This window comes from Lynx canadensis, chromosome B4, assembly GCF_007474595.2.
Source record: "Lynx canadensis isolate LIC74 chromosome B4, mLynCan4.pri.v2, whole genome shotgun sequence".
Classification (NCBI taxonomy): Eukaryota; Metazoa; Chordata; class Mammalia; order Carnivora; family Felidae; genus Lynx; species Lynx canadensis.
In genome coordinates this window covers 90700465-90772553 of record NC_044309.1, presented here as the reverse complement: position 1 = coordinate 90772553, position 72089 = coordinate 90700465, and the positions used below count along the sequence as shown (strand labels likewise).

At 41.7% G+C, this 72089-nt stretch overlaps 1 long non-coding RNA gene across 1 annotated transcript; it reads right to left on the bottom strand.

The window, feature by feature from the left end:
* Nucleotides 1-21230: 21230 nt before the first annotated feature.
* On the bottom strand, nucleotides 21231-46902 carry LOC116738207. Its single transcript, XR_004343890.1, has 4 exons — nucleotides 46781-46902; nucleotides 35858-36001; nucleotides 23078-23298; nucleotides 21231-22072 (listed from the first exon to the last, which is right to left on the bottom strand). It is a non-coding gene; the product is annotated as an uncharacterized LOC116738207 (long non-coding RNA).
* Between the last annotated feature and the right edge of the window lie 25187 nt (nucleotides 46903-72089).

Below are 72089 nucleotides of genomic sequence, written 5' to 3'. Positions count from 1 at the left end.
TGGATGTTAAATGAACTTCCGACCTCATCATCTCCTTTCGGTACCTGCTTCCCCTGCCAACTTTGTTTTGCTTACAGTTTCAGTATATGTGTCTTTTAACCCTGTATGCTTGAAAAAGTTTTCCAGTTTGAGAATCACTGGCTCTACTCTTTTTTTTGATTTGTTTGTTTATGCCTTGAGGGCTGGGATCCTAGACTGGAACCAGATGGCCAGCTGGCTCTTCTACTTATCTACCTGTGAAAGACTTAATCCCTCTGTGCCTCTGTTTCTGCATCTATCACATGGGAATAATTGTAGTTCCTACCTCATAGGTAATTTTGTGGATTAAATAAAATACATATAAAACACTTCCAGTGCTTACCTAGTACACAGGAAGCTTTTTATACATACTGGTGGTTGTTTTGTTGTTATAGATCTTACCTCCCTCCACTCCTCAAGTTCTGCCTCCAGTTTCTGGTAAGACGTGCTTAGAAGTAGAAACCCTATAGCAAGTATTTGTTGTAGGTCCAACATCACATTAATGTCCAATATCCAGAGTGAAAAATTGGTACCCTTCCCCTAAAGATATTTGCATTGCGTTTGCTTTGTTTTTTAGTTGAATTATTGCCTTTAGGCGGGTCGGGCACTTCTAGGTTCTTATAGTAATCCTTACTCCATACTGTTTTATACACAGTTAATTGACTGACCCTGGGAGGAAATTTGCCTTCAGCAAACCTGCTTTGCCAACACTCACTCATCTTCACATATTCCAGGCCTATCACTGCCAGGGCACGTTGGTTTCCACTGTCTTCTCTCATGACTATGTATTTAAAAAATATTTTTCATTATGGCAAATATACATAACATAAAATTTACCATTTTAACCAGTGTTAAGTATAGAATTCAGAGGCATTAAGTACATTCACAATAATGTGCAACCATCACCACTGTCGGTTTCCAGAACTTTTTCACCATCTCAAACAGAAATTTTGTCCCTATAACTATAACTTCCCATTCCATCCTTCCTTCAGTGTCTGGTAACCATTGTTCTATTTTGGCTCCATGAATTTGCCTATTCTAAGTATACCTCATACAAGTGGAATTATACCATATTTCCCTTTCTGTGTCTGGATTCTTTCACTTAGCATAATGTTTTCAAGGTTCATACGTATTGTGACGTGTGTCAGAATTTCATTCATTTTAATGGCTGAATAATATTCTCTTGTATGGATATACCACATGTTGTTTTTCCATTAAAACGTCAGTGGACACTTGAGTTATTCTACTGAGAGTATCTCGAGGCTTAATATGGTGCCAGCTCATCCAAGTTCTCCATTCTCAAACAACCTCCCCTCCTTGACACTCCTTTGTCTGAACCCTTTGTATGCCTCATAGTCATATACTGAATGATGAAAATATTGGGGAAGGAGATCAGGAGGGAACAGAGGGAGAGTTCAAAGACTATCTAAATGTATTTTTTTAATGTTTATTTATTTTGAGAGAGAGAGAGAGTGAGCAGGGGAGGGTCACAGGTAGAGAAAGAATCCCAGGCAGGTTCTGAGCTGTCAGTGTGGAGCCCAACCATGAAATCATGCCCTGAGCCGAAATCAAGAGTCGGACACTTAACTGACTGAACCACGCAGGTGCCCCAAACTATATCAATGTGATAGTGATAGATTTTTATTTCTTTTTTCAAAAAGGGTGTAATTTTAAAAACTACTGAGGTTAACACTCACAATCATGTTGTAGGTTTCATATTTTTGGTAGATGATTTGATGTGTTTTTTTCCCCAATACTTTTTGACTGCTATGAATAGCTTTTTTTTTCTTGTTTGGAAAGTCGGTGGTGGGAGATACACAGAACCTCTCAATGTTATACTTATGCTAACTTGTGACATTTATTATTTTGTTTGGTGATTTAACTTCTGAATTTGGGAGGTTGGATACCTCATGTCTTTGGCACTATGTTTCAAGTTTCTCCAGGGAGGAGACCATTCTGTAATTTGGTATATCCAGATAAAGAACATACATCTCTTAAACGACTTGATGCATATTTGGCTCTCCTTAAAACGTTTCCTTTTACTTTCTGTTTCTTCCAGAAACATCCAAAACAATAGTATGCGTTTAGTAGGCATGCTATGGTATACTATTTAGCAAATTGGTTAGTCTATTGTTTCCAGCTTTTCAGAGTACCTGTTTTTTTTTTTTTTTAATTTGACACTAGAATATTTGAAATATCTATTTTCCCTTATAAGCACTGGCATTCTTATTAGGATACATTCCGTACTGATCTTGAGCTGTAATACAAAGTTATCGGATTATATCAGCCCTACCAATAGAAAAAAAAAATTTTAGGGGCAAAGGATGAAGTTTTTCCTTGCTAAATTTTATCTTTCTCTGTGGGCCTGTGTTAGTTAGCATCCCTGGTTTATGTAGTAAAATATTTTAGTGCTTATTATAGTATCTTAACTCCCTGAGATTTACCAAGGACAAACGTGATCTTAGTATTATATTGTATTTCATTTCACAGGTTTGTTTCATAACCTCAGTAGTTATTTCTATTTGCAATTCTGTTTCCTTTCTAAATGTGCTAATAAAATGCTTGCATTAAGATTGGCTTGACTCCAGAATTTGATATGGTCATTCTTCAAGTAAGTGGTAAAACTCGTGACAATATAGCACTTGGAGATCTTTGGATGCATCCTAACTATACTAGTGGGGAAACTCTTAGTTCCTTATAGAGTTAAATTAAGGTCAGACCTGGTTTCCGACACGAAGTTCAGATGTATTGGCAGATCCCCATGCTTGCATTTATTATACTGTAATTTGGGGCTTAAAGAGTTATATCCAGTCCATCCCCAACATCTGGATAGTGTTTATAACGATCACATTTGATCCTAATGTAATTTTGTTGGGGAATTCACTAGAATTCCTCTGTTGGCTACGTTACAACTGAACATGAGATCTGCTAAAATATTACCAAAAACTAGTGAATATCCATAGAGAATACAAGAATAGATAGATTTCATCCCCCATCGCACCCCCCTGCATCATGTTCATCTATCTGGGCTTCCTTGTCTCCATTGATAAAAATAGGGGTGACGTTTTAACAGCAGCCAACATTTGTCAAGGGTTTTGAACCCTGAGAAGCAGAGCAGGCACAAAAATCTTTCAAGGATGATTATTGTACACGTGCAACCACAATGGCAGCATCATAGACTCAACAGATATGGATGACATGAGCTTGATGGGGATTTTTCCTTTCATTTTCATTTTGATTTAGATGCTGTTCCTTAGGGTTAGGAAAACATCACTGGGAAAGTAGGGCCAAAAGATTGGTTTTAACCAACCCCCCCCATCAATGGGAGCCCCAAAATGAATCAAGTTGGACCTTTTAAGGGCTGTAAAGGGAGCCTTTAATTATGTGAGGGAGACATGGGGGAGGGCACGTGGGAAGTTTGGCCATGCAGTTTCAAGACCTCCCAGCCCTGCCAGCAGGAAGATTATTAGCATATTTCATGTGATTTGTGCATAGCTCCCTACCCTCCCCATGAAATAATTTTAACATTAAAAAAGAGACAGATGGGAAAAGAAAAAGACAGATAGGGAAGGACAGAAACTGTAACAGTCTTTAGAGAGGGAAAATTATTTCATTAAATCTAAGCAGCGTATGCTTTTCTGATGTATAGCATATGCAAGTCTATGCAAATTATTTAATAGCAGTGCGCTCAGAGTAATTTCCATTTCCTCCCTCGCTTGTGACGGGAATATTCCTTTTAATCAGATTAGATGACATCCTCTGCAAACTTTTGGGGGTTTCAACTTAATTTACCATGCTAAGTAGTTAGGGTAATTTGAAATAAAGCAATCAGCGGGCTGAAATGAAGCCAAACCTCATTTGTGTCTTTGAGATGAGGAGCTGACCGGCTGTGAGAGCCCCACAGGACTTCTTTCCCCTCCTCTCCTCTCCCACTCCCCAGCACGCGAGACCTCGGCAGAGTTTCCAATGGCCAGTTGCCTTGTTTTGATGGCACCTAGTCAGATCTGTTTCCCATCTGCCAAGCTTGCATGCCAGTGCTGCATTCCCTTCCATGTCCCTTGGCGGTCACAACTGGCGGTGCTGCCTCAGGCAATGATGGAAGGATGAATTCACACGCCTTAAAAACTCCTTCACCTGCGGAGGTCGTGGGCTCCTGAAGGGTCCTTGAAATGGTCTGGAGGGGACCTACAGATATCCCATCCTAGAGGTTCTGGGGAAAGGGGGAAACACTGAGTCCAGTACTGTGGGTGAGCAAGGAGAGTCCTTGCAGGCACGAATTCCTGTGGGACGCACCCCTGAAGGTGACGGCTACTTATCAATGGTGCCTGTGCTCCAGGAGTAGTGCCAGCCCTTGGCAAAACCGTGAAGCTTGTCTGGGGGCATTTGTTCAGATTGTGCGGGCTTTGTGTTGCGCAGTTCCAAGGAGTGCCAACCTCTGGCAGGCATGGGGGCATCTGTATAGCTGATCCCTTCAGCTCTCCAGCAGATGGTGGTAAAGGGTCTTGAGGAGAAGGTTCCTTCTAAAATCTACCAAGCTTGCAGTTTGGACTGGACTGGAGGCTGGTGGGCCCGGCCTTTCCTCGTCCTCTTTTACGGGTGGTGATGCATGGAGAAGGGCAAGGTTTTAACTGCTTAAATGAATTCCCTGCAAAGTGTTAGTAGATGAGGTTTAAATATCGTCTATACTGAGGCCACTAGAGATTTACTGGCTACCAAGATATAAAAGGGAGAAATTTAGTGATGAAGTTTCACGTACCAAGACAAGTAGTAAAGTTTCTTTCCCTGTTTTTTTCTTCAACGTCATCTTGCGCTCAAGGCAGTGGGATCTTGGTTTTGAGGCACCAAGAACTACTCCCTGTGGCAGAGCCAGGCGCTTCTTACTAAAGGTTTGTTCACGCCCTTTGGATGTGACAGATGGAAAAGAACAGGCTGCAATCTATTAACTCTTTAAAAATCTTGAAGGGCATCCTGTAGCCAAAGCAGGCCCCTTCCAACAGGCAGAGAGGAAATCAGGGCTACTGTGTTTTTCCATTCATTGCTTTTGTTGATCCCCAAGGCCATCATTTACAGTAGTTATCATCTCCCCCATTTCGTAGAGAAGAGGGCTTCAGGCAAGTTCAGAGACTGGCAGGAAGTCTCACAGTTAGCCTGTAGATTCAAATCTTTTTATTTTTTTTAATTTTAATGTTTATTTTTGAGAGAGAGCACGAGATGGGGGGGGGGTGGAGAGGGTGGTAGGAGGGGTGTGGGGGAGTGGGAGCAGAGAGAGAGGGAGGCACAGAATCCAAAGCAGGCTTCAGGCACTGAGCTGTCAGCACAGAGCCCAACATGGGGCTCGAACTCACGGACTGTGAGATTGTGACTTGAAGTCAGAGGCTTAACCGACTGAGCCACCCAGCTGCCCCACATGGATTCAAATCTTAACCTGGCTGACCCCAAAGCCCAACCTCATGTCAGTAGAACACTCTACCCTATGGCTCCTAAAAATGGGACCAAGGGGGACATTTTCTATGATTTTGCTTTTTGTTGTTGAAGAGGTAAAATACTTGCATGATAAATTCAAGTACACAGTCACAAATAGGTTTCCATCCTTCCTGCCTCCTCCCATAGCTGCACTCCCATTGGCTACCATAGTTAAAGTTTCCTGTGTATTCTTTCAGATATATTTTGAGCTTTTATAAACATATACATATATATTCTTTCCTCCCCTTATATAAATGCTAGCACATTCTAGACACCGCTGCATCTTTTTTTCCACTTAATAATGTGTCTTGGAGGTAAGCTAAATAATTATTTGTAACAACTACAGGGTGGGAAATACTTCCCATTGTATGTATGCACCGTAATTTTATGTAGTTGAATTGATTTATTTAACTGAATTTGATGAATCTAACAGAAATTTTACTGTCACGTGACAATATTCCCATCGATGCAGCCAGCCTTTAAAAACTTCTTGATGAACAAATCAAGACATGGCTTCCCAGAGTCATCAAATAGTAAGTATGTTTTTGAAGAAAAGTTTTTTTGTGTGTTTTTTAAAAATATAGTGTTGCCTCTAGTAGGTGTGCCTACACACACACACACACACACACACACCCCACTGGAAGTAGAATTAAAGATTCCCGAAGAAAGCCACTAAAGATGATCAAGAAAAGTGATCGGTGCTCTCAGGATCCTTATGCTTCTTTCAGAGTAGTTGAACAACAAAATGTAGTCTGTGGGCTGTCTAAATCTCAGCTCTTTCTCTGGGATGGGGTGAAATGGATCAGTAAGAAAACTGTAGGAATAGAGCATCCCTCCAGGAAAGAAAGAAGGAAATAACAAAAGAAGGAATTTTACAATCTCTAAAGATAAAGAGGGAAATTCCTTTCTAATCCAGTAAACCTTCAATCTCTTTGGATAGAAAAAATTCTTTTGGGGCTGATGTAAATACTGGTCTGCTTTCTATGTTGACACCTTATTAAGATGAATTACAACTTTAAAAGTCCTTGAGAGTTCCCCGAAAGGTGGAATTTATCTCTTATTAATTTTGTATGCTCTCTAGAAGTTACAGGGAACTTATTTAAAGAGAGAAAGAGAGCTTAAGAGAGAGAGAGAGAGAGAGAGAAAAACCATACCAATTATTTTCCTAATATCCACCTACATTTAAGGTCAGGCCCTGTCTAGGAATTTCCAGGATATAAGGGGAACATCTGTGATGATGGGACTTTCAAACATTCCATGTAGTTTCATTTTTCCTCTTAGGTTTTCTGTTCACATGGCAAATCTAGGACTCTATTAAGTGTTACTGTTGATCCAGTGTTTCTAGTATGGTCCTTTGATTTCCACATTTGTGCTCTTAAAGGAATTTTGCCCTGTTTCCAGGACCCCTTCCAGTCTATTGCAAGCAGCCATTTGATCTGAGAGTCCAGGGGTCAGGAAGCTGGTATCTGGGAGATCAACTGTCTCCACGACTCCTCTCCACACCACACAGGAGCTACACCACCTGCTGCCCCATCTCTATAGTCATCTCCTCCCCCATCTACAGGCTGTGATACAGGACTCTGGAAGGTGGAGGCCTCTCGTATTTGCTAGTTGCAAGAGACCTCAGAAGTAATGATACTAAAGCACAGGGACAGAGAGTGACCTCCATTTGACTTAAAGCAGGAACTGCCAGAAGGAAGGAGCTACATGTGACACAGGCAGAACATAGAGTGGGTTGGATTATGTAGAATCATGATGTTTTAGATTTGGAAGAACCCTTTGGAGGTCATCTAGTCTACTGGTTTCTGCACCCGGTCGTAAGCATCAGTGGAGAAATATTACACACACATACACACACACACACACACACACACACACACACACTGGCAGGAGTGAACTTACACCACATCCTGCAGGTGCAAGAAGTGTCACATCATTTATCTAAATCAAATGAAGGTGGTTGTGACCAAGAAGGGGGAAGTCCCTTTCTCTTTGGGTTGTATAAATGTTCCTGGGGACTTTTGTGTGGTTATAATAGTCAGCGGTCGCTGCAATCATGTTTGTATCACAAGCTCAGTGGCTTATAGGAATAAATTTATTTCTTATGCTCACAGGTATGCAGGTTAGATGGGGCAGATCTGCTTAGGCTCTAGGTTGGGTTCTGGTGTGTTCCATGAGTCTTTCCTTTTCCTTCAATCAGCAGCTACTTAGGACATATTCTTCTCATGGAAAATGCCAGGGATACAAGAGATAAGACAAACCATACAAGTGCACCTCAGGCCTCTGTTGTATTCACGCCCACCAAAGTTATTCATGTGTCCAAGCACACAGCAAGTGGGGGAACTATCCCCATCACCGTGGGAAGGCACTAGAAAGTTACATGGCAAATGGTTTGGATGTAGAGTCCCATTACAGGCAAGTGAAGAATTGGACCAGTGATTCCTGTCTTCATCTGGCATCCGAGACATTGTACTCATGTTTTTTTGTCTGTTTCACTGGTTATTCCTGCTAAATTGCTTTTGTGGATCCTTCTCTCCCCAAGCATTCAACACTGTAGATTCCCAGGGCTCATTTCTTTGCATTCTTTTCTATTTGCTTGTATTCCCTTGTTCATCACACTGTGAGTTCATGGCTATAAATACCGAGGACACATTTCCATCTCCACCAGTTCTGAGGTCCAGATGCATATATCCTTTTGGATGCCTTACAGACATCTCAAACTCAGTATGTATGTCCCACTGCTCTCCCTACAACCTCCTCTCTTTCAGTGATTGGACAATCCATCTTCCAATCATCCAACTCAGCAACCTTGGATTTATCATTGAGTCTTACCTTTCTCTCACACTGTTATCCAATGTCTAGGCATATCCAATTGGCTTTACCTTCAAAACAGAACCAGAACCTTATTTCTTAACCATCCTCTGAGCGTCCTCTTTGTCTAGGCCAGTCATTTCTCACGTGGACCGCCAAGATAGCCTCCTGACCCCTCTCCCCGCTTCCACTTTTGCCACCTACAGTCTATTCAGAGTAATCCTTTCAAAATGTACTTCAGGGTGAGTTACTCCTCTGCTCAAAACCCCATTTCTCCCAAACTAAAAGTCCAGATCCCTAAGACGAATGCTTCATAATACCATACATCATCTATTCCCCACCCTTACTGCTCTGACAGTCCTCTCCAACCATTCCCCTCCTCATTTACTCTGCTGCAGCCATTCTGGCCTTCCTATTGTTCCTTGAACACGCCATACTCCTGCCTTAGTGACTTGGCTCTTTCTCAAATACTCTTCCTCCAGGTATCTGCTTTTCTCAGACATCTGCCCCAGATTATTTCTTTACCTCCATGTAGTCTTTGCTTAAACGTTACCTTTCAGTGGCACCAACTCTGGTCAATGTATTTAATATTGAACCTGATGCCTCTCCCCAATCCTGACTTGGTACTCCTGATTACCCTTAACTTGCTCTACTTTCTCCTTTTCCATAACACTTATCACTTTCTCAGAGTATATTGTTTATTAATTTATCATGCTTATTATTTATAGTAGAATAATTTGTCTGACAGATGGAGGTAAGATGTCTTGAGGACAGAACATCTTTTTTGTATTAACATAAGGGTTCCATTTTTGCTGGCAATAACCTTCACTTGGCACAAATTCATAAATTACTTTTAGAATCCACTTCTTTTTCTCATTAGCTCATGATAATAAAAGTCGGACTATTTGGTTTCTAAGCACCATTGTAAATTTGGGCTCTGAAATTTTGAAAACAATTGCAACTATGGACACTATAGTCACTCAGTTAAATATGATCATGCTGGTAAGATTATATTAATTGTTATTTTAATTTAAATGAAAACACACAAAACTTGCTTCAGAAAACTCTCTGGACCTCCAAGAATAGATCTGTGGACCCCAATTTTGGAATCACTGCCCTGTGGAATGATAGTTTCTTAGCAGATTATAAAGTCACCCAAAGGAAAACATTGAGCTTGGAGCTTCAGGGATGTTTCTTACGATGTTACTTGTTCACCTTGTGAAGCAAAGCATAAATCATATTATTCCTTCCAACCCCTTCTCCCCACCAGTAGATCACGTTCAAAGTATTAGGTTGATTTTGGCTCAGGTTGAAAAGGAAAAGGAAACTAGCCTTTACTGAATCTCTAATAAACACCAGTGTATGCACCATCTCATTTATTTTCCCATCAAAACTACCGAATTATTTCCCTACTTTTACAGAACAAAAAACAAACTTGGAAGTTCAGTGACCTGCCCAAGATCACATAGAAAGTGGTTGAATTCCTTAAACAATACTGTTTATTTGACACATTAGAGACTTAAAGAAAATTTGCAAGAGTAGTACCAGGAAGTCTACATTCTTCATCCAGACACCCCATTTAAAACTTGTCAATTCTCCCAATTATGTCCTTTACAGCAAAGAATCCAAATCAAGGACACATGTTGCACTCAATTGTGTTTTCAGTCTTTTTATTCTGGAGCAGATCCTCAGTCTTTTCATGATCTTGGCACTTTTGAAGATTATGCACCCGTCATTTGTGGAATACCCCTTAGTTTGTGTTTTTGGTTTTTTTTTTTTTTTTTTTAGAGAGAGAATGAATGGGAGAGAGGCAGAGGGAGGAGGGAGAGAAAATCTCAAGCAGGCTTCACACCCAGCATGGAGCCTGAGGCAGGGCTCAGTCTCATGACTGTGAGATCATGACCTGAGCCAAAATCAAGAGTTGGACATTTAACCGACCGAGCCACCCAGGCACCCCTCATAATCTTTTTTGTGACATATTACCGAAAACCATGTGGTGTCTTTCCTGTTGCTGGCAGTATTAACTTTGACCTCTTGATTAAGACTGTGGTGTCTGCGGTGTCTCTCTACTGAAAAGTTATTTTCTCCCCTGTTATTAACAAATATTTTGTGGGTAGATCCTTTGAGACTATAAAATCTCACTCCCTACTCCATGTTCACCTAAGACTTTTGGCATCCATCGACGTTTCTTGCAAGAGTTAATTATTACTATAGTAATTGCCACCTGGGTGGTCTTCCAATTCCATCATTTTTCCTGTATTTCTTGTCTGGCTTTCTGCTTTAAGGAAGAGGTTTCTCTTCTTTTCACTCACTCATTCATTCATTCATACGTACATACATTCATTGATATCAGTGTGGGCCCATGAATTGCTACTTACAAGTGGATTAAAATCTGTTACTGTCATTATTTATTTTGATGCTCAAATTGTCCCAGATTTGGACAGGGGGAGCCCCTTCAAATTGGTTTCAAATCCGTGTTTTCTAGATCTGGAATTTCTTTCATTATAGCCTTTATGTTACATTAAACAGAGATGGAAAAAATACATGTAAAATTGGAAAAGGAATCAATAGGAATGATCCATGGCACGGGTTAAATAGGCCTGAAGTCATCAAAATCTTGGTTAAAATCCTGGTCTGGTCTTGTCTTGGTTGAATGATATTGGGCAAGTTCTTTGCCTTACCATGCCCTCATTTGCTCATTTGTAAAGTGGAGAGGATGAGAATTATGTTACTAGGTTAGTAGGTTGTAAGAATTACAAAAGATCATGTATTGTATTACGAGATGTGACACAGTGCTTATACACAACTGGTATACAATAAATTGTAGTGATTATAAATAATTACAAGCCACATTCTTCTCACCTTTAAAAACTGGATAGGGACCAAAAAAATCTATCTCACAGAATCATTCAAAAGATATGAAGCAGCATATGTAAAATCATTGAGCACATGTAAGATTTTAAAAATGTAACTATTATCACTGATATTATTATTTTCTGGGCTTCCACCTCCTCACCGTTAAGAGGTCAACACTATCCACGTCACAGATTTGTTGTGCGTATCAAATTAAGTTACATACGTAAAACTCTCAGCCCAGTGCTGGGTACTTAGAACACACACTGTAAATAAGAAGTGTGGTTATTGCAAAGCAGATTTAAGAACATCTGGAGAAGTTTTAGGGAAGGAAAATGCCACTTCACCGGAGGAAAATCATGCATGCTCTTGCGTGTGTGTGTGTGTGTGTGTGTGTGTGTGTGAGAGAGAGAGAGAGAGAGACAGAGAGAGAGACAGAGAGAGACAGAGAGAGACAGAGACAGAGAGACAGAAAGGCCGACGACTACTGCTTACACTCAGAGTTTGAGTCTCTCTTTTCCTGGATCACTGCTCACTCCTCTGGATTGAAGGAGAAAGCTGACTTAAACGTAATTGGTTTGGTCAAGTGCAGTGATTTAGAGATGCACTCACATTCCCTAATCTCATTTTTATCCACTTGCGTCGAGCACAGATTCTAATCAGCCTCCCCACTGGTTCACTTCACTTCCGGCAATGAAAGAGCTCTCAGAAGTGACATGAAAGACGCGGAGGCGGTCACTGAGGGATCAGCACCTTGGCTGAAATGGATATAAAGAAGGCTGTTTTAATAGGAAAAGCAACAGATCAGCATTAATGCTTGCAAGTTAATATAAGTCATGCCTTGGTTTAAATTTTCCGTTTTCATTCAAAACAAATAGCATTCAGTAGGTCTGCAGCCAAGCAAGTCAAATGCCAAATTAAGTTTATCTTTCATAACTAAGACTGGTGACATTGGAAATTTAGATCCCCTCAAATAGGTAAGGAGTGCTTGGAAAAATCTCGCCAGGTGGTTGCCTCGGAGAGACAGCCTCGTACTATCCCTCCTCATTCATTCATAGTAAATGCCAAGGCATTTCATAATCAAGTATTTTACACAAATGAAATGCAGTCAGTTCAAGGCTTTAAGCACAGCTGGGTGGCGCTGAAGCTCAAACAGTTTGGCAAGGAATCCCCAAATCTTTCGCGTATGGTGCGCTGGGCGCAGCAGTCAACGCATGCCACGGATTATTTTATTTAATTCTCACAACAGTGTTGGACGGTAAATACTGTACTTGTTCAACTTACGGACTAGGACATCGAGGTAAAGAGAAGGCTTTTCTAAGGTCACAGGGCAGTGGCTCGGTGAGGTCTCACACGGAGGCAGCCTGACCCTGGAGTTCAAGCTCGCGTCCTCCTCTCAACACCAGAAGGATTTGAGTTTTGTTAGTACTGCTCCTTTGTTTTTGATACTTCTCTTTGCGGAGCTGTCACTTGCCCTGGGAATTCACCTTGAGCTGAGTAATGACATCAGACGACACCAAATTCTCTCTGGATGAGCCTGGATGACCCGGGGCCCGGTCCCATTTCTCAGACGAGCCCTCCCGCCACCTGCCTAAGGTTTTGTTGCGGAGGGGCTAACTGCTCCTTCGTTTTGACTTTTATTCCGACGGTGATATCTAGCTACCGACTTCTGTTTGATTATTTCACCTTCCCGGCCTCTATTTCTGAATCTGTACTCTGAAGGGTTGGAGGAGATGTTCCATAATATTCCTTCCAGCTCAGACCTGCTGAGTTTCTAAATGGCTGGGTAACTATTTTATTACCTCCCTTCCTCAACCTCTTCAGGAATCCAACCCCACAGGGGAGCCCTTCCTTGGCTTTTAAATCCCTCCTTGTAATTTTGTCTCCCCTTCTCTCTTTTTCCATCCTTTCTCTTGCTTTTCCCCTCTCATCACCTTTCTTATGCCCTCCTGCCCTCCCTGCCATCTTATTTCCTTCCTCCCTTCTTTGATTTCCTTTCTCTGCCCCCTTCACTCTCTTGCCATCTCCCTGCCCATCACCTCTTGTCTCTCCTCCCTCTCTCTATTTTGTATCTCCCTTTTCTGGGAATATTCTCTTCTCTGCCTCTCTTCCTCACACTTTTCTTTTTCTTTCATTGAATTAAACCCACCTTGTTTTTCCTTTGCTGTGCTGTTTAGATACCAGTAGATCCTTGGAAATTACCAGAAGGATTGATCAAAGGAAATCCGGAATGGATGGTACATTTCTTTCAAAAAAGAGGAACGAACACTTCAGGAAGTTGGAAGTTTGGGCACTGAAAGTATGAGTTTCTCTGTGCTGAATGGATAATCTCATTGGTGTCATTGCAAATATGATTGAGGTTTCAATTCAATGGAATGTTTTTTTCTTGGAAGTTCTGTGTTGTTGGTGCCTTTCTAGAATAATCTGGGTTCTTTCCTACAATAAAAATAACACCTACAAATTGAAAGTTTTCTTTAGAAAACTTGAAACAAAGGAGTGATCCTCAAAAGACCCAGACTGAAACTTAACACTTCTGTTAGCATATCAAGTTGAAAATTCACATATTATATCAGCTGAATAGACTCAGTCCATGATGTCAATATTTTATCTTGTATCTTTCTCTGTGCTTCACTAATCTATTTTGTATCCCTTCATTTCTAGTTAAATTATTAAGGACTTACCCTTTTCTAAAAGGCTTCTTATGTAGAAAAACGTCTTCTATAGAACAAAACTTCTGTTTTGTTTCTTATAATGAATCTTCTGTTTACCTACGGACACACACACATCAGTTGGATTTTAGCAGTGTCCTTAGAGTTGCACGATCTTTCAGGAAACAAGTAATTTTTTTCTAGGCCTCTTTTCTGTGCCAACTGAAGTGAAACAGGCCTTTTTAAAAAATAAAACAATGTGGGGTGGTGGGGAGGCACCTGGGTGATTCAGTTGGTTAAGCGTCAGACTCTTGATTTAGGCTCAGGTTGTAATCTCCTGGTTCATGATACGGAGCCCCGTGTCAGGCTCTGTGCTGACAGCGTGGAACCTGCTTAGGATTTGCTCTCTCCCTCTCTCTCTCTCTGCCCCTCCCCAGGTTGTGCACACATGTGTTCTCTCTCTCTCTCTCAAAATAAATAAATAAACATTCAGAAAAAGTAAAATAAAACAATGGTTAAGTCAACTTTGACTTTAAAAATCACTCATGCTTATAGAACTTGTTTAAAATATTTGTTGTGATCTGGGACTTTATACCGTTTGCTCCTGTAAACACGTAGATCTTTTCCAATTCTTTCTTTCTTTTTTTTAACATGTATTTATTTTTGAGAGACAGAACGAGACAGAGCACGAGTGGGGGAGGGCAGAGGTGGGGGGGCTTGGGGGAACAGCCAAAGCAAGCTTCATGCTCTGAGCTGTCAGCACAGAGCCCGACGTGGGGCTCGAACTCATGGAGTGCGAGATCATGACCTGAGCTGAGGTCGGACGCTTAACCGACTGAGCCACCCAGGCGCCCCAACCATAGCATTTGAAGAGGTTAGGTTGATATTTGGTTCAAGAAGGACTCTACCCTCTTCAGAGTCTTGGATTCTCGCCTCGAAATATACGTCAGGTTTGGAACTTAATTTAATTCTTGGAAAATAGGTTTTTTTTATTATTATTATTTTTTTAACGTTTATTTATTTTTGAGACAGAGAGAGAGACAGAGCATGAACGGGGGAGGAGCAGAGAGAGAGGGAGACACAGAATCTGAAGCAGGCTCCAGGCTCTGAGCCGTCAGCACAGAGCCCGTCGCCAGGCTCGAACTCACGGACCGCGAGATCGTGACCTGGCTGAAGTCGGACGCTTAACCGACTGAGCCACCCAGGTGCCCCGAAAATAGTTTCTTCATAGATTTTTTTTAATAAAAAAGAGACTTCGGAAGGCTGATCAGGTGGTCTCCACACAGAGGCCTACAGACCACTTTCTGATTTGTGCGTGACCTCTTGCGTAAGAGGACCCTGGCTGCTCGGTCAACTGGCTTAACCAACAGCTCGGGTGGCTCTGAAGCCCTTCCGCTGCGGCTGATGTGGGCTTATGGTCTAAAGTGTCCAGGCCCGTGAGAGCTCCAAACTCAGGGTAGCTCCACGGGAGTTCGGGCAGGATAATAAATGGGCTCATTAGTGATGCGTAGAATATCCATAAAGGCCTTTTGTACCCGAGACACAGAAAATATTACAGAGGAGAACAAGCTTAGCTTCTGAGAGACAAATGGAAGGAGAAAGATGCCACAGAAAGAGCCTGCATTCAGTGGGGAGGTAACGAAGGAAGAAGACATTGGGCTGGCTCTCCAGGAATGGACCTCAAGAGAGAACCTGCTCAGAAAGTTGCTGGTGAAGGTGAGCCCTCTCCTGGAGGCTGCCATGATCTTATGACTTGTGAGGGGATGCTGAGGGGGGACAGGCCTGTCAACTCCTGCCTTTACAGAGGAATGATCCTTTTGGCACCAACACCCGATACCTCCCCCATTTTTCCACAGCTTCACCCTACTGGGCACATTCTGTGCTCCTAAGATGGTGTTTCCATGAAGACTCAGCTGGCCAAGAGTGCTCTCCCCGCCTCGTTCTGATACATAGGCACAGCAGGACATCTCACTGCAGTTGAGCTGTGGGTTCCTAGTGCACAGTGTAGCTTAGGCTTTTTATTGTCACAAACGTTGCCGCTCAGAAATGAGACGCCTTGTAATTCCGATAACGCTCAACAATTTGGATATCCTTTTATGAAAAAAGAAAATCAACATAGTTGACATTGTCTTAAAATTGGGCTACCTTTGGAGCCGTGGTTATAGGGCAACATGGAGTTTGCTTTGTGCCGAAAACACAATTTTCCAAATCCAGGTCTCCCAATCGAGTCATGTAACAAACGGCCGGTAGATGGCACCATGAGCACCTTATATCAGATCCAAGGCTGAGAACGTTTATCTTCTCAAAGCTCTTCTCAAAATATTAAGCAAAACTTTGACTGAAACGCAACCGTATTTGGACAAGCAGGTTTATTTTACTTTAGTGCTTTGTTATTAGAAACATACATATGTGTGTGTATATATTTTACTATCAAACCCTAAAGTTATGGAAAGTATCCTTGATGGTTAGGATGGACTGTAAACTTTTACAGTATTATTTGCAGGCAGATTTTTCAATTTCTTATTTAAGCTAACTTTTTCCTAATATGAGGTTTAGTGGTTATGTGTCATACCATTGCCCAATAAAACTCAGGAGAATATTTTTTATGATCTAAGTACCCCTGTAAAAGAAACTCATTCATATAGGAAGAAGCAGAAATGCAGTATAACATATTGTGTGCTTTTGAAAAGAACAACATGAATAAATGTCTTTATTCCAATGACTGCATCTGTACCGAGATATGTACACAAACACATACCATAAACAATAGCTCTTTGGCCAAGACGAACAAATATTAGATATAATTTAGTGTAGTACGCCATCCCTATTTTAGACTCCACTCCACTTCCAGACCTGAAGATTTATTTCCGAGTAGGAAATGACTCTTAGAATTCAGTTGTAGATACAGCCTTTGGAAGAGAAGCTATTCTTTAACTAAACAAACCATTGCCTTGGGTGGAAGTCTGAACAAAACCTTCAGCTGTCTCTTTGCAGATATTCCCCTTGCTGGCTAAGCAGTCAAATGAGACTTGGTGGAGAATAAGCAAAAAGCAGAAGACAGATCGGAGGGTGAAAGACTGAAGTCTAATGCCCACACTGCATTTGGAATAGAAGCAAAGTCAGAGACAGTTATCAGAAGAGTGTTAATGAGAGACACCAAAGTGCCAGAGGTGTATAGAAAAGGAGAAACTGTGGGAACATTCAAGACTCCAGATGAAACGTGCACGCACGTGATGACTAGCACTTGTGAGCAGGAGCACAAAGGTAGCTTCCTGGGATGAACATCGTCTGCTTATAATTTCATTCCATTTGAAGGAGCAAGATCTGCCTTCAAGGAAGCCTCTTTGCCCTTCTCGATGGCACTCACCACCTCCCTTTTTTTTTTTTTTGGTACACAGTATTTGGCAGACTTACTGACCTCTTTTTAATCCCAAATATTGACTCTATCATTAATCCTGAGTTTTTTTTTTTTTTTTAATTTCTAGCTTTCACTCAGAGTTGTATCTTGTAGCAAATAACATAATTATTCTTTGAGGTAACCTGGTATCGAAGGGGAGGAGTCTTGGGAATGTCCAGAGAGGGTGAGCTGGTGTTGGGTTCCTATGGGAATTTCAATCATCGGGGTTGCAAGTTGGTTTGAGGAAATCTTTCAGGAAGTTGAGTGGGAGAGGAGGGTGGCAGGAACTGCAGGAAGAGAGAATTCCTGGTCAGTGCCACCCATGCCCAAGGCCTGATGTTAGCGATCATGAAGTCGTAGGTGTCCCCAGGAGCACTGATCTACTGGGGGGAAATGCTTGTGCATGTGGCATTTGGAAGCAGATTCAAACATAGTCGGCTTTAGGGGTCTTTGTTTCACCCTTCCTCGAGACAGGTACGTTTATGAGCTCATTGACCTTGATGCACAAAGATGAAAACAGTAAAAGGGAGGCAAGAGCAAAGCCATGTTGACTTCAGTTGAATTTGAAACATGCGGAGAAAGAAATATTAGAGTTTCCCAAATGGAAACAGAGACTAGTCTGTGGGAAAAGCCGTTTTGTTTTCAGTCTTCCAAGTAGATATTTCAAATGGCAAACCATAAAAAGTAATATGAAGATTATTGCGGAATTGCCTGAAACACACAGAAAGGGACCGGGCCATTGTTCCAACAGACAGGTAATCATAGGAGCAATATTGCTTTAGTGTCCACAGGAATGTTTCAGACTTTTAAGGAGAGAGAGCACAGAGAGCAAATATACCTAATTGCTTCTAAATGGCTAAAATAAGCTAAGTCTGATGCTTTCTACTTCCCAGGGGAGCCAGCAATATTGGCAAGTGTGGGAATTTATTCGGTTCATTCAACAAAGCAGTATTATTGCACAGTTTGTATAGTTCTAGTCTTGGTATGAGGTCTGGTTTTGAGTTGATGCTCCAACACATGCTAATGTGTGATGGTCAGCAAGTTCCTTAACTTCTCGGAGTTAAGACAATCATACCCACTTTAAAGACTAAATAAAAGCATGTTCTAATGAATATAGAAATATTATTCATACTGATACTGAATGCCTACTATAGCCTCAACACAGATGATCAATTACACTTTTTTTTTCATAATTATTTATGCCATAGATGCTGGTTTAGGACTTTGTGTCATGGGGGAGAGTTTCCCCCAAAGACTGAAAAAGCTAATGTCCAGGAGCTAATTTTGCAAGGCCCTCTGAAGACAGAACATATTCTCCCTTAGTAAAAGCATGGAAAAGAAAGGATTATTACTATCATTTTATTTTATTTAGTATTTTAAAGTTTATGTGTTTATTTTGAAAGGTGGGGGGAGAGGGGCAATGAGAGAGGAAGAGAGAATCCCAAGGAGGCTTTGCACTGTCAGCACGGAGCCTGACGCAGGGTTTGAACCCATGAACCGTGAGATCGTGACCTGAGCTGAAATCAAGCATAGGATGTTTAACCGACTGAGCCACCTAGGAGCCCCAAGGATTATTACTATCATTTATTTTAAAGAGAAAGAAACAATGAGATGTATTATTGGATTTCCCCAGTGCATTTTCATTGTTATTATCTGAAACCAAGAGTCAGACGCCCAACCAACTGAGCCACCCAGGCTCCCCAATAATTCCGTCTTTAAATGAGTCAAAGAGAGAGAGAGAGAGAAATTCAAACTAAAGTAAGCTAACGTGCTCCTACTCACTCAACAAAGTACATTCTGTATTTGTACATAAGCAGTTCTCTCATGGACTTGGCTGTGTACCACCTGTTAGTGATAGCTAGAAGTATTCAATGAATTCTCTTAATTGCAAGAATTATTCCTGCAAGAAGTTTGTTAATCTGGAGGAAGAGTAGTACCAAAATCTGTCCTGCATCTGATACAGATAGTTCCTTCGGTTTGTCTAATATCTTGATTTTGTCTATTATTCCTACTGTATTCCTAATTTATAGAATTTTTATTTGGTTCATTTTCAAATCTGCTCTGTTACTTTTTATGGTGTCCAGTTCTCCGATGAAATTTTCTGGCTTCACTTTTCTTTGTAAAATGTAGCATAATTGTTTTGTAGTCTTCATCCGTTAATTTCAATCTCTCAAATGTTTATGTGTCTGCTATCAGTTATTTCTTACAGTTGTCATTTCAAGTGTCTTGCTTTTTGGTGTGCCTGATTATTTCCGTCTATGTGTTGGACACCGCACTTAGGGCTACTTTGAGGCCTAAAAACCTATCTTCTAAAGCATATTATCTTGCTTCAACAAGGAGCCTGGGAACACTACCAATCTGGGAATATCTTAATCTCCTTTAAGGCTTAAAGTTTCCTGAACAACCCAGATGAAGCTAGATGTAAATCCATGTGAAGACTGGGTTATTTTCAGTTCATCCTTCTACTTCTACTTCTCTCTTAAGGGAGAGTTTACCAGAGTCTTTGCCTTTGGCAAGCCCTAGGCTTTTACCTTCATCCTTTTGATCCTTTGAAGTCCCCTCAAAGTACAGCTAAGGTTCAACATTGTTTCTCACACATCAGCAAATGCTCACAAGAGCAAAGCAACTTTGAATCCTGGGTTTACCTCTCTGGGGTCTTGTTTTCATCTGGATTTTGGCCCCGTGATTCTTCACTATTTTGTTAGCTCTTGGATCCTTTTAAGAAGATACTTCTGCTCTTTTAGTTTTCTTCAGTGGAAAGCCATTTAGTCTCAGTTCTGCCATGTTTGGAGGATTGCTAATGCTGTGGTTTATAAATAATGGAATTCTGAAATGGGTATGAAAATGTGCTCAATTCAGAAAATGATATCTGTAAAATGAAAACTAAATACAAATGAAAAGCGATAGAAGCATCACTACAGAAGGGAGTGTGAAGCCTGATTCTTCTCCTACATATAGATTCTCAACAGCACAGAATTTTAGATTTTGGTTTCGTTTTGTTTGTTTGTTTGTTTGTTTGTTTTAAATAGAGTTTGAAAGCACCGTATTTAAAAAATCAACAAGTCTATTATTTTACTATGCAATAACCAGCCACAGTATATCGGTGGCTTACAGCGATAAGCATGCAACGCTTGCATGGGTCTATGTGTTGTCTAGCGTGTAGGTGGAATTCACGTCTTATTCTATCACCCAGACAGGAAGAATGGCAGCTCTCATGGCAGAAGTCAGCAGGTTCCTGAGAGATGAGGGGATATAAGGGATGACTTTTAAGGTCTCTGCTAGGAATTGTTGCTCTGTCAGTTCAGCCCATATTCCACTGACCAAAGCAAATCATATTTCCAAGCCCAACGTTGGTGAGATGAAGAGGGCATCTGAAAAACAATCTAATGTGCCATAAGTATGTGTCCCAGTGAACTTCCAGATGCTAGGAAGTATTGGTGTTTACAAATTAGCAAGTATTTGGTACAGATTTGGTGATGTGAAGTCATATTTTCAAGTACTAAAATTCGATGACCTTGTTTTTGCAAGTTTTCTTTTTTTTTAATGTTTATTAGTTTTTTAGAGAGAGTGCTAGAGTGTGATCAGGGGAGGGACAGAGAGAGAGGGAGACACAGAATTAGAAGCAGGATCCAGGCTCTGAGCTGTCAGCACAGAGCCTGACGCGGGGCTCGAACCCACGCACCGTGGGGTCATGACCTGAGCCGAAGTTGTACACTTAACCGACTGAGCCACCCAGGTGCCCCTGTTTCTGTACGTTTTCTTAAGGCCCAATGGTAATTGGGCACTCAGAGCTTTTCCACATTTGTTCCTACTTAATAACAAGCATCTAAAAATGACTGGATAGCAATTAATAAATGTTTTCAAAGTATTTCATATCTTTTTTTAAAAATTTTATTTATTTATTTTGAGAGAGGGAGAGAGAGAGGGAGAATCTCAAGTGGGCTCTTCGCTGTCAGTGCAGAGCCTGACATCAGGCTTGAACTCACGAAACTGTGAGATCATGACCTGTACCGAAATCAAGAGTTGAACACTTAGCCGGCTGAGAGCCACCCAGGCGCCCCAAAGTATTTTACATCCTAATAGACACAGCAAATAGTGAATATGATCTTAATAATGTTGAAACAATTTTTAAAATACAATTTGATTCTTTCAATTTTGTTTTTATTTCTGCTATTATATATTTTAATATACAAGATCTCCTTTTTAGTCTCTGAATATCCTATATTCCTTTTTAAAAGAGTAAATTCCTATTCTTATGTCATGAATGCTTGATTTTTCTTAGGATATCAGTGACTATCTGACATTGTTTTCTTATAGCACAGTCATTTACTCTACTTTTTTTTTCCTCTTCGTTGGATTGGACCCCTCTCTTTTACATAAGAAGATGTGCTCAAATGCCTGGTGATCCATATTGTCTGCTCATATTTAATATTTGAGCTATAAAAAGATGATTGGAACTTTGTGCATATGGGAGGGGCTTGGAGCATGTGGATTGTTAGCCGGCGGGGTGGTTTGTTTGAGGATTGTCCCCTTAGGCCAATCATATGACCTAGAAAAGACTCTTCCAAACTTCTGCCTAGATATCAGGATTCTGGAAGCACCATGGGAAAGAAGGCTTAGTGGTTTCAACGTAAAGAATGTCACTTTCCACTTAATCGTTATTTTCAGCATGATACCTTTGCCTTCGACTTAGCCTGATAGCCTCCAGTCTGAATGCCCTCCATGTCCCGCTCCAAAGAGAAGGAGTCTCCTGGCTTCTGCTGGGGTAGAAGAAGGGCAGTTGACCAACTGCATGGAGTGGGATAGAGGCGTCTGGGGAGGAGTTCGCTATTTCTCAAGCAGACTTCCAACAGATCCTTCTGTTTTCAGTCCATCTTCACCCCTGCAACCAGAGATATTGTACCATAAATATTCGAAACTTTGTGAGTCCCCAGTGTAATTCAAGCTGCTTGTCAGTATTCCTAGTTGTTGGCTTCAGATGTAGCTCTTGAGTCTGCTAAATGCATTTCCATTCGCCCATTAGCCTGTTAGCTTTCAAAGTGTTGTTGTTTTCTCTCTCTTTCTCTTTATACCTGTCGGTATACACTTAAAAATTTTTTTTAATGTTTATTTATTATTGAGAGACAGAGAGAGACAGAGCATGAGCATGGGAGGGGCGGAGAGGGAGGGAGACACAGAATCCGAAGCAGGCTCCAGGTTCTGAGCTGTCAGCACAGAGCCCGACGCGGGGCTGGAACTCACAAACCACAAGATCATGACCTGAGCTGAAGCTGGACACTTAACCAACTGAGCCACCCAGGCGCCCCCCCCCCCCCCCCCTTTAAAATTTTTTCTTGGCTGTTGCTTTTATTGAGTTTGGGGAGAGAGCAGAGGCTATTGCCATCTTTAACCAGAAGCCTACTTTACTTTTCCAGATAAAGTTTATTCTGCTTCAACCCAATGGCCTGTTTAAATGGCCATGGACTTGTTCTCGCTTAGGAGCGTTCTTCATGCTATATGATCAGGACTCCTAGTTTTAGGTAAAAACAAAAGACAGGAGTTGGCAGGAGCCGTGGAGACCTCCATCTTTACCATCACCCACTGTGCTGCCCAGTGCCATTGTTTTGTGCTAGTCTCTGCCCTCTGTCTCTTCAGCCCAGTGCTCTGGCCAAGCTTAGCGATGCCTCTCCTAGTAATCCTCCCCGGAGCTCAGAATCAACATCTCACAGCTCTCTCTTTATATAAAGGGTTGCTACTCCTGCTACTTTGTCCTCCATCTGTTACCCAGTCTCAGACTCCCCTAACAGTTCAACTCCGTCGCTTTCACCTCAAGGTCTACCCAGTTTTCACCTCAAGGACTATCCAGTTTAATCTTCAATGTATGTAATCTACACAAGTTATTACTTACTCCACATCCTGAGTGAGGGCTGGTGGTAGTAATGATGGGGGGTAGATGTCGGTGTAGATGGGCTTCTCTTCTCCCACTTCTTGCTTATTCCACTGGGCTTTTAATTTACTGAATCCTCTCCTCTGTCTTATCCGGGCTTGAAACACTGACTCTATGTGAAGAGAGGCGCTCTGAGACTGGGGCCGTCCGTGGTCCTCTGTGGTTGAAGTCCATTTCTATCACTGGGTCAGGGAAGAAATGGGAAAATCAATCAATCTGTCACCAAGTGTTAATGAGCTTTCAGTTTCCCACTGCACCACATCACCATCCTCTCCATCACTCTGGTACCTCATCACTTGCTGGTTTTCACTGCAGGTATGGGGTAGGGTGTAGGATTAAGCCTCTGTACCGATGAGAATTAGAGCAAGTATGTTTTGAGGTCCCATTTGAGGGGAATCTGCTCTGCTCATACCCATACCTTATAGCTTGTTTCTCAGCCCTCCAGCCTTATAGATGGTGCAATCTCATCTTCACAGGTAGAAAAACAAGGCTGATGACAATTGTGGGTATTGGTATATTGAAACTTTAATGCGGTTAAATATATATGTTTATTTACATTGGCGATTCTTTTTTCAACGTTTTTTTTTTGTTTGTTTGTTTATTTTTGGCACAGAGAGAGACAGAGCATGAACGGGGGGAGGGGCAGAGAGAGAGGGAGACACAGAATCGGAAACAGGCTCCAGGCTCCGAGCCATCAGCCCAGAGCCTGACGCGGGGCTCGAACTCACGGACCGCGAGATCGTGACCTGGCTGAAGTCGGACGCTTAATCGACTGCGCCACCCAGGCGCCCCTACATTGGCAATTCTTAATTGAATGAGATAAATCACCTGAGAGATTTATTTATTTATTTATTTATTTATTTATTCAGACCATCTCTTTTCCAATTCTAGTATAACTTCCAAGGGCTATGGTCTCCAGATGGAAAAATCTGCCATAAAAGGTCACTGTTATTGATGAAGTACATTATATCCCTCAGGTTTTTTAGGTTAGAAAAATCTTGAGAGCCACTAATTGTAAGTGACTCACTTACTGAGGTTTGAGATGATAGTGTCCTCTTAGTTGAGAACCACTGGGTTTTGAAAATACATGGAGAAAGTGTACTCATTTAAGTTTTCAGAACTTCCAATTAAAATAACCTTGTAGTACGAAATTGGTAAATTATAAAATTTACAAATATGTATTGCAAATACAATAAAGCTGAGTAAATTTCGGTGCAGATTAGTAGAATTTCTTAGGAAACTATGATACCGTATCATCAAGAAACTTAGGGCAATAATTCCGCCATTAACTATCATTTAAACAAAATTTTTTAAATGTTTATTCATGTTTTTGAGAGCCAGAGAGCCTGAGCATGAGTGGGGGAGGGGCAGAGAGAGAGGAAGACACAGAATCCCAAGCAGGCTCCAGGCTCTGAGCTGTCAGTACAGAGCCCCATGCGGGGCTCGAACTCACAAACCGTGAGATCATGACCTGAGCCAAAGGGAGATGCTTAGTGGGCTGAGCCTCTAGGCACCCCTTAACTATCACGTTAGTGGTGTTTGCTGTGTGCCATATATTGTTTTTTTTTTTTAATTTTTTTTAACATTTATTTATTTTTGAGACAGAGAGAGACAGAGCATGAACGGGGGAGGGGCCGAGAGAGAGGGAGACACAGAATCGGAAGCAGGCTCCAGACTGTGAGCTGTCAGCACAGAGCCCGATGCGGGGCTCGAACCCACGGACCATGAGATTGTGACCTGAGCCGAAGTTGTACACTTAACCGACTGAGCCACCCAGGCGCCCTATGTGCCATATATTGTGCTAAATACTTTATGTAAATGATTCCATATGATCCTCTCAACATCCCTAAAACACTAGGTATCTTCATGCCTATTTAACAGGTAAGAAAGGGAAATCCAGAAAGGCTGAGTCGCGTGTCTCAGATCACATACTAAGTGATCGAGCTGGGATTTGAACTCCGGGATCCCTGACTTCAAATCCCATGTTTTTAACCCTCTTTGCATATTTAATCTTTCTGTCACGGTAATGTTACTCTAGGAAGTATCACCTAAGGATGCAGTTCTTAAAAAAACAAAGAAAAAGTGGCCCCCCGGGTGGCTCAGTCGGTTAAGCGACTGACTTCGGCTCAGGTCATGATCTCATGGTTTGTGGGTTCGAACCTCACGTCGGACTCTGTGCTGACAGCTCCGAGCCTGGAGACTGCTTCGGGTTCTGTGTCTCCCTCTCTCTCTGCCCCTCCCCTGCTCGTGCTCTGTCTCTCTCTCTCAAAAATAAACATTAGAACAAGAAACAAAAACAAGAAATTAAAAACAAGAAACAAAAAAACAACAAAAAAGCCCCACTACCTAGACACAGATAGATGTGTATTGCAGTGGATTGTATTTAGCAAAAATTGGAAACTACCTACATCTGTCATAATAAGAGAGTGGCTGAGGAAACCATAAGAGATTTGCTCCATGCAATATCATGCAATCACTGAACCAGATTATTAGGTTATTTTGAAAACACATAGGAAATATTTATAATTATATAACTTTAAAAAGACTGAATGCAAAATGTTCACCATCAAGATTTCGACCATGATAATATATGCATACAAGCAAAGACCTAAGGTTACAAAACAAGAAGACAGTTTTCAGGCATGGGATTAGGTTTATCCCCCCCCCACCCCAAATAAGACAATTTCTTGTTATTGAATTAGCCACAAACCAGTTTTAGCTTTTCTGCCTCATCCAGCAGAAATGCATAAAAATGGCAGTGACATAAAATAAACTCTTGTTCATAATTATTGCACAGATGTATTTCTTTGGGAAATATAAGAACTCCAAGATTTCACAGGTTTGGTATTTGTGTTTTCATCTGTATAGCTCCCTCACAAGATTTTGGCTTTGGGAGCAAGGGGAGTCCGATCTCTGTAGCGGACTTCTGTTTCAGTTTCCCACACTCAACATGTATTCCCCCCCCTTATCTTGATAACAAGCACCTCCATTCTTACTCCAGGTAGGTGGTGGGGAACTGGTTTCAGGGACTGGCAAGTTGTCCAGACCCAACCAATCAGAACACGGCATCACCTCCGTCATTGTGAATACCGCAACTGGGGACGTGGGACCCAATGAGACCTATAAGCCTCAATTTCAGAATTTTAACCAAAGCAGCTTTAAGAGAAAAATCTCCCATTCCGCTGGGGTGGTAGAAAAGACGGAGATGTAAGCTTGGCGTGCCGGCAGCTGTCTTGCCACCAAGAGGGAAGAATTTGCACAAGAATAGAGATAACTCTGAGGAAAAGAGTCAAAAGATAGAACAAATCCTAATGATATCATCAGAGTTCCTGGACTCCTGTGTGTCTGATAATTGAAGACTCTTCACTTGTATACACCAGTTGAATGGCTTTTCTTTTTCTTGAACTGATTTGAGTTTCTGTCTTTTGCACCTCAGAGATTATACAATATCATTCATCACATTTCCTTTCAGGGAAAAAGGGGAAAGTGCAAGATGGGGAAAGGTGGAGCAGAGGCTTGAGGCTAGGGTGTAATCATGACGTTGGAAAGGTGTATTGGGGCCACATTCTGGAATGGTTTGAAGGTCAAGCTATGGCTAGGGTATCTAGCATCAAAGGGCCAATGCGATGTCTCAGAGGCTTAGCCTTTCAATCAGGTTCACCGCAAAGAACCCCTGGGAAGCCAGTGACCTGCGGCTATTAACCTAAGAGAGCTTTCTCAGAACCAAAGTTTACCAGGTTGCCAATAGTTTTGGTTCTTTTGGAACTTGCCCTACATTTGAATTAAATGGTAAATCAAGTAACCACTAATATGCTGAATTGAAGGTCATCCTTCTGAAGATCTTAGCTTAATAGGTCTTGGGCAGACAGTAAAAGAATGGCAGTCCATTACAACCCAACCTCAGCGGAAGCAAAGGAGGGGCTTCCATGTGGCAAAAGCAGGAGTGGAAGACAATCCCTCAAGGCAGGGAAATCGGAAGGGAAAACTTTCCCACCTGGGGTACGCTGTGTTACACCATTTACTCAACATTTAGAGAAATTCAGTTTCTTTTTCTCGAAGGCAGATTAGTTTTGTCCTTCTACACTATGGCTTTTGTCTTTTCTGTTTTCCTTTTCAAATTTTTGTTTAAATTGTAGTTAGTTGACATACGGTGCCATATTGGCTTCAGGTAATTTTGTCTTTTTTGGATGCAGTGACTGGATACTACTGGCAAGAGGGGTACTTAATTAAAAATAGCTCAAATATCTTAGAAAGAATGTCAACGCATTCACCATTAAAATAATTTTTTTTAATGTTTATTTCTTATTGAGAAAGAGAGACAGGGCATGAGCACGGGATGGGGAGAGAGAGAAGGAGAGAGAAGGGGAGACACAGAATCCGAAGCAGGCTCCAGGCTCTGAGCTGTCAGCACAGAGCCTGACGCAGAGCTCGAACCTACAAACCGCGAGATCATGACCTGAGCTGAAGTCGGACGCTCAACCAACTGAGCCACCCAGGCGCCCCACACCGTTTAAATTTAAACCCAAGAGGTATTCAATATTGGCTTCAACTCATCAATAAGGCGTTTTCTCCCTTTGCTCTAACCCCCCAAGTCGTGTTTCCTCTGATTCCTCTGTGAGCGTATCTACAGAGTAAAATCCTGGAAGTGAAATTGTTGTGTCCGAAAATAGGCATGGCAGTTCCAACAGTAATGTTTTATTTTTACTTTTGTCCTTTAGAAACCATCTGTGTGATTGGGTGAGTTAATTAAATGATCTGAATTTGACTTTCTCTGTCAGAAACCCTGACTTTTTCTAAGAAAGATCCAAGGCAGTAATAATAATAGTGAGAGTACAAACTTTGAAATCCATTTTTTTTTCTAGAGGACAAATTAGAAACATTATGAAAGTATTTCTGATATTTAAAAAATATATATCACTTAAGGACAGTTGATTGGGATTTTAGTAAAATAAATCAGAAAGAATTCTGTAACCATATGTTAGCTGGGGAAGAAAGAGGTCATGAGGTGAGACCTTCCTGGTTTATGCCTCCTCTCTCCAATGCCAGGACTATGTGGGAGGATCGTGTTGATATTAATGGCCAGATATATGTTTGTGTGGGAAGAAAGAAATGCTTGGAGCATTATTATCAGTTTCAGAAGTTTTGTGTTGTTCTCCTTTGCAACTAGCATTGATACATGTAGATCCCATAATAAAATTTTCCTTTTTTTTTTTTTTTTTTGATGAAAAGCCTAACTAATGATTTGCATTACTAGATGGAAACATAACCTCAATGCCAGGATCGTGTTTCTAGTTAGGGAGGCAGGGGCTCCTAAATCTTTATTTCAGATCTCAATTATGAGGTTAAATTGCAAGTTTGATAGTGTCTAATCCATAATTAGTACTCACGAAGTATTTGTTAAAAGAATGAATGGGTGTATTAATTACAGAGTGCATTGCAATGTATCTTTTCATTAAAAACAACTTGTATCACTTTGAAGAAAATATTCCTTGTCATTGCTTTTGTGTTCTCAATTAGAAAGAAAGATAACCTCCATGATCAAGTAGGAAAACTTACAGAATTTCTGGGTTCAACTTCTTTTTCAAAAATAGCAGAAGATACCTCAGCTGTTTTTTGAATGAAATATTATTATACTTCCATTTTCAAGGAGAACAAAGTATCTTTGGCATGGCCAAGTAAGGGAAGGAAGAGCCTTGATCTAGCAGGGGAAGGTGGAATTGGATGGAGTCCCCTCTGTCCACCTTTCCCTCATCCGTGGATCTGATTTGTGGGTCACTTTGGAGAATGGTTTCGTGGTACCAAGATGGGAAGAGATGAGAAGAATTAGAAGTAATAGCCACTTGATGATAAGCCATGTGAAGACCTTCACATGGTTCAAGGTGTGAGCCATCCATTTCTTTCTTTCTTTCTTTTTCTTTCTTTCTTTCTTTCTTTCTTTTCTTTGTTTCTTTCTTTTCTTTCTTTTTCTTTCTCTTTTTCTTTCTCTTTTTCTTTCTTTCTTTCTTCTTTCTTTCTTTCCTTTCTTTCTTTCTTCTTTCTTTCTTTCTTTCTTTCTTTCTTTCTTGTCATTTCTGAAGTAGAAGTACAAATGGAATTCTAACATGTAAATGCAGAAATCCGCGCAGGGGGGGAAATGTGTTGTGACTGAATGACAGGACAACAACAGCAACAACCGGGCTCAGAAGTCACATATGTGCGAGCTTCACATTTTACAAGTTGTGTGACTTTAGGCAAACAGGTTTCTCATCTTTGCAACAAGGCAATGCTAAGAGACTGAAGTAAGATAAGACAGTTTGCAAATCCTAACATCTTCTCTTTCCGCTACCATTGAATACTTTCCCGTGTTCAAGGATCCAGGAAAGGAATGGATTTTTATGTAGTGGTGCCTCTTATGTTAGAATTTGTAGTTTGTTGATCAACAAAATATAGATTCAGGGAACCAATCCTTAGGACTAGAGAGGTTGTCTATACATTTATTTATAGACTAACTTATTTCTTAAAATGGGACTTAAGAAAACTTCTCGTTTAGTTTTAATGTTTCTCACCTGTAAAGTGAAGGTGTTGGTATGATGGGAACTTCCAGCTTGCCTTTGACTCTCTAAGAGGAAGCTGACAGCTGGTCACGTTTGAATGCTGGTACAAGACAGATTACAACTTTGGTTTATTTTTTCTCCTGGTCTTGAGCCCTCTTTGAAGGACCCCTATTCTGTATCCCCACTCTCTTCTCTCGGTAAGACATTTACTCCTAGTGTATCTTTGGACTATCTGCAAACTCCTGAAAACACGGGAGCTGCAGAAACGTAGCTCTAGGATTTAGAGACAATAAGTTGCCACATCATTGGGGCAAGTCACAACTTAAGTCAAAAAAGTAGAAAAACTTGATTTCATTAAATGTAAACAAATATTTTATTTTTATTTATTTTTTTGCCTTGGTGTTGGAAATGAAATCTAAAGAAAGACTGCAAGGCTGGTAAAATGTTAGGATTTTTTTTTTAATGTTTATTTATTCTTGAGAGAGAGAGAGAGAGAGAGCGCGTGCACGCGAGCGCGCGTAAGTGGGGGAGGGGCAGAGAGAGAGAGGGAGAAGTGGGGGAGACACAGAATCCGAAGCAGGCTCCAGGCTCGGAGCTGTCAGCACAGAGCCCCACGCAGAGTCCAACGCAGGGCTCGAACGCAGGGCTCGAACTCACAAGCCGTGAGATCATGACCTGAGCGGAAGTCAGACACTTAACCAACTGAGCCACCTAGGCGTCCCTGTTGGGACTTATTTTTAAGGCAAAATATACTGTGGTCTCCTTAAAGTGCAGCAAAGAGCTAAATTCCTACCCACCGGATGTAGAGACAGCACTGTTGGCAAAGGGAAAGTAAAGTCTCTGGGCCCAAGAGAACCACAAAATGCAGGGACTGGGATTCCCCACCCTGCACTGATTTCCTCCTTCTTCTCTATTCTTAGGCTGTAACTGTCTCTAACCGGCTGGCTACTTATGTTCTTTCTTCACCAAATTCCCTGAGGAAATGGTCCTGCGGAATGACTTGTAGCGAAGGTGTTCCACGGAGAAAAGAGAAATCTTGGAGGCAGGCCCAGCAGCTCAAGAGTGAATCCACTTCCCTCAGCACACACACCTCATCCCTCTTTGGATACGGTCCCTCAACTATTAATCTGAGCTTCTGCCGTGGGTTCTAGGGACAGAAAGATAAAGTGCTGGAAAATTCACCACGACTTGGTAGGGTTGAGACTCATGATCCTTAACTGTCCCCCTGAGTGTAACCACACAGTTGTCCTGTGGAGGAGAAAGTAATCAGGGCAAGCCACTCACAGAAGATCAGGATGGTGACACCGTGAGAAAGGGATACACTAGAAAGCTGCAGATTGGCGTAGGTTAAAGCGAACATGGCAACGTGGGGAAATCCATGTATGGGGTGCTTACCTTGAGCCAAGGGCATGGATTATTTTATTTAATTCTCGTAACAACCCTGTGGGGTAGGTTGCCACTCCCATTTTACAGAATAGGAAACTGAGGCTTAGAGGTTGAGGATGACCTTGCTAGTAGGTGGTGGAGTCTGGGTCTGGTCATCAGACCCTTACCTCATCATCAACGTGAACGTTTCCCATCTGCCCACTTTGAACAGTCCCTCAGAGATACACTCCCTCCGTTTCCATCCCCTTCACACCTCCCCGTGGTGCTGGGCAGCTGTCCGTGTCCCTACCACTCCCTCCTTCTTATTTCTACTTAACCTGACCATGTGGCCAGGTTCACCACCAGCCTCATTAGATTCCGTCTGAGGGACTCAATTTCCCGTTGCCCTTGCCATTGACCTGTACTCCCTGGTTCCACAACCATCAAATCCCCACCCAGATCAACCTTCACGTACTGTCTTCTCAGTGCACCTGTTAAGAAAAACCACAAGCCAGTGTTTGTTGCTGGTGTTCTCTTTTGTTGTGTACAGTATTTTTTGGTCACTCATGATTATTCAGCATTACCAAACCCATCGATTGTCGATTCTGGTTTTTATCATATGCTTCACGGAAGCTTTTCTAAGTCGCCTGGAACTCAAATATTTATTGTATTCATTCCCATTCCTACTTTCCTCTGAGATGTACTGAATCCTTGAAGGTTACCAATGACCTTCTTCTAATAATCAAGTCATGTGCCATTTTCTCATGTCTGGCCTCTGCAGCCGACCGTCTGGCATACCACCTCTCCTTTTTGAGAATGTTAGTTTTGTAAACACTCTATACCTTGTCGATGGAGGCAATGCATCTATCGCTGTGTATTTTTTCCTGGGAAGCAGTATTACGTTTCCAACTGCATGCTAGAAGTCTTCACCTGGATTCAGCACAAGCCCCTGAACTTAACATATAAAAAGCAAAACTAATCATTTTCCCATGGAAACTAAGCCCTTCTCCTGAGTTCTTTTCTTTTCTTTTTTTCTTTTCTTTTCTTTTCTTTTTTTCTTTTCTTTTTTTTCTTTTCTTTTTTTTTTTTTTTTTCTTTTCTTTTCTTTTCTTTTCTTTTCTTTCTTTTCTCTCTTTTCTTTTTTACCCCTTCCCTTCCCTTCTCTTCCTTTCCTTTCCTTTTGCTTTTTTTTTTTTTTTTTTTTTTAAATCTGGTTTCCATCCTGGAGATCTCCTTTCACATCCCCAGGGCAAACTTGAAGTTCTGTGCAATCAGTCTTCTCCATTTCCTCTGACACCACCTCTGAGCACCTCTTCAACACCTTGGTTAGACCTGCAATTACCTTAATCTGGACTCCAGGCTTCAGCTCTATCATATCAGCATCCTAACGCACATGTCTCATCTTAATAGTCTCCCCGCTGAAAACAAAAATAAAATCTTTCAGGGGCACCTGGGTGGCTCAGGTCCTTATCTTACGGTTTGTGCGTTTGAGTCCCATATCAGGCTCTACGCTGCCAGTGTGGAGCCTACTTGGGATTCTGTCTGGCCCCCCCTCCACTCCTGCTCTCTTTCTCTCTCAAAAGAAGTAAATAAACTTTGGGGCGCCTGGGTGGCGCAGTCGGTTAAGCGTCCGACTTCAGCCAGGTCACGATCTCGCGGTCCGTGAGTTCGAGCCCCGCGTCGGGCTCTGGGCTGATGGCTCCGAGCCTGGAGCCTGTTTCCGATTCTGTGTCTCCCTCTCTCTCTCTGCCCCTCCCCCGTTCATGCTCTGTCTCTCTCTGTCCCAAAAATAAATAAACGTTGAAAAAAAAAATTAAAAAAAAAAAAGAAGTAAATAAACTTAAAACGTTTTAAGAAAAGGTTTAAAAAAATCTTTCACTGCCAGCTGTTAATTGCTGGAGTAAGGACTGTTATCTCAGGGTCCTCCAAAATAGATTTCCAAGTAGCCTTTTCTTGCGTTTCCTGCTCTTCCCTAACTTATTCCTCTACTTCAAGAAACGTCTTTACATAGCTCCAGGAAATTATGTTTTCCCACTTGTGAGGCTTTGCTTTTAAGGTTCCTTCCCTGTAAAATGTCTCCCATTGACACTCTGACCTATAGAAAGGCATTCTTTCTTCCAGGACGACCACAGGTAACATTTCTCCACGAAAATCTTTCCCGAACCTTCCAATTTGATGGGGTTCTTTTTCCCTCTTATGTATTTATTTTAAAAATAATTTATGGCATATAGTGGGAGTTCACCCTTGAGGGTAAGTTTGTCCTTTTTTATTTTTATTTTTTTGAGGGTAAGTTTGTCTTATTCATCTTTGTACACTTAGCACATGTGTGATGGTCTGCTAATGAATAGCTCTCATGAAGAACTGAGTTGAGTGTGCTTTGCTTACCGCTACCGCAGATATGGGGAGATATGATGCATGGCTCCTCCTCTGATGAAGCTTAGAGACATATCGATGAGAACAGATATGCAGAATTAATGAGTTATCCGTGGAGAGCCTTTGATTAGCGCTACCGACAGTAAATACCGAGTGAGTTGGACATAAGTTCTTGGTGGAATGCGCTTCGTCTGGCAATAGACTCGAATTTAGTCTTCAAGAAAGGGTAAGAGTCGAATTGATGCCCCGGGGGTGGTGGGTAAAGATATTCTAGTCTGGGCCTGGGAGGGAGAGCTTTATTCTGCCGCTCTGTCATCTCAACCCACTGGTCCTGGTTCTGTTCTGTGAGGCTCCTAAGTCTGTTTGCTCTTCAAATTTCAGTTCTTCCTTTCTCTCCTTCCTTCCCTCCCTCCCTCCCTTCCCGCAACCCTACACCTATCTCCTGTTCTTTTTCTCTTCCCTCCCTCCCTCCCTCCCTTCTTCTCTCCCTCCCTCCCGTCCCACAACCCCACACCTACCTCCTGTTCTTCTTCTCTTCCCTCCCTCTCTCCCTTCCTTTCTTTCTTTTTGGTTACACATCCCCAGTTTCTTTAGGCCTGTCCCTCATATGACAGCATTTCTAGACCCTTCATCCTTTCTGGTGGTCTCTTCAGACCTACTACACTTAGATGAGGCTCCTCGTTTAAATGCAGCTCCAGAACTGGATACACTACATCACAGACGGCATTTCCAGGTCAGAGAGCGGTGGGATTCTAACTCTACCTCTCTGTCCTGAGTTTGTACTTCCATTAGAGCAGTCTAATAGCACATCGACCGCTGGCTCTTAGGGACAAATGAACACGTGAACATTCCTGCCCCTTCGCGTACCTCGAACACTTTTAAACGGAGGTTCTCCACATGCTTTTACGAGCACTAATTAATTAAGCATCGCCACACCTCGGTGAGGACTAGGGACTCACTGCTTCCAGTGCGGAACTGTGGGCTCCGTCTACGTGGAATGCTAACCGCTATGCCCAGCAATGCCGTGAGATGGAGGGCCGAGACCATTGCAGTCAATGGAAACTGCAGGGGGAATTTTAGGGAGGCAGAATGTAATTACTTTAGTTGGACTCGGGCCAGGATTCTGGAGTTAACACAACTGCTCTTAGAAAGTCTGCATAAGATCTCTGGTGACCACAAATGGCTAGGTCTGTGGTTTTAGGTTTCATCCAAAAGGTAAACAGCTCAGTGCACAGTGCCCCCAACACCACGCAGGGCATCGATTCACACGGACCCGGAGAGGAGAGGCCACCTACTGAAAGAGAAACACCATTTCCTGAAGCACCTACTTGTTCCTGGGAGGTCTCTGATCCTCGCCCCAAAGCAGACCAGCCCTTACTCAGCTAGTAAGAACTGACAGGCTCACCAGCACAAAGTGGTAGGGCTGCCGGACTCAATGATGTGCTTGTCATTTTCCCCCGTGTTGTCCAAGATTCCAGCAACAAAACAGTAGGGAACTCCCCATACACATTTTTGCTCAAAACACATTCGTTTCTCCTCTCTGTAAAGTTCCTGGATCCCACAGTCCAAGTTAAACACAACTGGAATTTCCCTATAAGTCAAAAACAATATTAATTCTGAGCCCACATATTTTTCTTCTTGTAGGGTATGTACACATTTACACACAGCACATGTTGCAATCTGCAAATGGTAGAAAGCTCTGGAGGAAAAAACAAAAAAGGGAGAAATGCAAGGGAACATATTTTTAACAAGAGAGCGGAGGAGATTTGGTGGGGTGTCTGACCCGGCAATGAGAATTTTCCTCTGTGGTCTGTCGCAGGAAGAGCAGAGTCTGGCATCCCGCCGTGGGCAGACGGTTGGAGGTTTCTCTACCGCACAAATCTTCAATGAGGGTTGCTTCTCGGTGGGAAGCAAAGAGATTCTTGTAGAATATGAGCGCGGCACACAGCTGAACTCATGTGTCCCTGACTCAGGCTGTACGGGAGACACCGAAGTCTCAAGTCTCAAGATTACCATAGTCATCTTTTTCAAATTAAAATGGCAATGTAAAGTTTTGTAAATGTTAGTTCTTCTAATTGACAGTGGCTTGTGTCATGAAAATAAAGGCACTAATATTTTCTCTTGGTTTCTTTTCTATCACTGAAAGTTCACTTTTCACTAACTCAGACAAGGTCTTCATTTTTATGAAGACCCATGCTGACCCCTGAAAATCTGATTTTTTTTTTTCAGTTAATGTTTGTGCCCATCTGGTTTGAATTTAGCATTCTTATGAGTCATTTCACTGTGATAGGAACACTCTGCTATAGAAAACTTCTGTTAATATTTTAACATTTTAAATCAAACACCACAGAGAACATTACCTAAGCCTCCATGCAATTATGGAAAACCGTGCCCTCTATTTGTTCATGGTTCCTGCCTTCACGTTTATTTTCTTTAAATTGAACATCGTACATGGTAAATAAGTGCCTACCCCATATGTGCGTTCAAATACTTCACCAGCTTGGGCCAACATATCCCCTTGCAGCTCAAGAGCCTTTCGGAGGCAGCGTTTGCCCGAGGAAGGATGAATAATTCTCTAGGAAGTCCAATGGTCTTCTCACGGCTGACGCTTAACCTGTTTAAAAGAGCTTGGTTTATTTTCCGATCAACATTGACTTTATAACTTACATTTTTACTACCCAAATTTCCTGATTTTGAAGCTTGAACTCATTTTCCTTTTACCGCTGGGCAACATTTCTCAAGGTAGTCTTTAAGGCGAAGTGAAGGAGGAAAAAAAATGCCAGGAATCTCTTTAAGAAAATACAGCAGTGTCTCCTCTACCTTCTTCGGCAAATGGATGGTTCCCAGGGAAGCTAGATTTGGTTGTGTACTTAGTCAGAAAATTGAATCTGCACATGGGGTGGACATAATTTAACTTAAAAAAATAAAAAGAGGATTTTGAAGTATTATTTGTCTATATTAAAAGTGAAGTGAGCACGCCTTAACAAGCCAACCCATTTTGTCCTTTATTTGTTGTATTTAAAATATTTCATCTTGATTTGGGAAGAAAAAAAAACAGCAGTGGTTTAAATCAAGTGTTTCAGTAAGGAGCAGGCCGTTTTTAAGGTATGTATGAGTTCCACACTTCAACAAAGATACAAATGAACTCCAGCCCTGAATGAATAATAGGGTTTCACTCCCCTGTTCCCCCATTAACGTTTCTTGAGTTTATTTCCTAATCTGCAGGACTAAAGCTTAACAAAACAAAGCGCCTTACCTGGGCTCTGGGCACCAATTTCTTAAGATAACTTCATCCTAATTCTCATTACATTTTAGTTCACTGATGGCGCTTGGAGAGGCTTAAATCAAAATGGGAAAAATAATAACCGTTGACTCACAGAGGTGGGGCCCAGTTACTTAGTCTTTGTTCAGGCAAAACATGTGTTGGAGGCTATGAAAGCTTTGCAAAATCCAAAAATGGGGATTTTAGCTGCCACATGCCCTAACTGCAGATCCCAGGCTAGGCATGACGAATACGTTTGTACTTCCCATTAGCCATATTGTTGTGACTGAATAAAAAATGTAGTCTTTTTCACACAATTTAATTAGAAGTACCAGATGTGGTGTTGTATGACTGATGTCAAAATACGACACTTTTATGTAAACACTTTAACTTAATCAATCAAGTAAATAGCGCTCACTATTTTAAGGCATTTCAAATCTGCTTGGTACAAATACATTATTTTTGTGTTATGCTAAAGAGATCACGGCCAGCTGCAGCATCATTAAGAGATTAGGGGAATAAAGTTAGATTTTACTATATTATTTTTCAAGGGCCGGCCTTTACAATTTCCTCCTCTGGGAAAGACGGGAAGAAGACAGGGTTAGAAAATCCTTTAATTTCGTGGTGCCAAACAAAGTTCCCCCTGAAGAAAAGCGCGTGTTCCACCCCCAACAAATATTATTATTAAATGTATCTTCGCATTTCCAACGCTTCGGGGGGGGGCGGGGATGGGGGTAGGAGGTGGAGCGTTTCTCTGGGGTTCCGCATGGGAGCACAGCCATTAGTTCCCAAGCACCTTTCCCTGGCCTGCCTGGGTTGAATCCTTGGTGAAGTTCAGGTTGCCCTGGATCACAAAGGTCAATGGAACTTCATCAGTAAAAGTCGTGCGCTGCCCAGAGAGTCCCCCTTTGAAGAGCAAAAGCTTCGGGGGAAATCTCAAACTAAGTGATGCGAGAAGCTCAGGGTCTCAACTTCGAAGTGAGCTACGGTCGTCCGGTGGAAAAGACTGCATTTTTAAAAAATTTTTTTAACGTTTATTTATTTTTGAGACAGAGAGAGAGCATGAACAGCGGAGGGTCAGAGAGAGGGAGACAGAATCCGAAACAGGCTCCAGGCTCTGAGCTGTCAGCACAGAGCCCGACGCGGGGCTCGAACTCACCGACCGAGAGATCATGACCTGAGCTAAGTCGGCCGCTTAACCGGCTGAGCCACCCAGGCGCCCCAAAGACTGCATTTTTAAGAAGATGCAGAGAAGGAATGGATTTTAGGCTTCCTCGGGGCAAGAGCGGCTCAGCAGGGTGACTGAATGCGCTTTTCTCATAAACTGGGTTCTCCCTCGGCCCTGCTTCCCCAGTCCTCTTTTTCTTCCCTTCCAACAGGACGTTTGTGACAAGAAGAGGCATCATTCTGGAGAGAGAGTGGTTGGGAGAAGCAGTGTGGACATCTCGCTAATGTTCTAGAATATTCTGGGAACGGAATATTCTGCGGAACAGTTCTTCCACGTTGGGCCACTCACACTACGGTTTACGAAAATTCGGTGCTTCCTGAAGTGGGGCGACTTGGTAGCTCGGCTTCATGTCTCGTGGAAACTGAGGGAGGCCGAATGAAAGAAAATGAGACTGTCACCCAGCAGCCTCTAACTTTTCCCGCTTTGCGAACTATGGACGGAGAAGAATTCTGCCAAAGGGAGAACTTGATCTGTCTCTGTAATTTATATGTATTTATATATTTAAAATGTTTCATTTATACGTATGATATATATTTTTTTTCCTTTCCTTTCAGGTAACATTTATTTAGTTTGCTCGCATCAAAACGTGTTTTGTTTGGTTCGGGCAAGGAGATGGCTTTAAAACTCAAAACGGAACGAAAGATGAGCTTTACCAGCACCTAGGTTGTCAGAATTCACTTTTAAAAGCGAGTCAAGAACCGTGAATGGTTCTGCGCAGAGAGGTGGGCAAGATTAAATTCCTGTCTGGCCTCTTGAAAAAGGTTTGAGATTGTTGAAAAGCTTGTGTGTGCCGGGAGGCCCTTACACCGTTTCCGTGCCAAATCGGAACTGGTTTAGTCGGAGTGGTCTCCGGGGATTCAAAATTGGGAAAATGCTGAGGAACCGGTGACCGAGTTTTCTATGAACTTCTAAGAATGCCCTTAGCAACTCTTAGCTCTCTGCTGCACCACCCGTATCATGAGAGCACACGGACGCGTCTGCTCAGACTTTTCCTTGGGTCCCAGGATAGTGGAGGCTCTCCTGCCCCCCCTCGGCCCTCCTGCTACCCTCCCCCTCCCATCCAGGTTTCCTGTACTTTATCAAGGGCGACTTACTTTACTGATCTTACTTAGGTTGCAGGCATTACCTGGGAGAAAACAATAAGTGAGGAAACCGAATGAACTTGCAAAGAAGAGGTGTGGGCTTTGTCTTCCTACTGGATTGATTTTCTGGACCACACAGCATGAATGCAATCAGTTGGTGGGTCTGCATTTTATGCCACTTAAGCTGGGTGAGCGGGTTGTTGTGTACTTTGAAAAGCTACGGGAGTCCGGCCGGCACACGGATAGTTTCGCTGTACGAATCCCCAAGTGTCAGAAGCCCTGAAGGGATTTATTTTCTTCGTTCTCTCCATTTCCCTCTTCATATTCTTTTTTCTTTCTTTCTTTCTAAGGCATCTCTGTTTACTTTGGCAGATGTTTAAGTCTAAGTTAAAGGTGGGTGGAGGCATTCAGGGAAGGAAGTGTGTGGGGGGAAGAAAATGGCAATGCGGTGGGGCCGGCTGCCACCCTGGTTTGCTTTGCTGGAAGACCTGAATAAGCATCAGACCAGTGTTTTGGAAGAAGTTCTTCTGCAGGAATCTCGTTCTGTCTCTCTCGTGCTGATTGTGCGTGGTGGGAGAGGGGGCAGACAGGCCTGAGATCTTCTGGTTCACTCATGAGCACTTCAGAGGTTGCTCCCAGAGCAAACGGTTCCAAAGAATCTCCTACACCAAGGCCAGTGGCCCGGCTGTTTAGGGTTGGAATAAATTCCTTGGTCTGTCTTGTAGTGTCCTCTTTTCTAGTGCTCAGCTTACATGGCAGTTTCTAGAAACTACTGCTCTGTTGCCAACCAATGAAGTGTTAATTATTGAATAATTAAAATCAGTATCTATACTGCATCCAGCTCCTTCCTGCCTCAGGGTCTTTACACATGCTGTCCTAGGCTGTCCCAGGATGTTCTCCCTGCTTGGGACATTCTTACCTGTTACCCCCAGCAAACTTCCATTCATTTTACACGTTTTCTATTCGGGTCTCAGCTTAAAAACGTCGTTAGTGACATCTTCGTTGTCCCCTTGCGGGCTGGGCAAGTACCACGGCTCCATCCCTCACAGATGATGCATCTGTCCCTCGTAGCGTGTATCTTGATGGTAATTTGCTAGCTATTTGGGCAATTATTTGTTTCACATTAAGGCTTCGATGCTGGACTATGAGATCCTGGGAGCAAGACTGTGTCTGGCTCACCACCGTATCCCCAGAGCCCGTCCTGTGATAGATGCTCCATGCTTATTTACAGAATGAATGAACCAGCAGGTGAAGGTTGCTGCTCACTGGTGCTGCTGGAGGAGGGAGGCAGTTGCTACCATTTATCGGAGACCAATAAACTATTAGCTCCAGACAAAACAGCAGCAATAATGATCGTAGTTATTCAGAACAGTTAAAAGTCAGTTTCAGCATATTTCACGGGAAATCTGATTTCAAACAAAGATAACGAGGAGGAGGGTGTGTGGTGGTCGCTGTATTTCTCTGCAGTATGCAGTAATGCTTCTTCCCAATTGCGTTAGGCAATCTTCGTAATTTTCCAAGTTTCTCACCCATTGTCTTGGTGTCCTTTCCCTTCAGTCCTGGTAATATGTGCACGTTTAGTGAATTTGCATGCTGGGAAAGTAGACTCCTACTTTGAAATGCTTTCACTTCACTTTTTTCCTTCAAGCACATATTGGGTCTTGATTACGGAAGTCACAAGTTGCCAGCAGGTGACATCGGGTAAAATGCTTCACCTCTGTGCCTCAGGTCGCTTAAATGTAGCAGAGCGTTCTTGGGATTAAATGAGATGATACTTGTAGGAAAGCGTTGAGCACAGTGCCTGGCATACAGTGAGTTTTTGATTGATGTTAGTGATTATCACTAACAATGTTAGTGACTGTCATTATTTTTCTATGTCAGGAACCATGTGACACAGGTCGTCCGAACTTAAAAAGAGGTGATTTTCTCTCTCGTGAGTTCATGGCTTGTGAATAACTGGCACAGACATGCTTGAGAGTGTATTTCCCTTTCTACAACCGGCCAAGTTGACAAAATGGCCGTCAATGAGAGTTTCTCCCTGCACTCACTGGGCGTGATGGCCCACAGCTCTTCAAGTGTTCTGGCAAAGCTGAAGGATGTTAATGGTGCCCCACTTCCGGGGGCATTCCCACACCCTGCACCCTCCAGGCCACCCCCACCCCCACCCCCCGCCACGCAATGGGCTAGTGTCACGTGGAGTCCACAGAGTCCTCTACTCCATACCCCCGGGGCATTTGAAGGGCAGGGCATGGTGGTAGTGTGTTGGCCATCGGCTGTCGTGCTTGGATTATATTGAGCCTGGGTGCTGCTGGATACGTGGTTGAAGGTTCAGAGAAAATTGTTCACAATCTGTGAAGCATGTGAATTATATTCCTGTGACATTTAAAAAATTCTTGGCAGAGGGAGAAGTGTTGAGTGAAAGGTAATAATCCACTGTTACCTTCCCCTTTATTTGACTGCTGTAATAGCTGTTGGAAAGGCCTTTGAGAAATCTGTTGAATGAGACTCGTCATTGTGCTTCCCATTCGTTAGATAAGCCTCCTTATTCTTCGTACCGTTTCCCACTGGTGGTGTGCAATTAAAAATACCTTTTACATCGACATGCCATTGATGTTCAGTCCCCAAGAGATTCACTTCTTAACACAATGGGTTCTAAGTGGAATTGAGGACAAGCTTTGGCCATTACTTTTATAGGTGAAAATGTTTCACAAGTGACTGCTGTTTCTTTAAAAATGCTATCTCAGCCCTGTGGGAAACTGGTGTTTGTTTTTGGCAAAGTTTGGATGATAATATAGAAGTCTCCAGTCCTATTTCCTGGAGATTTTCGCCCGGATGTAAGAGAAAAGAAAATTCCAAAGCTGCGTAACTTAGCACCATGAGTGCATTTGCGTATAATTTCTAATTTTTCTGAAACAATGTTTACAATACAGTTTGGCAGTTGTTCTTTTGTTTTCTTTTAAGATTTTATTTTTAAGTTATCGCTATACCTAATGTGGGGCTAGAACTCACAATCCTGAGATCAAGAGCCACATACTCCACCTACTGACCAACCAGGCCCCCTAATTTTTCTTCCTTGTTGATTTCTCATTCGTAGCTTCACACTGACTGTATTTGTGAATATAGTTAATACGGACAATTTACTCTGTACTGAGTATTGCTCTAAGAGCTTTACATGGATTAGCTTTATGTATGCCTTACAACAATCTTGGGATAGAGTAGCAGTATTGTGCTTCTCTAGAGGGAAGGAAACAGAAGCAGAAAAGAACTAAAAGAAGTCAGCTAAGGTGAGCTAGTAAGTAGGGGAGCTGGGATTTGAACCCAAGCAGTCTGGCCAGGGTGATGCTCCATTGCCATTTAAGTCTTAGTCTGTGCAAAGCGAACCACGGGGAGGGCCTATATAGCTCAAACCCAATGACCGTGGAAGTTATGGAAGAAACTTGCAAGGCAACCCGTAGCCTCTGGGTCTCGATGCTGGAGAACAATGTGCACGTGGGCCCTTCACTGGAGGACATTCATTACTTTCCTTTTTAAAGTATGGAACCCCTAAGGATCAATTCAATCTTTATGACCAAAAGGTTGTTTACAGAATAAAATAATAAGAAAACTTTCTTTTCAGTGGTGATTCCATTGAAGAAAATTATCCCTTGGTTGTATTTAAAACATACAGTCTCTTTTTGGGCTTACAGATATGGACCCTATAAATAACACCAGACAGTTGCATGCTTCTTTCTCCTTTGTTCTGCTTGGCATTATTTTAAAATATGATGTGTCTGAAACTTTGTTTTCAATATGAAATACTGCCTCTAAGAGGACACATAAGAATAAAGGCGATTTCTGTGATGAGTCCACTCAGGCTGAGCCTGGAATTAGCCAGTTCTATCATTCGTCTTTCCCTGTTTGTTTGCCTTCTCATGTTTGTTTTAATGAATTCAATTTTGTATACTCCTCTTTGGTCCAGTGGGATCGAGTGTGAGACATAGACTGAGTTTATTGACTTCAACATCTGTTTTCAGAAATCTCAGCACTTCTCACCTTAAGTTGGAAGCTGCTGAGTTCTACCCCAAGAACGAGGTACACTTTGAGCAGTTAGGGTGAAGAGTTTACCAGGCCCTCTTAAACGTTCATACCTTTTATGCCTTCCTGAACAGAGCTCTGGGGATGGAGCAATGTGGTCTCGGCTATTAAAGATAGTGGCCAGGAACACCTGGTCACAATAAATATAGGCTCCTTCTTTCAGCCTTCGCTGTGGTCTTAAAATGAATCTACAAATTTTAAAATTTGTCATTTCCAGGATTATGATAATCCTAGGTAATGAGACATTTTCACAAGTCCCACATTGTAAATCTGATGCTTGCCTATTTAGAAGGCCATATCCAAAGGAGATGGAATTTTGTTAATTGTAGTTTCCTGGATTTGGCTCGTACCAACACCAGATAGACTTAAAAATCAAGAATATTCACAAGATATCTAATTATAAAATCATTAAAGCAAACGAATTCATTGAGTGCTATTTTAAGAAATTGTCCACCACACTGAAAGTAGTTGAGCAAATTCCTGTAGCGTAGAAATAAATTTGGGCAAAGCCTAAATATTTGCGGGCTTCAGTGAGTCTAAAATCTTTTTTCAAATAATAACATTTATTGGTATGTTTCTAATTATAAAAGTTATTCATGCTTATTTTAGAAAACTTGAAGGGAAAAAAGAAGAAAACAAAACCATCTTCAATCTCACTCATGCCTGAAATCTTGACATCCAAGAAAAAAACAATTGTATATTCCACTGAGGATCCTTTTTCAAAGCAACTATATTTTGATTTTAATATGCACTTGAATTTAAAATACAAACAAGAAGATATCTGGTAACAGCACCAATTACAATGGCTCTGTACCCTGTTTTCTAATGGTAGGGCACCCCAATTTAAGATACACTTTTCCTCACTCTTTTTCTTAGTTACTTCATTCAATGATGAAAGTAACATTTAATTATGGGAAATTTGGAGGACATAAAACAAAAATCACTCTCAATTAGCCCTACTTCTTCTCTAGATATGCACTGATATTGATATATTTTCACTCAGTCCTAAAGCTTTTCTTTCTCAGCTCAGCAGGTGCTTTCTTAGGGATGGATTGGCATAGGTATGCTTAGAAAGGCAGGCAAATTTGACAATGTCAGGCCATGAACCAGGGTCAAGAACTGTGTAAGGGAGGAGTTTCCGATAACTGTGCTCTCTGGGTAGAAATTTGTGGGTCGAGTGTCTAGGAAGGGAAATGAAAATGATCTGTTCCATAAAAGCAAATTCAAATGTATTGGGTGCCGAATGATCTGTCAATCCACAGCTCAGATTTGCTAACAGCGACTCTTGATAGGGAAAAGTGGCGCCAGGTCCTTATTCCAACGTGTGCTCCACCACGATGTGGTTATTTCCCTATCAACTTGGGAGAATAACCAACCCAGCAAATAGAATTGAGCACGTAGTAGGTCCTGGATAAATGCTTATTGAGCACAACTGAAGAGATAAAACTTACCGTCTGGAATGCAACCTCACTTAAGAATACCAAATTGTTTTTGTGAACGACCTATACCTGAACTTAGTAAGAGGATGTATCTTGTAAGTGAATGTGGACATAACTTAATATGCACTGAGTGGGGTGGCGATAACTGTTGAAAAAGAGGACATATGAAGACTGGGAAGAATTATTCATTCAACAAACCATTATTCTTATCTCAGTAAATATCTGTAAATATATATCTCTAAGTGCATAGGTACAAATAAAATTTTCTACAAAAATGTCATGGGCTGTGGTGCCGATGGTCCTATTTTTAGAAAAAAATAAGAGGAGCGGAAAATGTGAAAAATAGACAATGTCAGAGACCAAGAAATATGCACAAGAAATAGAAAAACAGCGGCGCCTGGGTGGTTCAGTGGGTTAAGCATCTGACTTCGGCTCAGGTCACGATCTCGTGGTTTGTGGATTCAAGCCCTGTGTCAGGCTCTGTGCTGACAGCTCAGAGCCTGGAGCCTGCTTAAGATTCTTTGTCTTCCTTCTCTCTCTGCCCCTCCCTTGCTTGTGCTCTGTCTCTCTCTGTCCCTCAAGAGTAAATAAATGTTAAAACCAAAAAAGAAATCGAAAACCATAATGAGAAAAATGTTACATTTGTACATTAGCAGGAATCTTATTTTTGCTTTCACGAATTTTACAGTTGCATTGATTTGACACAACCAATTTCATTAGCATCTCATTTTGGCTTAGGACTTGAAACGATATGCAAATAACCTATCTAAAATAAGGGCCAGTAACCCACATGTTTGGAGAATTTTTTTTTTTTATTCCTTGGAAAATTCCTTTAGTGTTTGGAAAGTGTCAGTTGTGGATACTGTCTACTCAGCAGAGAAAAAAGAATCAGTGAACGTTCCTCTGCTTTCACAGATGCTCATCACAATCTCTGAGGTTCCGAGACTCAGAGGGTCCGTATTTCTGGAAGGGTGGCCCATACACCACCTCTGGCAGAATCACCTAGGGGATGATTAACATGCGGATTCCTGGGTCCCAATCCCGATCTCGTGGAAGAGAATATTTACGTACGGGGCCCCAGAAATCCAGGTGACATTTATGTACACCAGAGTTTGGAAACCTGGTGTAGGGTAAATGGTTGGAGGTTTTTGTTTCAAGATGTAGGTCAGCCAAGAAGAGAAGGGATGAACTTCATCGGTTCTCTCACCAATAGGGGTCACTCACTCTTTAGTCTTAAACTTGGTTCTAAGTGGCTAAGAGACAGTTAACAAAATCCACATGGGTAGGGTGAACTGGTATTCGACAGAGGAGAAAACTAGAGGTCTCTTCTCCAATGGAGAAATCAATTTTTTGGGCATCATAGTAATGATAGTAATGATAAATGCCATCTTTTGATTACTTCTTTCTGGTTCAGCACTTTTCACGTGCAGCTGTAAGTGCTCCCATTCGATCGGTCCCAGTAACTTCATGAGATTGACACATCTTTGTTTTGTTGATGAGGTCTCTGAGGCTCAGAGGTTACATTTCCTGGACTGAGCCTTCTTTCTAGTAAGTTATGGAGATTTCTGATTCAGAAACTGGGGCTTAGCCTCCCAAACCACAGTATTTCCACAACTTTCATGAGCCTCAGCTTTGAGGGCAACTCCCACAGAAAGCTTTAATGGAAGCAGTTTCCCCCTCTTTTATGCCTTCCTTGGATCCAGCTTGAGCAGTTGGGGTCACACGTGCCATGTTGGGACCCAGTAGCCCTGTCAAAAGCTACAAGCAGAGAGAACTCAACACAATTATCATTCCCTATTGCTTTCCAGATTCGGAGGTTTGCTATTCTTGCTCAAATCATGACATGGAGTGAGATCTAAATGCCCACCGTGGGTCAAGATACATTGCTAAGTTAAAAATTTGTAGGGGCGCCTGGGTGGTTCAGTCAGTTAAGCGTCCGACTTCGGCTCCGGTCATGATCTTGATGCTCGTGGGTTTGAGCCTCACGTTGGGCTCTGTGCTGACAGTTCAGAGCCTGGAGTCGGCTTCGGATTCTGTGTCTCCCTCTCTCTCTGCCCCACCCCTGCTCATGCTCTGTCTCTGGCTCTCTCCGAATAAATAAATAAATATTAAAAAAAAAAAAAAAAAACTTTGTTAAGAGTGCTAAGAATTTTCTGCTTCTTGATCTGGGCACTTGTTCAATGATTAAATCCAACCGGTGAAAATTCAGCAAACTGTACACTCATGAACTACGCCCTTTCCTATTTGTACATTACACATCGTTAACAAAAAATAAAGCTGTAGTCTTACTTTGAATTATGTAACTTACCTGCTGAAACTCACCTCCTCTCTGCCATCTTCCCTTGGTCCCTACTCCCCCTTTCACTTCCAAGTCAACACACAGTTTCTGGTGAGAAAATGGTAAGGCAATTGCTCCGACAACTGCATGTAGAATTATTTGTCAGCCCAAAGATTCAGAGTAGGAGTTAACCCTGTGGAGGAAATGGTCTGTTTCCTTGTTGAATCCTTTTCATCTCTCGGTTGCAGTAATCTTAAAAGTTTAGCACATTTCCCTATTATGTTAACACACTGTGTACTGATCAGGCAGACCCAAAGCATCTTGAATGTGCTTTAAAATTTTTGCTTAAGTAACCTCACAAGACTCCCACATTCTTCACTTCTGCCTGTATTGAGAATCAGCAGTTACTTTTAAGTTTTAATAAGTTTCATATGTCTTGTAGTGAAACTGTGTTTGGTTAATGCCAGCCTTTAATTAGTAGCCTCTGGATTGGTGTATACCAGACACGGGGATGTTATTAGCGTGAACTGAAAGCTATGTGTGTTACTCTATAACAGATCAAAACAAACCTTGTGTGCTCTGACAGCATTAAACCCCACTGACGCCTGACCAGGATATGGTTTTCAGTTGTAAAAGAAAATTGTAATTCACAAGTCCTTGCCAGATGTCGTACCCCAATACCTTAGCTTCATTACATCTACCCAGAGTAGGTGGTCATAGGAGGTTCAGCCAAAGGGACTTGGGTTTTTAATCATTTAAAAGTTAGATTTAGTCAAAATAGTTAAATAGGCATATTGGTGCATCTTGGGGTTTTTATTTTTGAGCTTTTTAGTTTTAAAAAAACATTTGGGATGTAAATAATACTTTCCAACTTAGGGGGCAGCTCCTAAACCCTCACATATAACAGAAGGCCTGGCTCTTGACAATGTTAAATCAAGAAGAAAACTTCCCTCTGTGAAATGTAAATGAAGCAAAACAAGACAAACAAACAAGCAAAAAAACGCTATTTTAAGATAAAATAACTGGAAATGAGCACACCGGGATGAAAACACAGATTTAGGAGCTGGTGTCTGTTTTAAGGAGGAAACAAATGAGTTCTAAGATATTCCTTATCACAAAGCCTTCTAGCACTGTGGATGTCACCAAGGGCAAAACCACACAAAAAAAACTTTCAGTAGGTTGACCGAGAAAAAGAAAAAAAGAGCCAGTGTATTTTTGAAAACTAGTTTGATTGGCAGTGGCCTCTGAAGTGTTGAAAGGTATTAGATAAAGTTCCAACGCTAATGCAAGGGTGTATTTACAAGTGACTCACGTGGTGATGCCAGGACAGAGATTTTTCTCATGTCACAGTCCAACACAGGACTCTGAACTCCTGGACTTCTGGGCAATTTGCACACTCTTTTCCTAACCATTGTGTTATATGACTTTAGCAAAATACACATTTTGTAACTTACATTTCTCATATCCTTTTTTAAACTGTTAGATTTGTGAGTGTTTTCTTTGGGTAGATAATTGGTCTTATTCTAACTTGTTTCAATATAACTTCAATATAATTTCACAGTAATATCTAATGCAGATGGTAGGGTAGAGCAGTAGCTTTCACCTTACAAGCAAATCATATTTTATCTGGCTGTAACTATAAAAAATTATTCTTGAGGGAATGTTGCAGCAAGATTTTTTTTCCAAATGAGATTTTACTGTGGTAAAGGTCACTGCTAAGTTCCAATGGTTTAAAAAGTAAATTATTTTATATATATATATATATATACACATATATACATATATATATGTATGTATATGTATATATGTACATACATATATGTATGTATATGTATATATGCATATATATAAAAAATTATATATATACATATATAAATGTAATATATATAGGAAAAAATTATATATATACATATATATACATATATAAATGTATATATATGTGTGTATATATATATATAATTTTTTTTCCTATAAAGGAATAACTATAGAAAGTAACTCCAAGGTATTCTGGTTATATACATAATTTGACACTAAGTTCCCTGTTGACTAATTTGAAAGATACCATTATGTTTCTTTGCTTTTAGAAGCCCCTGATTGCCTATCATTGACGAAGGAGCAACATTTTAAAACGTGGTAGAAGGAAGTTCTTTTAAAGAAATCCCCCTCTCTCTTTTCACACATCTTGAACTTGTGAGGGACCAAATAATCACATTTTTGAGAAAGAGTGTTTTCTTTCATCAACACCAGGAGCAAAAGATTTTTTTTTTTTTTTTTAAGCTGGCTTTTAGGATCTCCAGTGCTAATTTGTGTGTGTGAACTAAGCAATAAAACCACACAGGCAAACCTGAACTAGGCTCTGAGGTTGGAGAATAAATTTGAACCTTCTTTGGAATTTTTCCTTTTTGGCTTGTTTTCCTCTCCAGATACAAACCACAGAAGCGGAATCTGTTGCTCTTCATGCTGTGTATAAATTGTTGTTGGCACCGGCTTTTTGAATGATATTATCCTCTAAGCATCCTTCGGAGGGCTAAAGTTTTACTCTTTTCTCTCCATTTTCAATGTAAAAGTTTCAAGAACCAACAAGAGACAAAGGTATTTTAAATCATCATCTCTTCAGAATTTTCATGAACAATTCATTTTGGAAAAATTTTCCCTTTTTTCATGTTAAAACAGGTAGATAGTGAGTTAGTTCTCTCTCTCTCTTTCTCTCTTTTGCCTACAGTGAAAAGGACTTAAAATCATTGTCTATGATTAAAAATTTTTTTAATTGTTTATTTTTTTAAATGTTTATTTAAATGTTTATTTAAAATGTTAGTAAATGTTAAATAAAATGTTTATTTTTTAAATGTTTATTTTTGAGAGAGAGAGCGTGTGAGAGAGTGCGCACGGACACACACACATTAGTGGGGAAGGGGCAGACAGAGAGGGAGACAGAGAATCCAAAGCAACTCCATGTGCAAAGCGCTATGTGGGGCTTGAACCCACGAACTGTGAGATCATGACCTGATCCAAAGTCGGCCGCTCAACCAACTGAGCCACCCAGGGGCCCCTTTATTGTTTATTTTTTGATGAGAGAGAGAGAGAGAGAGAGAGAGAAAATGCAAACAGGGGAGGGGCAGAGAGAGAGGGAGACGTAGAATCCAAAGCAGGCTCCAGGCTCTGAGCTGTCAGCATAGAGTCCGATGTGGGGTTTGAACTCACAAACCGGAAGATCATGACCTGAGGCGAAGTCAGATGTTCAACCGCCTGAGTCATCCAGGTGCCTCTTATTGTCTATAATTGTAATAGGTCTCCATCTTTGAAAGGTTATTAAACAATCTAAGAAAAAGTAAAATATTTTATAATTAGTAAAATCTTATTTCAAAAGGATTGAAAAATACCTGATTCTCGACCTTTATTATTAGGATTGTTTGAAGTTTTAATTGCCACTAAGTTTTTGTAAAAAAATAAAAATTGATGTGTTGTATTTTGAATTATCATTTTATTCATACAAAAAGATATAAGAATCCCTCCTAATTTGTTGAGTGTGTGTTATATATGTGTAGAACAAACTTTCTATTACTTCACTTTCTACCTATTTGGAATAAAAATGGCAATAATAATTATAGCAGAGGGTTTAAAGTGGAAAGACCTGTTTTCAGTCTTCATTCTGCCTCATGACTTTAGGTAAGTTCTTTAATTTCTTTGAGCCTCATGTACTCAGCTCTAAAAAGGAGGAATTAATAATACCAACCTCAAAGATTATTGTTAGAGAATATTACCATAGATAAGTATCTCTATAAGTTGCTCTCCTAAGACAATGGTGGTAAGCAAATTGCCTAAAGCGATGAAGAGATAGTGGTTAAGAGACAAATCTTTGGAATTAGTTTCAGAGTTCAAAACCTAGCTCTGTGTGTTATTATTAGCTTTGACAAACTTTGACCAATGTCTTTATCTTTCTGATTCAGATTCCTCACCTATAAAAAAGGGGATAACAAACTTACCTCAAGGGGTCACCAACAGGATTAAACGAGGTAATATATACATTGAGTGCTTAGCATAGTCTCTTGTACTTAGTAATCACTCAATTGCAGAGTAATGTAATATTATTACGTTTTTGTCTCTGTCAATGGTAATCACTGTCGGTTCTTCTTGGGTAATCATAAATGACTTCTTTTAAAGATGGCATGTCAAGCATTTATATCTGAAAGCATCTACACAAATGAAGTAACTCAGTTGAGTGGATATACATAACCTTCGCCAATACAGAATTTTAAAAGCGTACTTCGTATTACTAGCAAATGCTCGGTCTTTCGAAAATATTTTCATAGGACAGTTATCAATCAAGGCCTATCTACATAAGCTTCCAATTATTATGTCACCGTGAAACTTCAAACAAAGATACCTGTAACTGTTCTTTGTTCAAGGACTTGAGCTTAAGATGCTTTGGCCACAACATAATTATCTTTCTGCAGTGTTTTCCCTTGCTATTGATGTCAAAACCCAATGCTTGCTGTAGGGACTTCTCTTAGGACTCAAGAAATTCAGCAGGAGTCCAGCTGTCCGTCCACTTCAGAGACCAGCTAAAAATGTTGTTCGCTGAAAAACACTGTGAAAGAACATTTTGACAGTCATGTTAATTCTCCGCACACACGCGCACGCACGCGGCACACCCACACACAATCTCGATGTTCTGGGGAATAGATCGAACTGGAAAACAGTCCCCGAATCATTCCCCGAATCTAATCGCCCTCGTCTGTTTTCTTTTGTCGCCACAAGAAGTAACAGTAGCTGAGAATAGACTTCACTGCAACCAATTGTGTGCACTGTCAACAGTGAGATCGCCCAAGGGTAAACAACAGAAGGAAGAGGTCTTGGAGACGCGGCTCATGCTATGCCTCGGAATTTTCACTATAGGATACAGTTGGAGGGAGCTCTTGCATGAGCCTGACAAAGACGAGGACAGCACCACCCAAGGCCCATTGCAGCTTCTCCGGGATGCTCACTGGTGGAGCTCGAGGTCTTTTTTCACGTGCTTGAGAAGTCAGATTTGGACCCTACCTTTGTGCGACAAAAGAAGGGGAGCTGGGAGAGCAGTTAGGGGTGCCTCGGAGACGGCGGGTGCGGGGGGTGGGGGAGCAGACGCTGGCGGCAGATTTCATCAGCGGAAGCGGTCTGGTGTCTGACTCAGCTCGCCGTGCAAAGCCCCCTGCCGACGCCGCCCCACCTCTCAACCTTCCCAGGAGGTGTTCTTTTGATCGGGAGACCCCCAGAGACTCCCAAATCATGCCATTTTGCCTTTGCACATGCTTCTCCTTTGGCCTGGAAAAGTCTTCATCCTCCTCTTGGGGGACCTGCTGTTTCAGAATTGCTCGAACATCACTTCCTCCATAAAGCAAGCCTGCCTCCGCTCGCCCCCCGCCCCCCTGCACCGCACGTGGTATGGGCCGCTCTCTGCTCGCTGCTCCTCGTACATCGCAGCTAAGTCAACCCGCCCTCACCTTACTGGACTGCAGTCACCGCTTTATGTCTCTCTCCCACTGTACCCCTGAGTCAGGCTCCTGTTGGATTCCTTTCTGCTCAGCGCACAGCGCAGCACCTGGCAGGAGGGAGTCCCCCTCCTCCGTTTAACCTGAAATAAGGGAATGTAAACGTGACTGAAGCGACCTTTGTTTGCATTTTAGTTCCGTGATTGCTTTTACAAGGGAGCTTAAATGCGATGACCTCTTAGGAAGTTTTTCATCCTGAATATTGATTGGGAGGTGAATAAATTAATTTTCAGGTGTGAAGAACTGATTATAGTGGTATCACTGGGTGCTTTTCGGAAGAAAAAAAGTTTTCCAGGCTTCACCAAGTTAAAGAAATGGGGGATTCAGCCAAATTTAGAATAACATACGTAAAATTCCAGGTTTCATCAGAACCTAGCGTATTGCGTTTTGTTGCCTTGCCTACATTTTAAATTCCTTAGGGGAGGAGGGAATGTTTTGATTCTGTTTCCCAACAAGTAAGCACAATGCTTGCTAGGTAGTTAATGCTCAGTAAATGCCTAGTTGACACGACCCACACGCGCAGTCCACATCTTGAAAACCAGTGGAAAGCCCGGTACGGTGTTTGGTTAAGACACATGTAAAAAAGACATCAGCTTTTCACTGAATGCCCTAAGATACATAGTTAATTCATGAATACTAGAATAGGTGGTGTAATCCGTGCATGACTTGGGGTCCTCCCAAATCCCTGGTCGCCCAGTGACTACAACGAAAGAAACGCAGCCTCAAGGGCGTTTTTCCAATGTGGAGCTTACTTACATTTATGTGTATTGTGTATTTTAGAAATTCTGTATCCGCTACTGTACCCAAAAGCTGGCGTGATGTGAATGTGCCTCTAGTTGCACGAAAGATTCCAGCCGTGAGAACTTCCCCGGACAACCTGTTTTCTCTATTTGCGTGAGGGAGAGAGAGCAAATACAAGAATTTCTCCCGTGCGGTACTGACTTCCTTTGAGGCCCCAGAGAAGCCATTTGAACACTCTTCCTTAGTTCCTCCAGCTGTAAAATGGAACTAATAGTGACTAATAATGTATTTCACAAGGTTTAACTGTGCGCATGAAGTAGTCAGTGTCTCGCGGTGATACACCCTGAGTATGAAATATTTCTAGGATGTGAAATTCTGGTGACCCTGTTTTTTTCCTGCCTGAACATTAATGTTTTCGATCGCCTTGGTTTTGCAAATCCCCGAAGTTCATTTAAATACCCAAATCCGGGGCGCCTGGGTGGCTTGGTCGGTTAAGCGTCGGACTTCGGCTCAGGTCATGATCTCGCGGTCCGTGAGTTCGAGCCCCGCATCGGGCTCTGTGCTGACAGCTCAGAGCCTGGAGCCTGTTTCAGATTCTGTGTCTCCCTCTCTCTGACCCTCCCCCGTTCATGCTCTGTCTCACTCTGTCTCAAAAATAAATAAAGGTTAAAAAAATTTTTTTTTTAAATACCCAAATCCAGTAACTTGCAAGAGACAGGGTGTAGTTCTATATTAAGAACTCCATTTCGGGGCAGAGGCCTTTCTAGAGAACAACGGCACTTACCATTGAGGTAAACAATGTGAATTCCTCGCCCGGCTGTATTGCAAGCGTGGGCAGGTCCCTAAATGTATTGGCTCCTCTGCTTTCTTTCAGGTCCTAAAGCAAAGCATCTGGGCCCCCACTCACAGGATTGCGAGAGGAAAGGGGTGACACACGGGCGAGGTGTTTTCAGCTCTGTGGTACAGGTGCCAGAGAGCACTATTTCACAGATGCAAACCCTGAGTCTCCAGAGAAGCAAACAGGCTTGCCTTACATCATGTGACAAGTGTCGGCAGGAATAATACTCCATGCATGCCCTGGATCTCAACCGGGCATTTTGGCCTTATCGCTCTCTGAGGAATCAAGCGCCTACAGAGGGAGGGTTTTCTCTCCGAGAAACCATCCTTCCCACTTTGACGGGAGTCGACTTTCTTTCACCTGTTAAGCTAGTTTTAGCCTCCTGCTAAAAACGAAGCACATTTCTTTTGCCGGTCGTCTCTCTTCCGCCGCAGGAGAGGAGAGGAGGCGAGGCTGCTAGAGCTGGAGGCTGAGGAAAAGAGCCTCGTTAGAACATCCCGTTGAAGACTTACTGGCTGCAGACAACACTGTTACGTGGCTTGTAGAAATCACATAAAGTCTGGAGAGGAGGCCAGAAAGTCAAAGAAATGCCGTTAAGTCTCTAGTCCTGTAACGATGCAGAATAAGTAAAGGGAAAATGTAGGGTGTAAATTGAGTTGTAATTCCAACTAAGTCAATGCAGTCAGTTGTGATGGCCAAACAACAGAGGCATAAGGGCTTAAGGACCCCAAATGTTACAGACTCTGGCTGCGACCCAAACACCCTTGCAGCTGAAATAAAAGAGTCCTGTATTCTTGCAGAGACAAAGCTTTAAAGACAAAGCAGCAGACCCTCTTGACTAAAAGGGTTTGCAATGGATATATTGCTAGGAATCTTACACCCGCTCGGCAGAGACTGGGCAGGCTGGGGAAGCAAACAGGTTTTGTAGAACGACGGGTTTTGTGTAATGCCTACCGTGTTCTTGGCACGCAGTGGCCTCATTGTTATTCCTGTGCGTGTTGGTTTGTAGAACAACAGTATACGGACACAGGACTCCCTGGGTGGGGAAGAAAGGGACCTAGCATGATTTCTTCAAGGCGTCTCTGCGAGTTCTGTTTCTTTGGGTCTGGGCTGAAAAGCGAAGGAGAGAAAGACGAAAAAGAACAGCTGGCCTTTCCGATTGCCTTTAATCCCCCAGGCCCCGTGCCAAGTATACGTACCGTATCTCATTTAACTAACACGCTAAATCCTTGAGGTTTGTAACCTACGTCTGGTAAGTAAAGAGGACCAGGGCCGGTCTAGGTGAGCGATGGTGTAGTCCTTAGAAGCTGGGGCTCTGGAGGCAGACCAGCTGGATTTGAGCCCCAGGTCCTCCACTTCCGAGCTGCGTGACTTTGGACAAGTGAGTTCACCGCTGTCTCGTTTACAAAGTGGTGTGAGAATAGTGCCCCCCACCACTGTGATGATTCGCCAAGTTAATAGACACAAGGCTTTAAGAAGAGTACCTGGCGTGTGATAAGTACTCGACCAATGTGACTCATTCTTATTACTGCCCAAGCTCATAAGCCCCCCCTATAACCGGGGTCGTGGCAGAGCCACACCCAGAACTCAGGGCTTTCTGAAGCTTGAGGTGACTTTTCCCCTAACTCTATCACTCCACCGCCTACGTGGAGTGCTTCTTGCAAACAAGAGAAAAGAGAGATGGTTTTCCTGGTGTTCCTTGTGAACTCAGAACAAATAGCTTCAGGGGGGGAGAAAAATCATCAATTCTATTCCGTGTTTAAAAGGCACGGGTGTTTAGATGTTGAAAGGGCACTGTCTGATGTGATTTCCTTGACATAACCCTTTGGACTTGGCTTCAGTTTTGACGAAACACACAGGAAAGCTCTCATCATCGGCTTGGACACTTACCGCTCCCCTCAGAGCCTTGCAAAGCTGTCTGCACAGGGAGGGGAGGACGGATTGCATTCTCTTATGCTAGCAGCTGGCGGTCCTGCTCTAGTGGCCGCAAAGTCCAAGGCTTTCTCTGCAGGGTCTAGTTAGATCTCAAGTAGGATCTGGAGGTCTTGACTGTGACCAAATGAGGTGTACAACTCATGCTACCAGTTTAGAAGAAGACAGCAGGGGTTAGGTTTTTTTTTTTTAAATTTTTTTTTAAATGTTTATTTATTTTTGAGACAGAGAGGGACAAAGTGCAAATGGGGGAGGGGCAGAGAGAGAGGGAGACACAGAATCGGAAACAGGCTCCAGGCTCTGAGCGGTCAGCACAGAGCCCTACGCGGGGCTCGAACCCACGGACCGTGAGATCACGACCTGAGCCGAAGTTGGATGCTTAACCGACCGAGCCACCCAGGCGCCCCAAGGTTTTTTTATTTTAATAATGATTTTAACTTTTCAAAACTTAGAACTAGACGAAGATGTCCACATGACTGTATTCAGAGGGTTTGCATGTCATAATCTGGAAATTTTGAATCAGTTTGGTCCTGCTGGCAGGCCTTTCTGATTCTCCAATAGGTGAGAAACAGCGCGGTGGCAGACCGACTGTTCAAATGGTGCAGGACAGCAGAGACCTGTCAGCAGCCGATGGGGACATCTTCCCCGGGGTCTACGGCGTCACTGTGTTCTACTGTAGGTGGCCATCGCTTTGCCACCGACTCCATACATTAGAGTCCCAGCAAAGATCTACCCCCTTGTTGGGTGGGACACCAGGATTCAAAGATTTGAGTTATGTATTGAAGGCATTGCTGCCTCCGTGGAGCCCAGGAACTTGGCCTTTGCCAGCAGACCCAGCACTAAGAGATGCTGCAGCAGTCTCTGGGGGTATAGAGACCCCTTTGCCCACCTGCCCCCCTGGCTGCGAGTATTTACTGGAACGCACCAAGGGCTGAGCGCTGTTTTCACTTCAGAAGGAACGAGCCCACCTCCGGCTGTCCCGGGGAACCCTTGTTGAAGAATTGCAGCGGCTCTAGCTCAGGGTAGGCTCGCCTCTGTTCTTGGACGGATGCGTTCATCTGCAGATTGAGCATGTGCTAGCCAACACCCAGAATCCTTTAGTCTGAACTCGGCTCAACGGAGAAATATCCCTTCTACAATACTGACACTGAATATGCCCTCGGGTAGAGCACTCACCACTTTCAGGGTTCGATACAACAGATAGTGTTCACACTGGGTCAGAAAGTCTTCAGCAAAAGATGTTAGAGATGTCAGGTTGATCCGCTCTTAATTCTGGGCAAATAGCCCCCTTGGTGTGGTGTTGGGTCTGGCTTCTCTTTCTGCTGGTCCTGTTATCTCCTCCACCTTGGAGCTGGGAGTATGTGTGGAATGATAGGTTAATTTTCGTGTTTTGTAGGAACGGCGATCAAAGAGTTTTGCTTGATCGTTCGAGAGAAATCGCAACTCGGCCTTAAGGGAAACAATGGAGACACCTCTGCTTTTTTCTTATGCACACTGGCCTCACTGCCAATCTTGCTGGGGAAGGGGTGGATATCTATGGTTGGAGGTGACTAGGAAAGCAACTTCTCCTCTCATCTCTTTTTTCCAAGAAGGGTGACGAGTCACTTCATATGGGGGGCAAAATGCCTATCTGTCCCCTGGACAAGTTCACCAAAGCCTGTTCCCTGCTGGAGAATCGGGACTTGTCCCAGGTGAAACTGTCTGTAAAACATGTTGCTTCCTATCAGAGACCTCCATAAAGGGACACACTTGAGCTCAGGGACTTCTTACCTCCCCAGACCTTTGAAGAACTCATCTCTGAGTTAGATGTTGCTGATTCCCGTACCGAAAGGAAATGTTTTGAACTTGTTTTGCTTATCAAGGGGTGATACATCACGCAGCCCCTTTAGCCGTGGAAACAATGCGGTTAGTCACAGTTTTGCTTCGTTCCAGGTTTTTCACGTTAACGTGGTCTGCGTAGTAAAAGCCTTGCCAGTGAAGGGAGAGCCAGATTTGTGGCACGGCCCATAACACACGTACATTACTGAGACCACACACAGATTAAAAAGATAAAGGAATGCATTGCTTTTGAGCAATGACCCGCGTGCCAAAAATGAAGTTTCACCCACAATAGACCAGAAGAATGCAAGAGTTTGGTCTCAGGATATCAAGAGTTTCCTTTTCTGTTGTAGTCTACCTTTTAAAAGGATGGCAGGGACAACATTTTACAATTCTTTTGATTATGCTAGTTTCACAGTTTATGGCTGAAAAGGCAGTAAAGACCACCTCCCTTCCACCGGCAACCATTGCAAGGAAGCAGCAAGACAAGTCAGGGTTCAGACCTTTGGCTCTGGAACTCGACTGCCTGGCCCCCTTTCTGGATGACCCACTGTGTAACTTTGGGCCTCAGTTTCCTGTAAAACGGAAATAATCACTGTACTGTTGTGTGAATTAACTGAGGTAATACAGGTAGGGTGCTCAGCTAGACCCCAGTAAGGTTTCGGTTGTCTGCTGTGAGTACAGTAAAATCTTGCCCGAAGTCCAACGATGTGCTCCCAAAATCAAGTTGCATAAAATATGGATCAATTTACTCCAACATTGTTAATATATCTTTGGTCAATCTGTACTGTTGCAAAAAGCACAGAGGAGACAAGGTAGTACAACTGACCATTCACCAAACCAAGAAGGTTGTTCTTCTGAAGACGACCCTTCTTGAATGCATCCTCTTCCAGAAAATGAAAGTTTCTTCTATCCTTCTATCTCTCGGTGCTTTATAGAGCTGGGGTACAGTATAGTATAATCACAATATGTCTGAATTGGTGTAACGGGGCAGGGGAAACATAGAAAGTGTTGCTTATTATTAGCTAGGTGTCTCGGACCTGCTTTTAGCCTTTTTCATCGATGGCTGTTGGTCCTGGAAGCACATTAGAATCACCCAAGGACCTTTAAGGACTTATTGATTCCTGGTCCCAGGACAGAAGCAGCAAAACGTAGTCACCAAGACTTCAGATCCTGTCTCCATCATTTTTAGCCTATAGGACCTTTAACAAGCTATTAGCTTCTCTTTTTCCTCATCTGTGAGATGGGACTGTTGAAAGGATTCAAGATAATGCATTTAAAACTCTGAGCCTATATCTTGGCATGTAGTAAGTGATCAATAAATACTATTTGTTAATAACCTATTTTCTCTAAAAAAATCCCAGGCTGCAGTGTCTTCTACCTCTACTGAGCTCAATTATAGAAATTTTGCCTTCAAATATGGTCTTGGGTAAGAACTGGTGAAGGTCTCTTGTTTTACAAATGAGAAAACTAAAGCACAAAAAATTGCTCAAGGCTACACAGCCCATTATTAGCGGTGTAAAACTCAAACCAAGTCTCCTCTTTGTCTGTTGCTTTTCTTCTTATTCTACAGTTCTGAATCACATGACCTCTGACGTCCCAAATTCTGGCATTGGACACCAACTCCCGATTCACATTGTCCTGGTCCCTTCTTGCCTTTACTTTATGGTGCAGCAACACCAAATTGTTACTTCCTGATACTCATGATCGCTGTTTCTCACCTAATTCCTTTGGCTCATTTGATCATTCTTGCCCAAAATGCTCTTATTGTCTTCATTTTCCACCGACTACACTAATTCCTGCTTCTGCTCATGAATGATTATTACAGCAATTGCCATCTCACTGTAAACAATAATCCAGTAAAGAAATGGGCAGAAGACATGATAGACACTTTTCCAAAGAAGACATCCACATGGCTGATACATGAAAAGATGCTCAACATCACTCATCATCAGAGAAATACAAATCAAAACCACAATGAGGTACCAGCTCACACCTGTCAGAATGGCTAAGCTTAACAACACAGGAAACAACAGATGTTGGTAAGGATGTGAAGAAAGGGGAACCCTTTTGCACTGTTGGTGGAATGCAAAACGGTGCAGCCACTATGGAGGTTCCTAAAGAAATTGAAAATAGAACTACCCTGTGAACAGCAATTGTACTACTAAGTATTTATCCAAAGGATACAAAAATGCTGATTTGAAGGGGCACATGCAGCCCAATGTTTATAGCAGCACTATCAACAATAGCCAAATCGTGGAAAGAACCCAAATGTTCATCCATTGATGAATGGATAAAGAAGACATGGTATACATACAAAGGAATATTATTCAGCAATCAAAAAGAATGGAATCTTGCCATTTGCAACAATGTGTATGAAACTAGAGTGTATTATGCTAAGCAAAATAAGTCCATCAGAGAAAGACAAATATCATGTGATTTCACTCATATGTGGAATTAAGAAACACGACAGGTGAACATAGGGGAAGGAAAGGAAAAATAAGATAAAAACAGAGAGGGAGGCAAACCATAAGAGACTCTTAAATACAGAGAATAAACTGAGGGTGCTAGAGGGGTGGTGGGTGGGAGGAGTGGCTAAATGGATGATGGGCATTAAGGAGGGCACTGGTTGGGATGGGCACTGGGTGTTATACGTAAGTGATGAATCACTGGGTTCTACTCCTGAAACCATTACTGCATTGTATGTTAACTAACTTGGATTTAAAATAAAAAAATAAAGGAAGACAATAAAATCCAGCACCCAATGAAATAAAATTCGCAATATGTCAAATTCCAAAAGTAATTGCTAGAAATGCCAAGAAGTGTGAAAATGTGATGCATAACAAGAGAAATATTTATCAATACAAACAGATTCAGAAATGATAGAGATAGTAGACAAGGACCTTACGAATACCATTATAAAGCTCATTCTTATGCATGAAGATATAAACGAAAACACACAAATGATGAAAGAAGAATAAAAGATACAAAAGAGACCTAAATGTAACTTGTAGGGATGAAAATTTATGGGCAAAAAAATAGAATGGTTAAGATTACCAGCATATTGTATCATGCAAAAGAAAAGATCATCATGCCTGAAGACACAGTAACAGAAACTATCCAAAATGAAGCATAGAAAAATAAAAAGACTAAAAATAAAACCAGAACAAATGCACACACACAAACAGAGCCTCAGTGAACTCTGGGATTATATTAAGCCATGTAATATACGTGTGATTGGAGTTCTAGAAATGTATTTCAGGGAAATGAAAACACCATTTGAAGAAAGCAATGCCTGAAAATTATCCAAATTTTATGAAAAATATAAACCCACAAAGCCAAGAATCTCAACAAACTACGAATAGAAGTAACATAACGAAAACCACACCAAGACACATCATAATTAAATTTTAAAACCAATGCCAAGCACAAAATTTAAATAGCAGCTGGAGAAAAAAAAACATATTATGTACAGAGGAAGGAAGATAATCTCAGCAGACTTCTCATCATATACCATGCAGGTCTAAAGACAATAGAATGCTATCTTTTAAGTGCTGAAAGAAAAACCTGCAAACTTAGAATTCTATACCCAGCAAAGATACTTTTCAAAAATGTAGGCAATGTAGGGGCACCTGGCTGGCTCAGTCAGTTAAACACCAGACTCTGGATTTCAGCTCAGGTCATGATCTCATGGTTTGTGAGACTGATCCCGCATCAGGCTCTATGCTTACAGCATGGAGTCTGCTTGGGATTCTCTCTTTCCCTTTCTCTCTGCCCCTCTCCCACTCACATGCTCTCTCTCTCTCAAAATAAATAAACATTTTAAAAAATGTAGGCAATATAAAACCTTTCAGGTCAATAAAAGGTAAGAGAACTTCACTGTAAGAAATGTTAAAATTTCTTTCAGCAGGAGGAAAATGATACCAGATGGGAATCTGGATCTATAGAAAGAGATAAAGAGCAATCCAAATGGTAAATATGTGGGCAAATAAAATTTAAAAAAAGGGTTTTTTTTTGTGTAATTTTTTCCATCTCTTTTACCTATATCCATTTCCCTAAGGAAGAAATTCTATACTTCTTTATCATCCTTCATTGAGCCAAACTCAACACCTTATATAGTTTAGGCTGATAAGGTAAATGAATGAAACCTGTTTATAATTAGGTCAATAGTGAAGACAGTGGTAAACTAGACCATGAATGTCTCATCCAAAAGGAACATCCTTTACTAGCTTCAATTGATTGTTTCTGGAAAGAAATTGAGTACAACTCTTCCTTTATTTTAATGTTGTCAACTAATGAGACTCAACCCAAACCAAAAGTCCCTATATATATTTTATACCTATGGGCTATATTTGGCCTTTGGATCATCAGGATACAGCTACTGTTTTAGATATTCTTCACTTGTACTCTCATAATACTCAGTTGGTATGTCTGTTATATTTACTAAAATGTATTATATATTTTTTTGTTGATATGTATGTCTCCCCAACTAGATTAATGCTGGTTATGGGAAAGAAAGAACAATGTCTTATTTATTTTTATATTCTAAGTGATTAGTGTATAGCATGGCATGGGAAGTGCTTAACATATATTTGTTTTTTTTATGTTTAAAAAATTTTTAAGTTTATTTATTTTTTGAGAGATGGAGCATGAGCAGTGGAGGGGCAGAGAGAGAGGGAGTCACAGAATCCAAAGCAGGCTCCAGGCTCTGAGCTGGCAGCACAGAGCCTGATGTGGGGCTCGGACTCGTGAACTCCAAGATCATGACTTGAGCTGAAGTCAGATGCTTAACTGACCGAGCCACCCAGACACCCCTATTTTTTTTAAATGTTTATCTTTATTTTTGAGACAGAGAGAAACATAGCATGAGTGGGGAGGGGCAGAGAGAGAGGGAGACACAGACTCCAAAGCAGGCTCCAGGCTCTGAGCTGTCAGCACAGAGCCCAATGTGGGGCTCAAACTTGTCAACCTCGAGATCATGACCTGAGCTGAAGTTGGATGCTCAACCGACTGAGCCACCCAGGAGCCCCAGACACCCCTATTTTTAAGAAAGAGAGAGAGAGAAAGAAAGAGAGAGGGAGCAGGGGAGGGGTGGAGATAGAGGGAGACACAGAAACCAAAGCAGGCTCCAGACTCCAAACTGTCAGCACAGAATCCAACACAGGGCTCGAACTCACGAACTGCAAGATCATGACCTGAGCTGAAGTTGGACACTTAACTGACTGAGCCACCTAGGTGCCCCAACACATGCTTGTTAAATAAGAAATCATTGTAATATATTATTTACACAAATGAGCTCATCCTATTTGCAGCTCAAACTACGGGGAAAACGTTAAGGAGTTAAGTACTTGACTAAAATTTCAGTAAAGTACTCTGGGAATGCATCACAGTAATTTAGTTTACTTGTTTTATTCGGTTGATAAGTCCATGCTATTCCTATGGTGGAAATGTTTGTGAGAATCACAAGTATGAGAGTTAAAGGATATGGTATTTTGGTAGCTGCAGTCTGACTTCAATGCCTTTACTTTTTTGGGGGGTGGGGAAGAAACCACAAAGCTTGTCCTTTATCTTCTTCTAATACCTACTCATACTTTTCCTAATGTAATGTCACAGAGATGCATTTGTCACTGGGCTAGTGTCTATCTAAGCATGAATGGGAGTATAGGTGGGATCTCTCCTTTTATTCATCCCCAGGTTTTCTTTTTAGCCCACCTTCTGGACCCACCCAGCCCACCCTTTGACACACATACATTTCACCTTATTATGCACACTTTGGTCTCACTATTAAAAAACCAAGTTGACAATGGGCATCAGTTTTTGGAAGCTGCTCCAATGCTCCGAGCAGTAAAAATAAACTGTTGATGGCAGTCAGCATATCGAGTTCTTATCATATACCATGTAGATGAAAGCACGCCATTTAATGCTCACAGTAATCCTACATGATAGTACTTGATGTCTCTTTCACAGGTAAGAAGACTGAAGCCCAAGGTTTCACAGCTCATATATTCAGAAATTAGATTTCGTGTTCTTACTTTCTATATTCTGGTTCCTCCAAGCATCAGCACTTTAATGTCTGTTACAAAGGTCGTACTTCAGGTACCACTCTAGACCTACTAAGTCAGAATTTGTGTTTTAGCACTATCCTGGGCGATTCGTATGCCTATTAATGTTTGAGAAACGCAGGTCTACATGGTACCATTTTGTGTTGGGTACACACTTCCTGAGAGAGCCCATACTCTCTGTGGCTGGAAGCCCCAACACACGTCCCAATGTGTGCAACCATTCCTTCAGGAGTGAGTTCAGCAGCAAAACTTTTGCTAGTAGAATTCCGTGCCATGCATACTCACCCCAATATCTCTCTCCTGTTTTCTCATCCATCGTGTTTCACTTTCCACTTTTGGACACAGCTCAAAGATGTGAACAAGGAGAGAGGGGAGGTTTGCAGAGAAATGTATGAAACATGGGGCTGGCTTGTGACACTGGTACCCTAAACAACGTTTGGTCCTAACTTCTGATTGACTCTGGGGGGCCACCTGAGTCATAATTTCTCCCGATGGCTGCTTCTGTCACTGTGCAGTCAATTGGGAAGTCCTACAGATGGGAGGGCAGAGGAGCCTTCACAGGAAACACCCATCAAGCAAGAGTCTTGGCAGAAGCGGAGGCATGGAAGTGGTTATGGGTACAGAGGTACATGGATGCTAATAACTTTATTAAAGCTTATTTTTACATTGATACCTTTCACAAGCAAAAGTCTAACCACTGCATACACATTTGATGGGGCCCAAGAGACTGTAGAACTGATTTATTATAGAAGTGGGCTCTCAAAATATTTCATGAGGTCAAAGTTGCTGGGTTGCCAATGAAAAATAATTTTTCTAGTTAAAGTATCTCATACACATTTGCTTTGGTATGGTACTGATGACAAAGGATGCTTTTTATGACATTCTTCTAAGGTCCATTGTGATGTTAATAAATAAATTATTTATTTCCTTCTTTTCAAGAGCTAGGGTGTCTCAAGCTTTTTGTTTGCCAGTTCTGTCTTTGGAAATCTTTTGTCTTCATCACCACCCGTCTGTGGGGGTCTGGGTTGAGCAGAATGGGCTGCTGGGCAGTGATAGGAGGAATTCTTCCCCCCCACCCCTTAGACATGTGGTTGGGGCAGAATACTGGGACAGAGGCCAAGTTTTCTACCAACAGTGTATAGCTTGAAACTGTAGTATACTCATTCATGTTGTGGTAGCTTTGTTTTCCACACGAAACGAACAGAAACATCTCATAGAAATAAGGCTGTTTTACAGAGGTAGCATGGCATAGCAGACCAGAGCTCCGTAGCGAAGGGACATTGTTCACAGGGTTCCTGCATTCACAGGATTAGAAAGTTATGGGAATAACTCTACCATAGAATCAAAGTGCTAAAAGGGGGTGCTGTGAGATCATTTCATATATTTTCTTTTTCAAAGAAAGGCAGATAGCCAAATTTTTAGAGATGAGAGGCAGTGAGATATAATGAAAAGAACAAGGGTGTAGGTTGAGGCAAATGTTGGAGGTAATCTCAATTCTGTTATTTATTAACATGACTTTGAGGGAATTGTTCAACTCTGATTTTTATTTTTCTCATTAAAAAATGAGGAAATAGGCACTTTTGTACTTTTGATCCTTAAGACATGGCCCCAAGTTGATTGTAAGAGAGTGAAACAATGGAATCAGTGGGGAGAGATCCGGTTTTTGTGTAAGTTCTGCTTTTTAGACACACTATTTGAATGATCGAAACTTTAGAATCTCACCGGAGTTCTTTAATTTTATTTTTCTTTGCAATTGAAATTACAGTCAACTTGTTTAAGTGAGACTCTGACTGAAGTGAAAAATTTATGCACAAATATTGAACTTCGTTTGGGTTGCTTTATCTATTGAAGTTATTTATTGGGGTAGCTACTGTTAGCTGTTGTTACAGAGACTCTCCAAAACTCAGGAGCTTGGTTTATTTCTTTGCTCACACAGAATCCAAAGGGGCTGATCTTGCCTGGGTAACTCTTTTCCAAGATGGGACTCAGGGGTTCTGGCATCTTCCCTGGCATCTTTGCCATCCACTAGGATGGCCCTTCCCAGGAGGCCCCTGCCGAATCCACTAAATTCAACTAGCTGATGAGCAAAGACAAAGGATGAGGAGAATCTCATGGGTCTTTTTAAGGGCCAGGCCTGTAGGTATGTACATTACATCTGCTCACATTCCACTCGCCATAAATTGGTACAAGATCCCATCTAGATGCAAGAAAACTGAGAGATGTGGTTTTCCTGTTTGCCCAGGAGAGAAACCACATGGTTTTGTGAACCTATCACATTATCTTTGGCTGACAGCATTGCTCTCCACACTAAATTATAGCTGTCAGGCAACTACCAGGGGTCTCTCAGAAAGTTTGCTCATCAACTGATGTACAGAAGGGTGGTTTGGGGGTATAGGAAGCAGTTTATAGCTGTCCACACATGATATATGAAAGTTAAATGTATGAAAGTTGAGGAATATCTGTTTGTCCCTCTCTCAGAATTGCACGGACCTCAGAGTTGTTACAAAGAGTCAGTGAGATAGTTATGTGACAATGCCTAGCAGAGAGTTAGTATTGACCAGTGGTTCTCAGAGTGTGGCAACCGGACGAACATCAGTGACCTCACCTTGGAACTTGTCAGAAATACAAATTCTAGGGTTTTACCCTAGACCTACCGAACCAGAGACTCTAGGGGTGGGGCCAAAATCTGTGTTTTAAAAACACGGGTAACATAACATGATGCAACACCTTGGGTTGAGAGCTACCAGCATAGATCTTGATTTTCTTCTTTTCCTTCAAGGAAGGGGAATATTCTTTTCTTTTTTTTTTTTTTTAATTATTATTAAAAAATTTTAAATCTTTATTCAAAAAAAGTTGTTTTACATTTATTTATTTTTGAGAGACAGAGAGACAGAGCACAAGTGGGGAGGGGCAGAGAGAGAGAAGGAGACAGAATCCGAAGCAGTCTCCAGGCTCCAAGCTGTCAGCACAGAGCCCGATGCAGGGCTCGAACCCATGAACCATGAGATCATGACCTGAGCTGAAGTCGGATGCTTAACCGACTGAGCCACCCAAGCACCCCAAGGAAGGGGAATATTCTTTTCAAATAGAATAGATTCTTCCACCGTTTCCTTTAGTAAGCTTTTGCAGTGGTGAATGGGTTCCAGCTAGTCTGAAATTTCTTATATGTTGCCAAGTTTGATTCTTCTGCAGTTTAATCATATTAATTTTGGATTATCCTCATTGAAATAGTAAAACATCGGATCATCACTCTTCCCATGTTTCCCTATCAATGTCAAGACCATTCGGCCATCTGTAAGTCTTTTTTTCTTTTGGCTTACTTGGAAGTTTTTTTGATATGTCTACCAGTTTTTACACATGACTTAAAACATATCAACTGCTATTTTCCTGTGGCATTTTGTATGTGAAAAATGGAGCATTATAATCATTTCATACCTGAGAAAGTTTCCATTGACTTTTATTTCCCATTCAAAAATGGAGGTTCATTTATCCAATGCTTTTTGTAGGGTAAGCATTGTGTATTATGTGAGAATACCTCAAGAAAATAAGGATTTTTCTTACAAAATTCAGAATATTAATTGATTCCAATGACCTACTATATCTGAAAATTATCAGCCATACCATCACAACCATTATTTTCTACAATATGAGAAATACTTTTCTACAATATGAGAAATACTTGCTATTATGATCATTCTTTACATCAGTAAATTTTAAAAAGAAGTAAATTCCAATGAGTTTAATAACTTGAAAGGTATTGGACTTGAATGTAAATAGTGAGTCATACAATGGGCTACAATTATTTAACCAGCTCAAAGATGAGTAGCTTTTCTTCTAGACTGATAGTGAGATCTTCTTTCCTTTCTGCATCTGGTGGAGAGAAAAGGAAGAGAGAATGCTTTCAAGAGTGCATTTACAGAAGGCACTTAAAAAAGAGTAGAATAGAAATATAACCACAAAAAAGATGCCTCGGAACACTGGTTTGGGTGTAGGGCAGACACTCTGGGAAAATCCTGCCAAGACGTTTCTCTTATCCTTTCCTTCAATTTTGTCTGCATCTCCTAAGCAGAACTTTCCAAAACCTACCATCTTCTGAGAACAAGTCAGAATTTGTCCTGGGCCTGCCTTCCTGATGTGTCTGTGGGATTCAGAACATCGTGAATGTTCAGCCACCACATAATGTGGGCACTCAAGAATGGAACAGGAACCACGTTCTCCCTGGTCTGATTTGAATTTAGAAGTACTGACTTGCCCAGTGGTGTAAGTGTTGCGACTTAGAGACCCGGGGCCATGTTTCCCTGCTTCCTTACCAATCCACTTAATAGTTTACTGCCAGACTGACTTCTTTTGCTTTGTAGGTGACTGGTTATTTTCACTTATTAATGTTAAGAATGCCTTTCAGATGAATTACTCATTTACACATTCAAATTAGGGCCTTCATTTGCCAATTTTTGTCACAGCTGGCATAATGAAGGATGTCAAGTTTTTAAAACTATATTGTGACAACATTTAAACTTGTTCTGCTTTTGCCTGTGGATGTAATTAAGACAGCGTGTTTGGTATCAGTTTATTCTTAAAAAGCAAAGTAAAAGCAGATGAGGTGTATTTATAGACTCATCAGCCAATGAATGGATGAAAGAGAAAAAGAAATTAATGGGGAAACGTCAGCCAGAATGGAGGAGGGACCCACTGCGAAGTTCATTTCCAGACCAACTATTTAGAATTTATTCCAAAGACAGCTGTCTCTTGAATTACAGTAGGGGGAAAAAAAATGACGTTGTAAGACTATCGGGCCTCAAGTTACGAAGCAGGCAAAAAGAGTAACATACTTCAAATAAACCTCTGCAGTTGGGGTGGGGGCCCAGGCACAAAACTTACAGTCAGAGCCCCACCTTGAGTCATGCCCTCCTACAAAGACTGGGGCTTAGGAAAATCTGGGAAAGAAGGAAAATCTCTAGGAAACGTAGGAGCTTTGGAACTTGGTCTTGGCCACTTGAAAGCTGTTTTGATTTGGAGCCAAAGACCCCATGGGGGAGGGGTGGAGCAGAGAAAAGGGCAGAAGACAAAATTGTAGCATAAAACTCCAACCCAGGGAGTTCAGTTTTCAGGACAGACAAAGAAGAAAAATGAATTGCAAAGCTTAAGGGATATAGATTAATTTCTCTGTTTTCTCCCGAGCCTGGGCAGTACATTTCCTTGATTGTGAAATGAACCACAAAAGTTGTCAGAGATTCTCGGGCATGTGGCTAACATTAGACACAGGTGAGGCAGAACAAATCCGCATTGTCTTGAGTACATATAAAGAGGTAGCGTAGTGGGAAGAAATATGGCTATTTTAGCATCCTATTTTTAACCATCCATATTTCAGAGATAGAAGAAATGACTCGGACCCCATCAAAGTCCTGTGGTCTGGTGATGTTGAGCTGGGGCTGAAGGAGCAAGCAGCAGGGGAAATGGCTTCACCAATTCTCTTCCCAAAAGAGTCTAAAGGAATGTTCATTAATGACTTAGAAGAAATTTCTTTGGATTTTCATGGGTAAACAACCAAGAAGAGTTCTTCTTCAGATTAAAAAATGACTTTTCGGGGCACCTGGGTGGCGCAGTCAGTTAAGTGTCCGACTTCAGCCAGGTCACGATCTCGCGGTCCGGGAGTTCGAGCCCCGTGTCAGGCTCTGGGCTGATGGCTCAGAGCCTGGAGCCTGCTTCTGATTGTGTCTCCCTCTCTCTCTGCTCCTCCCCCGTTCATGCTCTGTCTCTCTCTGTCCCCCCCCCCAAAAAAAAAGTTGAAAAAAAATGACTTTTCTAGACAATTAAAACGTTACTAAAAAGTGACTTCATTTAGGAATCCCCTGGGGGATTCACGAAGGAATGCTTCTTTTGTTTGTTGTGGATGCTTTTCTCTAGATTCTACTGCAACTGCATTTCCCATCCAGAGTTTTGTGTCTCCATATATCCCTATGTTCCTTTTTCTCCTTCCCCCACCTCAGTGAATTTTATTGATGTATTTTATTGACGTGTGTGACAGGGCTTCACATATTTTCATTAAAAGTTTTTCATGTTTATTTTTGAGAGAGAGAGAGAGAGAACATGAGCAGGGGAGGGGCAGACAGAGAGGGAGACACAGAATCCAAAGTAGGCTCCAGACTCTGAGCTGTCAGGACAGAACCCAACACAAGGCTTGAACTCACGAACTGCAAGATTATGACCTGAAGTGGGTTGCTCAACCAACTGAGCCACCCAAGCGCCCCTTGGTTTCATGTTTTAAAGAGAGGGAAGAAGATGATGCTATCATTACATAGAAAAGAAAGAAGGGAAGGAGGGAGGGAGGGAAGAAAGAAGAAAAAGGATCAAGGCATAACAAGTCCAATTGTTTCAATCATGTAATTAAACCATTTCTATTTCTGAACAATCTCTTCAGCCGTGGCACATCTGGGGAGACTGAAGAAATGAATGCACAGAGCTTCAACCTTTGTTTTTGCAGAATTAACTGTTCTGTTTTGTAGATAAGGCCTGCATGTGTATTTCTAAAAATTAAAATTTCTAAAAATATAAAATTATAATTATATTATAATATATGATAATATATATTATCAAATATATATATGATGCTGTACATTTAATTCCAAAGACAGTTACCTGACTATCCAGATGACTTTGTAGTTTATACCAATGCTTCTCAAACTACTGGTGGCAAAAGCCCAGTTTTAAAAGTTCCAATTGGACATGGCTGATATTTTTGTAAAATGTAACAAAAATGAATCACAAGAAAAATTAAATTAAAAGATACCCCAAGTCATGCAGAAGGCAAGCCTCAAATATTTAATATTAGATTTAACAGGCAAAAATTACCTGTCGAATTGCCATAAACAGTTTCTAAATGCGTATTCTCAATTTCTGTACTTAACTCATTGCTGTGGGTGACTGTCGGTCCAGAGGCAAGCAGCACTGTTGTTCAAATACCGTTTGAGTAGTGCTAGTTTAGATGGGTCTCTGTGCTGAGGAATGAAAGGAAAAGGATAATAGATTAAGTTCAGAGCCATTAAAGCACTATTGAAGTATAGAGAGAGAAATTCTGGTAGTTTTCAAATAATGCGATTTTATTATATAATTATGTATTACTTCCTTTTGAAAGAAAATATATAATTGCCTGGGCACTGTTGATTTCTAGAAATCACTGAAGTGTTTGCTTAAGTAAAATAAACTATATACATGGAGTATCTCCGGTATCACATGGGCCCAGCTTGTACTCAAACCCTGGAAGAATGAATCTATGTTTCGTACTGAAGTTGTCTTTAGAAAAATAAAACGATTTCTAAAATGTAAATAAGGGTACGGTGTTCTGAGATACATATACAGCTAACTGACATGATATACACATTCATGGACGCCATGTTATTTTTTTCAATTGATCTTTCTTTACCCAAATATAATGAATGAATGTAGACCATCGCCTAATCCGCTGCTGACTGAAGTAGTATTACATTGGGTTGAGATGGCCAGGAAGATGGTGGAGGGCTAAAAAGACTCTAAAGTGAACTGTATGTTTTCCTTTTAAACCGGGACGCATTTACCAATTCCCACTGGTCCCAGGTTGCCAGGTCGCCCTCACAAACTTTCCACATGTAGGCTCATAGAATTTACGTCTAGAAAGGCAGTAAGTTAAAGAAGCGGAGGCTTGAGTCACAAAGACATTCTCTTGCTATAAATTTATTATTTGCGAGGAAGAATTTCCTATTTAACAAAAAATGCAGAGCAGAACTATTGCTTATCATCCCCACATGGAACAGGTGCTGAAAGAGCTTTGGTGTCGTAGAAGTCGTATTTATTGTTAGCGTATGTTTTCCTTAGCTGTGGCTATCAGAGAGAACCTTTCGGGGAGGGTATCGCTTACAGTGCCCTATTGTTTAACGTCCAACTTTATGATTCTGTTTCAATAATAGTTTATTACCATCACATCTTTTTTTTTTTTTTTTTTCTTCATCGATTTAACTGTAGCGAAATATCTCACCCGAGTAAGGAGATTTTAAGAATGACTCAGTATTCCAGGGGCACCTGGGCGGCTCAGCCGGTTGAGCGTTCGACTTCGGCTCAGGCTCAGGTCAGGATCTCACAGTTCGTGAGTTCGAGCCCTGCCTCAGGCTGTGTGCTGACAGTTTGTTTGGAGCCTGGAGCCTGTTTCCGATTCTGTGTCTCCCTCTCTCTGCCCCTCCCCAACTCGCACTCTATCTCTCAAAAAAAAAAAAAAAGTTAAAAAAAGAAAGAAAGAAATTGTCTCCCTGTTTGTTTCAGCAGAAGTTGAGCTCAGACTTAAAAAAAAAAAAAAAAAAAAAAAAAAAAAAGAATTAGTCTGAGAACCATGTGAATTCAATGGTTTATAAGCTTGGAATCCTAAAAAAATTGCTAAGTAAATTTTGGGTGAT